The 72,089-nt window shown below is 38.1% G+C and overlaps 2 protein-coding genes across 5 annotated transcripts; one reads left to right on the top strand and one right to left on the bottom strand.

The window, feature by feature from the left end:
- Positions 1-31,899: 31,899 nt before the first annotated feature.
- PUX1 (plant UBX domain-containing protein 1) lies at positions 31,900-38,811 on the top strand. 4 transcript variants are annotated; one of them, XM_068631268.2, is made up of 7 exons: positions 31,900-32,180; positions 35,379-35,472; positions 35,600-35,671; positions 36,681-36,748; positions 37,086-37,215; positions 37,436-37,540; positions 38,274-38,811. In XM_068631268.2, exons 1-7 carry the CDS (start codon positions 32,088-32,090, stop codon positions 38,462-38,464), a joined length of 753 nt encoding a protein of 250 aa, XP_068487369.2. In that variant the 5' UTR covers positions 31,900-32,087; the 3' UTR covers positions 38,465-38,811. The 4 variants fall into 4 exon arrangements, with proteins under 4 accessions (XP_068487369.2, XP_068487371.2, XP_068487370.2 ...); XM_068631270.2 differs by having other exon boundaries at positions 35,603-35,671; XM_068631269.2 differs by having other exon boundaries at positions 31,995-32,180; positions 35,376-35,472; positions 35,603-35,671.
- A 7,435-nt stretch (positions 38,812-46,246) lies between these two features.
- Positions 46,247-47,926, bottom strand: LOC150025552 (uncharacterized). The gene is made up of 2 exons (XM_090294095.1): positions 47,278-47,926; positions 46,247-46,893 (listed from the first exon to the last, which is right to left on the bottom strand). The coding sequence occupies exons 1-2, from the start codon at positions 47,924-47,926 to the stop codon at positions 46,247-46,249; spliced, it is 1,296 nt and encodes a 431-aa protein (XP_090150221.1).
- Positions 47,927-72,089: the final 24,163 nt, after the last annotated feature.

Genomic DNA, 72,089 nt, shown 5'->3' on the forward strand with positions numbered 1-72,089 from the left:
TGGATTGGTCCTATATGCTGGACGGTTTGGTAAAGAAGAGCCCAGTATCAAATCAATTTGGTGCTCAATCCCTCTCAAAGGTGGAAGTCCATTTGGAGGATCTTGAAACACATCTTGAAACTCTTCTACCAAATTTTCCAAGCAATGAGGACTATCAACAAGTGATTCTACTTTAAGAGTTCTAGGGATGGCTAAAAAAAGAGGATGATGAGCCACTATTTCCCTTTCAATTTCACGCCTAGACACAAGGAGTGTAGGCTTAGAACTCATATCTTTTTTATCTTTTTTATCTTTTTCACTCTCCCTCTTTTTTTTCATGATAACTTGGTCCTCATGGACTTCTCTTGGAGAGAGAGATTTTAAAGTAACCTTGTGACCATGGAATTCAAAAGAAAGTTTGTTGGTAAAGCCATCATGTAAAACTTTTCTATCAAATTGCCAAGGCCTTCCCAAAAGAACATGAGTGGCTTCCATGGGCACAACATCACATAATACCTCATCTTTGTATTTTCCAATGGAGAAATGGATGAGGACTTGTTTATTTACAACTATTTCTCCTACTTCACTAAGCCATTGTAATTTGTAGGGCTTTGTATGAGAGATAGTAGGCAATCCAAGCTTATCTACTACTCTTGTACTAGCCACATTTGCACAACTACCCCCATCCACTATCAAAGAGCAAATGTTGTTTTGAATAAGACATCTTGTATGGAAAATATTTTCCCTTTGACTTTCATCAAAAGGTTGTGAAACTTGTCCAATAAGTCTTCTCACAACTAACAAATCCCCTTCAAGTGGACATTCACTCTCTTCCTCACTAGATGCACTAGAATGCAATGAATGCTTAGGAGAATCCGAATCATGCTCACTCACTACAATGCCTTCATGCATGTACATACTTCGTTTGGAAGGACAATTAGCAGCTATATGACCATAACCCATACATTTAAAACATTTAGTATTAGACGTTCTAGTGGGTGATTTAGGCCTAGAGGTAGATGGCTTAGTTTCCTTGGGTTTGAAAGAAGAATCTTTGGAAGGAAATTTAGAAAAAGACTTTTTGTTCCTCCAAGACTTGTTGTAGTAACCATCATTGGGAGCATTTTTGAAAGAATTTTTCTTAGCAAGTTGGGCTTCCACCTTCATTGCAATATGAACTAAAGAACCCAATGATGAATACTCTTGCAACTCAACAATGTCTTGAATATCCTTCCTAAGACCACTCACAAACCTAGCAATCATAGCTTCCTCACTTTCTTCTAATTCAATTTTAAGCACAAGCGTCTCTAGCTCCTTATAATATTCATCCACATTTAGCGTGCCTTATTGAAACCGTTGGAGTCTCAACATGAGGTCTTTCCTAAAATATGGGGGCACAAGTCTAGCGCGCATGTGATCCTTTAAAGAGTTCCAAGAGTCCATGGGAGGACCCTTGTGATAGATAATGTCCTTTACAACACCATGCCACCATTTCATGGCATAATCACTAAACTCTAGGGTGGCTAGCTTAAGCTTATGCTCATCTTGGATCTCATGGATCTCAAATATTTGTTCACTCTTAGCCTCCCAATCTAAATATACATTAGGATCACTAGAGCCATTAAAACAAGGAAGCTTGACCGAAGGAAGCCTAGACTTTGCATCTTGATAGAAGCCATTGCCGTAGTGATGTCTTTCCCCTTGGTTATGATGTCTTTGTCCATGAAATTGTGGTGGATTTCTCCTTCTCCTATGCTCTTCTTCACGGACAAAATCATTTGAAGAGGCTCTTGTTGAAGGTCTATGTGAATGATGCTCATCATGGATTGAAGGAGATGGTCTAGCTTGTTGCACCTCCATCTTTTGCAATTTCTCTTCCAAGCGTCTAATGGTTCTTTGTGCTTCATGTAATTCACCAAGGATTGAAGCTTTGGAAGGAGAATGCTGCTTGTATGATGCATCACTTGAAAATCCAGCCATTTGTAATTAAAAACAACAAACACACAAAAACAGTAAACAAGTCAAGAAACAAAAATTAGCAAAAACAAGTAACTTGGCACCCAAACTGCCAAAGTGAAATTGGCCAGAAAAATAGGTCACTCTCAAAGAAATAATGTCCTTGCAGCAATCTGATCTTGAGTTCTTGGAATCCTCAAATGAAAAATGTCAAAGCAAGCACACCAATCTCAAAGCCAACCACCAGAAAACCAATGAAGCAATAAAGACAAACAAGAAAAAGTATAAGCAATGAAAGGTTAGAACAAAAGGAATACTAGATGTTTGACAAACTCAAAGATTAATGAACAAAAGACAAGCAAGAAAAATAAGGAACTCAATGAGAAAGTAGGCACACAAAAGAATACATAAAGAAAAGCACTAGAGTAGATGAAGAAAACAAAAATTAGCTACTGGAAAAAAAAAATTATACAAACTGTGCTTGATGTTCACTGATTTAACTGGAATGATATAAAGCGAACTGGATTATGAAATTTAAACCACAGAAACTTCAAGATGTTAACTCAATAATGGCACTGGAATCACTTAAAAACAGTAAGCCAATTAATTGAGATAAATTTTTCAAAATTGCTGCCAGATTACCGTATATTTTTCGGCAGAATTGTACACTTTTTGTATTTTATTTATCGTTTTTTGTGTACTTTGAATTTTTGAATACTTCTTTTTTCTATGCTTTTATAACACTTTGAATATCAAAATTCCAGAATTTCAGAATTTTCCAGTGAGTAAATCAATTGCACTAAGGAAAAACAGTAAGCACTTTTCAGAAAAACAGAGGAAGCCTAATAGGAATGAAAAACAGAATTTTGAACTATCAAAGACATAATGGAAAATGATGTATAGGAACTTGTATTGGTCTAGAATACAAGTATGAACTCAATTCTAAAACAGAAAATGCACAAAAGATCAATATCAAATTCAGAAAAATTATATGACACTAAAGCAAGAAACAACAAAATCAATAAAAGTACTACAAGAAGTGATGACAATTATGGAAAAACAAGACTAAGACAAAACTTGTATGGATTCAAAAGGAAAATACTCAAACATATGATAGGCAAAAGAATTAAAACAACAAGCAAACTCAAATAAGCCTAAAACAGAAACTTAAATTGCAAGAAATTAAAGAGCTCTAGAAATTAAAGTGCTACACAACTCAAAAATTAAACAAGAACACACCTAAACTCTTAATACCACATGATGTGATTCCAATAGCAAAGAAGAGAATGATTCTTGACATTCTTAGGAATCAACTTGAGTTGGACAATAGTTAGGCACTTTTTCTTAGAATTGGATCAATGTTCTAAGTCAAGAACTCACCAAAACTAGTACCAAATCCAAACTCATATGGAAGTTCCACATATTGTCAAATTGAACCAATTAAAGTGGAAGAAAAGGCAAATGCACCGAACATATTACTTAAGAATTGAAATGAACCGAACATATGAGCTAGAAAAGCAAAGGAATAAGATGAATGGACAGAAATATAAAAGGACCGAACCAAAAACCACAAAACAGCAAGAACACCGAACAGAATTTCAAGGAATCAAGCTAAAACAAGAACAATTGAAAGAGAATGAAGGAAGGAGAAGAGAAAGCTCATGAAGATGGATGTATGGTTGGATGATCACGCCACTAGAATGATGGAGACTCCTAGATGAGTGTGCAAGCCGCCACTTGAGGTAACCATGGAACCATCAAGATAAGACTAGTGAAGAAGGCACAAAGCTCTCCAATGCTCTCTCAAAAAATGAGTATAGTTTCTTTATTCTAAATTCAAATCTGAAAATTACAAGGGCAACACCTATATTTATAGCCTAGAGGTGCTGAAAATCAAACTAAAAGAATTCAAAATTCCCTCCTAAAAGCTAATGGAACCGGCGCCTAAACCAAGACTTGAGGAAGGTGTGAACTCTTCTCTCACTTTAGAACCTCCTTATTTACTCCTACACCTATCTACTAACGCACCCCCCTCCTAAGACTCCTAACTAAAGACTAAAAGATGCTTTAACAATAGAGGTTTCTAATGTTTCCCTCTAAGCACCTTCAACCAAAGAAATTACAAAAAGAGTAAATAAACGTCCCCTAGCTCCTAAAGCTTTGAACATGCTTCTTGTAAGCCTTTGAGGTGGGCTTTGACCTCCATGGGCGTCCTTCATTTGAGCCTCTACCTCTTCTTGATCTTGGTGATTGGCCTCCATGTCCACTTGAGCTTGATCTCCATCAATGAGTGTAGAGGAGTATAGGCAAAAGATGGAACTCTATTTGATGAGAGCCTTCATTAGGGAGAATGAGTCCACCACCATAGCTAGATTCTTAAGTGGGCTAAATCTTGAGATAAGAGATAGAGTTGAACTCTTACCTTATCAAGACTTGAAAGTTGAATAACAAAATTTATGGAAAACTTCAAGTCGTAAGGAAGGTTCATACTCTAACTCCTATCCAAAAAGAGATTTTAAGAGGGAGAGTACATCCAAAGAAAAACCAAAAAGAGACTCCCAAACCCGTAGGAAAATATATGCTCACTCCACCCATTCGTACTAGGGATGTTAAATGCTTTAGATTCTTTGGAAGAGGACATGTGCAAGCTCAATGTTCAAACCAAAGAACCTTGTTTTTGAAAGGAATAGATGAGTATACTAGTTGTGAAGAAGAACCTAGTGAGAAAGAGGAAGGGGGAGAAGATGAAAGAGTGTATCCTTTAGAGGGGTAATTATTGATGATTAGAAGGACCCTCAACAACCAAACTAGTTTAACCATAGAAACACAAAGAGAGAACATCTTTCACACAAGATGCAAAGTTTTAGAAAACATATGTTCTCTCATTGTGGATAGTGGTTCATGTTGCAATTGTTGTAGCACTAGGTTGGTTGAAAAGTTAAATCTACAAGTAGTCCCTCATCCTAAACCTTACAAGCTTCAATGGATAAATGAAGATGGGGAACTAACTATAGATAAGCAAGTGAAAGTCGAGTTTTCTATAGGTAACTACCAAAACAATGTTTTATGTGATGTAGTTCCTACGGAAGCTTGCCACATCTTATTGGGTAGACCATGGCAATTTGACAAGAAAACCTTGCACAATGCTCTAACCAATGAGATTACCTTCACCCACAAGAAAAAGAAGTTTGTACTTAATCCTTTACCACATTCCCAAGTGGTAAGAGATCAAATACAAATGAAACAAAAGAGCGATGAGGATAAAAAAAAAACAAAAAGAGAAAAAGAGAAAATCCTTAGGGAACAAAAGGCGTGGGAGAAGAGTGTTCCTTCCCACAAGGTCATTCAACAAGATAAAGCAATTGAAAATACCTTTGAAAATATGCTTCTTGTTGAACAACCTAGCCTTATCTTTTGTAAATGAACACTTACATGCACTGTCACAAATCTTGAGACTATGACTCTACCTCCTCAAGTTAAAGATCATTTAAAAGAATTTGATGATATATTCTCTAAAGAGGGACCCATAGGACTTCCTCCTTTTAGAGGTATAGAACATCAAATTGATTTGGTTCCGGGGGCTAGTCTACCAAATAGACCAGCCTATAAGAACCAATCTGGAGAAAACAAAGGAGATAGAATCTCAAGTACAAGATTTGTTGGAGAAAGGTTGGGTGCAAAAGAGCCTAAGCCCTTGTGTTGTACCTGTCTTGTTGGTGCCTAAAAAGGATGACAAATGGAGAATGTGTTGTGATTGTAGAGCCATCAACAACATCACCATCAAGTATAGGCATCCAATCCCAAGACTTGATGATATGCTTGATGAACTACATGGGTCAATCATATTTTCCAAAATTGATCTTAAAAGTGGCTATCACCAAATTAGAATCAAGGAGGGTGATGAGTGGAAAACCGCTTTTAAAACCAAATTTGGACTATATGAATGGTCGGTGATGCCCTTTGGTCTCACTAACGCACCTAGTACCTTCATGAGGCTCATGAATCATGTCTTCAGAGATTGCATAGGTAAATATGTAGTAGTTTATTTTGATGATATCTTAGTTTATAGTCAAAACCTAGATGACCACCTAAGACACTTTAGGGAAGTTTTTCTAGTGCTTAGAAATAATAGTTTGTTTGCAAATAGTGATAAATATACTTTTTGTATTGATAGCATAGTTTTTCTTGGTTTTGTAGTAAACAAAAAGGGGGTTCATGTTGACCCCGAAAAAATCAAAGTCATCCAAGAATGGCCAACTCCACAAAATGTAGGAGATGTTAGGAGTTTTCATGGTTTGGCTAGCTTCTATAGACGCTTTGTGCCTAACTTCTCAAGTCTAGCTTCACCATACAATGAGTTAGTGAAGAAAGACACTACATTTTGTTGGAATGAAAAGCATGAACAAGCCTTCAAGAGGCTAGAAGCTCAACTTACTAATGCACCCATTCTATCTTTACCAAATTTTACTAAAACTTTTAAGCTAGAGTGTGATGCATCGGGGGTTGGCATAGGTGCGGTTTTGTTACAAGGAGGGCATCCAATTGCTTATTTTAGTGAAAAACTTCAAAGAGCCACCCTTAACTACCCCACCTATGGCAAAGAGCTGTATGCACTTGTGAGGGCCTTAAAGACTTAGGAATACTATCTTGTTTCTAAAGAATTTGTTATACATGTTAGAATGTATGGCTTTAAACTAGAGGGGGGTGAATGGTTTAAAGAGGGTTTTTGCAAACTTTTAAGTCAAGAATGAAATTACTTCGAGAAACAGTTGATAAGGAAATCAGTTTGCCAAAACACAAAACAAAAAAGACAGCACCAGAAAAACAATCAGTTGTTTCGCAGAAACAATCGGTTGTTTATACTAGTTTACAAATAACAAAACTGAATTTAAAGAGATTAAGGATAGAGAGAATGCACACAGAGGTTTATACTAGTTCACTCTAAACTCAAAGCTACATCCAGTCTTCCCAGAAACCACTAGGGAATCCACTAAGCAATCAACCCTAGATTACTTACAACACAACCAAAGAAGTGACCTTGATCCCCTCAAGAACACACAACACTTCTCAGCAAATACACAAGGTTCTTTCAAAAGATACAAAGGATTACACTTGTTACAGAACAAATCTGAAATCAATACAAGATGAAAATCCTATCTCACACACTTTGATCAATGCAATCTCTAAGCAATTCTCAACTTTTCAAAATCTCAAATCTCTTGAAAAACTCAAATCTGTTTTTCTGTATATATATTCAAAGTTGTTGTTTGTTATCAAATCTTAACAAACTATTCATTGCATTTAAAGATTGGTCAAAACATTAAAGACTGAAGCGTAAACAGTTAGAAAATCATTTAATGCTCAGTCAAAGCACAAAACAATTTTCTGTTATGGTACCAAAACAAACAATCGGTTGTTTCCACGAATCAATCGGTTGTTTCCACGAATCAATCGGTTGTTTTGGTTTTGACAGCAAGTCAACCATTGAAAACAGTTTTCAACCTTTCTAAAAACTCCTAAGTATAAAACAATCGGTTGTTTCGACAAAACAACATGTTGTTTTTCACTTAGTTTGAAAAACACTTTTCTTTTAAAAGGATTGAGAATGCTTATGCTTTGGATTCAATCAAGAGTGGATTATACATAAAATCTACCCTATATCCTAACTAAAAGACAACTCAGCAACAGCAAGCACAACTAGCCTTTCATCATCCTTCAAAGGGTTTGGATTCTTCAAAGCTTGAACACACTTGGTTCAACAATACATAATGACCATGAGTCTTTAAAATATTTGAAAGGCCAACACAAGCTCAATAAACATCTGCAAAATGGATGGAATTTCTTGAAAAATTTCCTTATGTCATCAAATACAAGAAGGGAAGCACAAATATAGTGGCGGATGCTCTCTCAAGGAGACATGTGCTCTTTTCAAAACTTGGTGCTCAAATTCTTGGATTTGACAACATAAGAGAACTTTATCAAGAAGACCAAGACTTTGCATTTTTCTTTGCTAAATGTGAACGTAGAGCACAAGAAGGTTACTATGTGTTCGAGGGGTATCTTTTTAAAGAAGGCAAACTTTGTATTCCCCAAGGTACACATAGAAAACTTCTTGTAAAGGAATCACATGAAGGGTGTCTCATGGGCTATTTTGGAGTTGACAAAACTCTGGATCTTTTAAAAGGAAAATTCTTTTGGCCACACATGAGAAGAGATGTCCAAAGACATTGTTTTAGGTGTATTTCATGTTTAAAAGCTAAAGCTAAAACAATGCCTCATGAACTCTATACCCCTCTACCGATTGCAAATGCTCCATGGGAAGATATTAGCATGGATTTCATCTTAGGACTTCCTAGGATTGCAAGAGGTTATGATTCCATCTTTGTGGCAGTGGATCGTTTTAGTAAAATGGCACATTTTATTCCTTGCCACAAAGTGGATGATGCTCAAAATATTTCTAAACTCTTCTTTAAAGAAGTCGTAAGACTTCAAGGATTACCAAGGAGTATAGTATCCGATAGAGATCCAAAGTTTATAAGCCATTTTTAGAAAACACTTTGGGAAAAACTTGCCACTAGACTACAATTTTCCACATCATGTCATCCTCAAACGGATGGACAAATCGAGGTAGTCAATAGATCTCTTGGTACTATGCTTAGGGCAAACATGAAGGATAACCACAAATCTTGGGATGAGTACCTTCCCCATATTGAATTTGCTTACAATAGAGTAGTTCACAAAACTATTAATGCTTGTCCTTTTGAAGTTGTATATGGTTTTAATCCTCTTACTCCTTTAGATTTGCTACCCCTTCCTAATCCACAAGATTTTGTGCATATGGAAGGAGCTATCAAATATTTTATGAATGAGAAGGTTAAAATGCAAATACAACAACAAACTGAGAAGTATGTTAAATACAACAATAAGGGGAAGAGAGAAATCATTTTTGATGAGGGAGACTTAGTTTGGCTTCATCTTAGGAAGGATAGATTTCCAACTAAGAGAAAGTCCAAACTTAGTCCCCGTGGTGATCGACCCTTTCAAATCCTCAAGAAAGTCAATAATAATGCTTACAAGTTAGATTTACCTACTAAATATGGAGTACATGATACTTTTAATGTCATTGACTTGTCTCCTTTCGTAGGTACCAATGAAGAAGATGACGCCTTGGATTTGAGGAGAAATCCTTTCCAATGGGCCAAGCACCAACCCAAAAGAGAGCCAAACAATAAGACATATTGGGCCAACTACAAGGGCTATGGCTAAGAGGCTTGAAGAGGATTGGAACATTGCTACTGATGGCAGAGAAACTTACCTCTATATGTTCCAAGAGGTCCAAATTCAAGTGTAGCATAGTCTTTAAATTCTTGTCAAAGTAGCATAGGAATTTTCTTTTGTAAAATTGTTTAATTGTAATTAGGTTGAATATTGGCTTCTAAAAACCAACCTAAGTTAGATTAAGGTTTCTAGAAACACTTAATCTAACTAAGGCTGGTCATTTAGACCTAATTGCATCACATGAAGCAAACCTTGTCACACTTGCCATGTGAGCTACAATTAGGCGCCAATTTTCAAACCATTAGGATTTGAATTTCCCACCATTTGCCTTGGCCATTTTTGGCCCTCCTTGGCTATAAAAGGAGGAGCCTACCTCATGTATTTTCAAGATTAATTCATTAGTGAAATGCTGCCAATTTTGTGTCATTCTCACTCTTTGCCTAAAACCTCTTTGGAATAGGCTCTTAATCTTCCAACCGTCACCTTCCAAGTGAGATGGCCTCACCAGTCACTCTTCATACTTAGCATGCACCTTCAAGGAGTCCAACTCTCTACGTGAGATCCTTGTTCCACCATAAATCCATGGAGCTTCCGCAAATTCACTAAAAAACCGCAAAGAAGAAGACACAAATCCATCAAGATATCTCCATGATGATTCTTTTACCCAATTCACACAATGTCGAAGGTGCATCATACAACACCAGTTACCAATAGAGAATACCAACAGAGAATTGTACCTTGGCATTTTAGGTTGCTCTGATTTTGCATTTGATAGAGATATTGCATTTTCTTAGAACTCAAAATGAGTTTTAGAATTATTTCACCAATTATGTAAACAATATTCTTATATAAAGAACACACACATATCAGTTATTGTAACAACATCAAACTGCACAAAAACTTCCTTTTGAGTTTAAGAACTTCATAACCAATTTGTATGTTTTTCACACTATATAATCAAGGAAACAAGGGGTTAAGATTGAAAGGATTGTTATTACCTTGGGTGAAGGCTATTCTTCACAACTTTCTGACCATACTTCCTCCATTTGTAACCATCATCAAGGACATCCACATCACTTCTTGTCTGGAAACAAAACTGTGGTTCTCTCAACTTCCTCCTTACTTTCACCTTGTTCTTCTTTGACCCTGAACTTCTCCACCTACCATCACATGAACACAGTAACATTTTTTGATGTAGAAAAAAAGATCAGACAATAACATTACATCACAAACTGCAAATTAAATTTATCACAGCAGCAAAGCCATAGACAATATTTTCTTCACAAATTAAGAACAGTGATAGATTGCACACAATTTTGAATAATAGATTTTGAAGATAGATTTTAGGACGCGCGAGCACAAACCTGAACAAACGATTGATTGTGTTGAATCCTTGGGCGGAGGTGGCGATGGTGGACACGAGAGTGAGCGTTAGGAAGGCGAGAATGAGCATTAGGAAGGCGAGAATGAGCATTAGGAAGGCGAGCGCTAGTTTTATGAAGAACAGAGGGTTTCGTGAAGGTTAGAGTAGGGTTTTGTGTAGAGGCAACGTTAGGGATTTTTTGTTTCGTTAGTGGAGATAGGAAAGAGGTGTTAGGGTTTTGTGTGGAGTAGATAAAAGGAAGAGGTGTTAGGGTTTCGTGTGGAGCAGAGAAAGGGAAGAGGCGTTAAAGGTGTGGAGCGAAGAAAGGGAAGGGGCGTTAGGGTTTGGTTTCCAAAATGAAAGCAAATTTTCAAAAAAAAATTATTTTCCAAGGGAAAGTAAGTTTTCAAAAAAAAATCAATTTCAAGTGAAAGCAAGTTTTCAAAAAAAATGAATAATGAGATTCAATTTCCAAGTGAAAGAAAGTTTTCAAAATAAAGGAATAATGAGAAATGTTGTATTAAGTGAAAGAAATCGGGAAACTTTTATTCTGAAGGATAATTGTGACAGAATGACATATTTTGAAAGATAATTATGGCGGTTAGTCAAATGACGTATTATACTGAAATATGTGGCGGTTATTAATAATTGTCATATTAAAACCGTCATTTTTACACCGTTTTTTTGTAGTGTGTGTTTATGTCTAAGTCCTCGCATAAAATAGTGTTGTTAAAAATCTTATATCTTATAGTGTTTGTTATCACTAAAACTTATATACTCTCTTATTATGAGATCATTTAATGGGTATTAGAGTGCCTAACAGAGTCTAAAATGCCTATCATGTTAACAATCTTCCTTTTTTTATGATGAAAAAAACTACAATTAAATATGACTCTAATATGATTGCTAAACAATTTTATATCAAATATTTTAACATTTCATCAAAGTATAATAGATATATATATCAAAATCAACATGTATGAGAGTATGTATCAGAATATAAGATGATATATCCAAGCATAATATCATAATATATATGTATGCAAACGGTAGCAGAGTGATTTAAACACTTTGTTGTTATTCATGTTTTTGAAGTCCTAAAAGATTACAACTGTGATAACAAATTAGACTAAAAAACAAACATATTATCCTAAAACCTCTTTGCTCTAACGTAATAGCTAAAAGATATATTTATTCACCATAAAGTAAAGCATCAATGCCCCAAAGTAAACCATCTATCTATTATCCTTAAAACATCCCTCCCTAAAGAAAATCTTTGATACTCTTATTTCTATCCCAAAATCTCTCCACTATAGAAAAATTCAGAAAGCTTTTTATTTCTTTCCCGTTTTTATATCACAAGAAAAATTCATTGAAAGAAACTATCATTCTTGCGGTGGTTTGGGTAGGAAGGTTAAGTATGATCTCGGTTACAATTGGTTCATTTGTTTGGAAAAATTAAGAGCAAGATTTTCGAATTAGGGTTGGACATATTTATATAGGGATGAGGAGAAATCCAGTTACAACCAAAAGGGATATTTTCGAATTGCAACTTAGATTGAAACTTTCTAAAATAAGGGAAAATAAGACCCAAAAAGAAAACTGAATCAACCAAGTTCGAATCAATCAAATCATTCACGAAAATAAAAAATTTAATTGAATCATCACAACTTAACTCAATCGACATATGCACATAAATCAAATCAACTGCCTATTGAGACTCACAAACTTTCCTAATGTTTGAAACTCTTATAGATTTGACTTTGTATGAACAACAAGCGTTGACCATCTAATGCATTCATCTCCTAGATCATCTGATGAACACTTAGTCTATATTGTCTAATGCAAAAAAAATGCTACAAGTATAAAGATTTTCAAGACATATTGTTAGAATTAATGGCTTAAACAAGAGGAGGGAGGGGTGAATTGTTTATAAAATATTTTCGCAAAGATTGAATAAGAATGAAGCTTTAAAACACTTCACAGATTAAGCAATCAAGGAATGCAATCAAACAATGATTAAGAAACTGTTTGCAAAATTTCAATAAGTTGAAAGTTTGTTTTAACCGATTGTTTATAGTAGCAACAAAAGCAGAATTAAAAAAAAACAGTTTATAAGGAGTGAGAGAGAGAGGTTTACTCAGCCAATTTTATATTGGTTCACTCAACCTTGAGCTACATCCAATTCTCAGAACAACCACTGGGTTCCACTAGTAATCACTCGCAGATTACAAATTACACAACCACAAAGAGGTGATCTTGAAACCACAAGAACCACTCACCCTCTTTGCCAAACACACACCTCTAGTTAGAACACCTATGAATTTATAGGATTTCCACACACTTACAAGTTTATGAAAGAACAAATACAAGAATCAAGACAGGAACAAAATACACCTGAGTTTACAGGAATCAGAAAGCTCATATGATCAGACCTTGAACTAGTGCATAGTTGTTCAACAATCTTGCAAACTTTTTGAAAAACTTCTTTCAAAACCATTCTCAATCTCACTGTATTTGATATCAAACTTCTGTATTTTGTTTTAAAAGAAAATCCATATTTATAGTACTCAAAACTTAGCCATTCTAGGCAACATTTATGAGCCAAAACAATTTTGATTCACAGTCAAAACAAATTAACAGGTTTTCAAAAAGCTGTTATGAAATGTCACAATCAACCGGTTGAAAAGTCGTTTTAACCGATTGAATTGGTTAGGCGGTTATTTAACCAAGTAAAAAACAATTTTAAAAACTTCAAACAAACCGAGTGACAAAAAAACAATTATTTCGAGGATTCAACCGGTTGTTTTTCTCTTTGCTTAGAAAAACACTTTTCTCTTTTAAAACAGATTGAGCAAGCTTGTGCAAGGGACTAGGAAAGATCTTTACAAAGATTCTAAACACCCTAGACTAAACCCAAACCAAAAGCAACACAACTTCATCCTTCATCATAGATTTGAAATATCAAAGCTCCCATGCTCTACTCATATAAGCTCCACTAATTGAGATAAGTCATTCTTCAATAAGAATCATTTATGTCAATTTAAAAAATCGCTTTTCTACAAGAGGTTTTATAAAAATATATGTGGGTTAATCCTCTGTAAGGATAAACTGTAAATCAAATGTTCCATTTCGGACATAATCTTTTATGAAGTGATGTTTAATTTTAATATGTTTTTCTCAAAAATGAAAAATAAAATTCTTAGACAAACTGATTGCAACACTGTTATCACGTAGAATAGTGATATTTCTCTCATGATCGTTGTAGTCCTCAAGTTAATTCTTAATCCATAGCAATGTTGAACAACAATTTGCAATTGATACATATTCAACTTCTACTGTGGACAAGACAATCATTCCTTGTTTCTTACTTGTCCATGAAATGAAGTTACTTCCAATGAAGTGACAACCTCCATTTGTGCTTTTCCTTTCTACTTTATCCAACATAGTCAATGTCATAGTAACTTTGAAAATTAAATTTTTCTTTTTCCTTATCAGCATAAATCAATATTAAGGTGTTCTTTGAGTAGAAAAGTTATGGTTAATACCATGACTTTTGCAAAATACTCAAAAGTTTTCATTTTCAAATTCTTCACCGTGATTTCTTCTAACAACAACAATAAAGAAACCTTTTTCATTTTGAACTTGTATGAAGAATTTACAGAAGACTTTGAAAGTCTCATCCTAGTGGCTTAAAAACTTAACCCATGTCCATCTAGTAAAGTCATAAAAAATGACTACATCATATCTTTTGCATCCAATAGAATCAGTTCTAGTTGGTCCATAAAGGTCTAAGTGTATCAGCTCAATAGGTCTTTGAGTGGATATATCATTTTTTTCTCTTGAATAAGCTTTTGACTTGTTTCCCCTTGAAACATGTCTCCCAAAGAATATTATCATTGAATGATAAAATGGGCAAACCTATCACGAGATTATATTTTTGTAGCTTTGAGACTAATCTCAAGCTAGTGTGGCCACACTTCATATTCCATAGCCAATGATCTTCCTTTTCTGACATGAGTCATGAAATCTTTTGATCTGATAACTCATCCATATCAATTTTATAAATATTTCCTTGTCTGTTGGAAGCAAATGTTTTGGTCCCAATTTTGTGATACATGATGCATTGGTCTTTGTAGAAAACAATATTATTCCCACCATCACATAATTGTCTTACTTTTCTCCTATCATGTGTCATGAGTCGCCATTCTCTTGCTACTATGATAGGGATCTTCTGGCTTAAGTTAAGAACATTTGCAAGAGGAATGAATGTAATGCATTTTATCTTCTTAGCTTTTATCAAAGGTTCGCATTTAGGGACACCATTAGACCATGCACATGTAGAGGAATGAATGTAATGCATTTTATTTTCTTTAAAAAATTGTTGTTTATACCCTATCTCGATTTAATCATGAGACTTCCTTGAATTTTTTATCAAGAGATTCAAAGATTTCTCACAAATATCTGATTGGGATAATATTTTTCTCAAACTAGGGTTTCTTGAAACTAAATTGCCTATTGGTTTATTATTTGATGGTTCCATTGCCCTTTCATAGGGATAGCAATGCGGAGCGGGCCATGTGGGCCGACCCGCAACCCACTACCAAAAAGTGCGGTGTGGGCTCACTAATCTAGCCTGGTGACTCGCTTTGACCCGTCCTGCATAACCCACAACCCGCACGGGCCAACAGCGGGGCAACGCGAGTTGACCCGCTAGGCCGCATAAATAAAAAAATAGTTATTTATTTTGTAGAAAAAAAATCATACCTCATTCACCCATTATTGTAGTGTGACCTTATTTTATTTTATTTTAAAAAAATTGAATTTAATGTACTAAAAAAATGAATGTTTTATTTTAATCATCTAAAGGAGTTAGTGTTAAGAGTGATAGTGGATTTAGTTTTGAGTACAATTTTATATTTAAAATTTGTTAATAAAAAAATAATATAAAGAAGATATTTCAATAGGATAGTTAAAAAAATTAGTCATATTCATTAAAATATTTTATCCAAAAATCTTTGATAAGATACTCTTATACGTTTACATACATATATAGGAAAAAATAGATGCAAAGCAAAACTTTAATTATTTTTAATCAAGTCTTCTAACAACCCTCATACTTGAATTTATATTTTTATCTTAATTGAATGAATTGAAACATGGATAAAATTTTAATTTTTTAGTAGAAGGAATAATTTTTTTTATAATTAATGAAATTTTAATTTTTTGAAAAAAAATCTTATGCGGGCTGGCTCGCAAGCCTGCATGTTACCTCTTATGCAGGGTGGGCTAGTGAAATGAGTTTGTAGTCCTTGCACGTGGTGGAGCAACCCAGCCCGCATTGCCACCCCTAGTCTTTCACCTAATTCTTTTTTCTAGCTCTTCTAGATTCATGCTTTGACTTTCTACGTTATGTTTTAGACCCTTATTAATGTAATGCATCACCTCTGGCTCTCGCGCCTGGACGGTGACCGTACACACTCCCCTCCTACTCTTCAGGTTATTCTCATACCACTTCCTTGTCGCCTTCTGGTCAGACTTGATGAAGATCACCACTCCCTCGAGGGAGGAAAACTTCATCTTCATGTGCCTCGTCGAGGCCACCGCGCCTAACCTATTCAAGGAGGGCCTTCCTTAAAGTAAGTTATAGGCTGAAACAACATTAACACTAAATATCTGTCTGATTGTGCGAGATGAGGTGCCATCTAAGAAAGTCGTCCTCAGCTCCACATGTCCCCACACCTCCACCTGATCTCCGGCAAAACCAAACAAACAACCATCATATGGTCTCAATTGGTCAGGTGATAACTGTAAGTTATTAAACGTTACCCAAAACATCACTTCAGCTGAACTCCCCTGGTCGATGAGAACTCGGTATACTCTTCTTCCCACAATGACGACGAATATCACTACAAGATCATCCTCCTGTGGGACCACATTTTCCAAGTCAGCATTTGTAAAGTAGAGTCGGGCTCGGCCGGTTGGTCAGCCCTCCGCGCCTCCACTATCATCACCTTTCTTGTGTACTTCTTACGCTTGGAGGCGGAACATCCCCCCCTGAGAATCCTTCCGAGATGGTGTTCAACTCACCATGGATTGGTACCTCATGCCCTTAGTCTACTGAGGCAGTTTCTTCCTTGGACCCCTCCTGGTTCCCTTTCAGGTACTCCTTCAAGAATCCATCTTTTATCAGATCTGCCAACTGATAGCCCAAGGCTATGTAGTGCTCCACTTCATGCCCAAACCCCTTGTGGAACTCACACCAGATCTCCTTGCGCGACCCCAAGTTCCTATTAGATTTTGGGGGGAACCTCAATTTATCCGCCATCCCTAGCATCCCAACAACTCCTTGTAGGTCATCTGGAACTTTGGTCGGAAAGGCAGGTCCTCTCTTGCCTTTGTCTTTGGCTGGTTCTTCCTAGCTGTGTAGGGTACTCGCCTTGCGTCAGATCTCTTCTTGGCCACCACTTCATGGACCCTCAGAGGTTGAGCTCGGCTACCTTCTTTGGGCTTGGCTTGCCCTGGGTACGTGTTGTTGCGCTTCACATATACTGCCTTTTCTACACTGATGTGAGTGACAACTTGTCGTCGTATTTTCCCAAATGTTCTTGTTGGATTTCTAATTAGCGAGTCACTGAACGACCCTGGCATGATCCCCTACCCAAAGGCGTGGACCATCAAGGCGTCATCTTGGGTATGAAGCTTTACTATAAACGACCCAAACCTATTCAGAAAATCCTTCAGAGGTTCTCCCTGTCTTTGCTTTACCCCAAAAAGATCGAAAGGGACTGGCGGTCAGGCTTGGTTAACAATGAATTGTTCCCTGAACAACTCGGAAAACAAGTCGAAGGAGGTGATGTGGCCATCGGGAAGGCCAACAAACCACTGCAACATTGTGCCTGTGAACGTACCCATGAACATCTTGCAATGTACGACATATGTTCCTCCCGAGATGATCATCTGGGCGTTGAATGTTGTCAGATGGCTCTCGGGGTCTTCTACACCTGTGAATGTAATTTTGGGCGTTATGTAATTAGTTGGTATGACAACATCCATGATCGCCGACGAAAATGGTTTTGGGCGAGCTCTTAGTTGAGCGGTTGGGCCTCGCTCCCCTACGGAGCGTCCGTCGAGCTACTACAAATTCCTACGCAACTTCTCATTGGCTTTGCGCAACTCTTCATTACTCGCTCGTGAAACGCCTATTTCCGCCATCAATTGATCTTGTTTGAGCAGTTGCTCAGCTCAAACTTATACCAGAAGTCTCTCCTGTTCAGCCCTGGATGTTGCCATTGCTTCCTAGAGGGCACTCACGGTCTCCATAAGTTGTTGTATAGTGAGGGTGTCATTCCCTTCAGATCCCAGTGGAGCTTGCTTTGTATTCCTCATCACGTCTCGAAACTCAAGCACAATTGTTGATGGGATCAGGTTTTATTGAGCCCCACGGTGGAAGCCAAATGTTCTTGTCGGTTGACTTGCTTGCCGATTGACTTTGATGACAAGCTCTAGCTTCGTTGTTTCTTCACAAGTCCGTCCTATCTCTTGTTGCTCTGGAGCGTAGCTCCATTGAAATAGAGGGTGCCCTACCTGTTGATTGCACTCCGACGATCAAGTCAATACAACGCTTATAAGAATTTAAGAAGTAGTAAGTTTCAATCTTAGAAACAGCGTACCTTAACCTGGGGTCTCAAGCCCCTTTTATAGCTTACCTCTTGTAACAACTTTCCATCACGAGAATCTAATCTCAATTGAAAGCATACTCAACAGGAAAATATTTTGTTCATGGGCACACTTTCTTGGTGCTGCAACAAAACGAAATCTTTCCTCCAGGGAGTGCATGAAATAATAACATAATAACCATCAAGGTACCGACTCATGTACCAACATCAGGGGTCTAGTCTGTTTACGTAGGCACCCCCTTTGTGGTGCTACACTATTTTTAATTATACTTGCAACCTAACCACTACGTGCCCTAAAACACATGGGCTTAGGTTTAAAAAGAGAACACTTACTCGACCTAGACTTCATACGCACTAAACGCACCCCTAGGTCCATAACTACCCTTCATTAGCCACCTGAACTTTATGTACGAAGGATTATCTTAGTTATACAGAAACTAACTTACTCATACAACTGGGGCCCAATTACATGGACTGCTATACTGGCCCAAAAGCCGAGCTGACCTGCTTGTGCCATGCACCGAGATCTGACCACTGAACGCTAAGTTCTGAGCGCTCTGGTCCAGTACAAATATGATTATTAATACTAATAATATTCTTGTTATTAATTTGAATATTGTTAATATTATTATTACCATTATAAATAACTAGCGGGAACACAGGCACTCACATGCCTGCGTATCCACATTTTTTATTTTTATTATTTATATATTCGTGTAATTTTAATAAATATTAAATTTTATGAGAAGACATGTAAATTATCTAAATGCACCACTGATAATAGTTTTATTAAGACTTTACATTAATTTTTTATATTTTCATTTTATTATTTTTGAATATTAAATTTTGATTTGACTTGAGTGTAATGTTGAACTTTGTAAGGTTATCAAGATTAAGATTAAGGCTTAAAAAAATTGGAGCTGCAAGATCTTTCCATTTCAAGTTTAGAGTAACTTTCATGTTCATCAAACGCCTTATGCAAGGGTTGTATATTGGAAGTTGTAGAATCTATCACCATATCAATTGAATCCGTGTCTTCCATGGCAAAGAAGTTGAAAAAAATAAAATAATATACTAAATACAAATTACCAAACTTCCAACTTATGTAATATCTATTAGATCAAAGCAACAGTAAGCATAAAAGCTTTGCCCGCAAACTAGGCTTAGGATTCACAAAATTTAACATCTTATTTAAAAAGTATTATTCACCAAATTATCCATTATTAAATTTTTTACAATATCTTTGGCGGCTTGATTGATCACTAAGATTTCTAAGAACACTACTAAATACATAAATCTGACATGAAAACAAAATAACTTGCCAAAAATAATTTAGGATCCCAAAATTTCATATAAAAGAAAAAAAAACTCAAAAATCTTCCATGGCTTTGTTAGATGTGTACTTTTGGAGTGCAATGTCAAGGAAATTGCTCAAATTAAACCAGAATTGAGAGAGAATTGAATGGTAAATAAAAAAATATAAAAAAATATAAAAAAAATAAAATAAGAAAGCAATAGAAACAAAAATGTTCAAATCCTATAACAGTGAATGAAATGAAACTTTGAAAATTCTTTTATAAAACTCTGAATCTGTATTGATTATCCTGTTCATTTACATCTCAAACCTCAAGAGCCATTGAAACATTTCATCGATTTTATTCCCAAACGGTTGGCTTCCGCATCATAATCTTCACCTAAGCGACGTGGCTTCGGCGACTACTGCCAGCGAAGAACCTTCCAAAACTTCAAAACGACACTGAGAGCCATTGAAACATTTCACCGATTTTATCCCCAAATAGTTGGCTTCCGCATCGTAATCTCCACCTAAGCGATGTGGCTTCGGCGTTTATTGCCAATGAAGAACCTTCCAGAACTTCAAAACGACATAGTATTTGAAACAACCTTCAATTAAATAGTATTACTTTTAAATAATAAAAGTTAAAAAGTAACCAAATATGAACAAAAAACAGGCATAACTTGCTCATATCCTTTTTCTTTCTCTCACACTTGCAACCATTTGTTTCGGTAGTTCCTCTCTCTTTGGGTTCTCCTTTATCTTTCACTTTAGGTGTCCTCTGACTCTGGGGGACACTGTTGAACTCTTTGGTGAGTATTTCTGGTTTCAATTTGATTGTTTCCATGTCGAACTCGTAGTGCCTCCTTGCGTCCTAGATCTCTCACTGGTTTCCTCTCCTCTTACTTGCCTTATAAAATGAGACGCATCTCTGCTTCGAGCGCTTTGGGAAGTGTGAGGAGGAGGAAGCAATGGTGGTTGGTGTTGTTGTTGTACAGTGGTGATTGAAGAGGAACTAAGATGGGTGAAAGTAAGAGAAGTGTTGAACCAAGTGGTGTTCAAGCTTTGAAGAATCCAAATCCTTTGAAGGATGTTGAAGCCTCTGCTGTGCTTGATGTTGCTGTGCTGGTTTAGCTTAGTTTTGGGGTAGTTTGAATGTTGTAATCCACCCTTTGATTAAATCTAAAGCATAAGCATCTCAATCTTTGTGAAAGTAAAATGTTTTCAAACTAAGTTAAAACAACCGATTGTTTGTACTTAGGTGTTTTGAGAAAAAGATTGAAAACTGTTTTTCAAATGATTGAACTGTTAAGAACCAAAACAACCGATTGATTCGAGGAAACAACCGATTGTTTGTTTTGGGACCATAACAGAAAAACTAGAGCTTTAAATGATTTAACTGCTTACGCTCCAGTCATTAAATGCTTTGACCAATCTTTTAATGCAATTTAAGAGTTTGTTAAGATTTGATAACAAACTACATCTTTGAATAAATTCAGAATAATAGATTTCAGAATCAATCTTTGACAAGTTTTCACTAAGAGTTTTTGAGTTTTTCAAAGAGCTGAGATTGCTAAGAGTTTGTGATTGATCAAAGTTGTGGAATAGGATTCTTCTTGTGTTGATTTCAGATTATCTTCTGTAACAAGTGTAATCCTTGTACTCTCTGTAAAAGAAGTTTTGTTTCTGTGTTTGCTAAGAATGGTTGTGTGTTCTTGAGGGGATCAAGATCAACAATCTTGGTGTAGGTGTGTTGAACAAGGAGAGTGTGTTTCTTGAGGTGTTCAAGGTCATTCTCTTGGTTGTTGTGTAAGTGATCAAGGTGTGGTTGCTTAGTGGATTTCCTCAGGGTTCTGAGAAGACTGGATGTATCTCTGGGTTTGGAGTGAACTAGTATAAACGACTGTGTACAATCTCTCTATCTCTAACTCTTTAAATTCAGTTTTATTTGTTGTTTGCTGGTATAAACAACCGATTGTTTCTGTGAAACAACCGATTGTTTTTCTGGTACTACAGCTTTTGCTTGCTGTTTTGGCGAACAGAATTTCTGAATCAATTGTTTCCTGAGATAAATTCATTCTTGTTTTAAAAGTTTACGAAAATTCTCTTTAAACAATCACCCCCCCCCCCCCCCCCCCTCTAATTTAAAGCCATCCATTCTAACAATTGGCATCAAGAGCTTGGTTCTTGAAAGTTATTCAAGTTGATCCTAAAAATCTTTTTCTAATGGCTGATAGACTACCTTTTGGGGAAGGTGCTTCAATTAACTGACCACCTTTGTTTTGTGGTTTGAACTACCAATTTTGGAAAGTAAGAATGAAAATATTTATGGAATCTCTTGACAAAGGAATTTGGGATGCAATTGAAAATGGTCCTTTTGTCCCAAAGTTTGAAAAGGATGGATCTGGCATTGAGAAACCATGGTCTCAATGGACTGATGCAGAAAGCAAAAAGGCCAAATTCGATTGCATTGCCAAAAATATTATAACCTCTGCTTTAAATTTTGATGAGTTTTTCAGGGTCTCACAATGCAAATCATCAAAAGAAATGTGGGATACGTTAGAAGTCACTCATGAAGGAACAAATGAGGTGAAAAGGGCTAGAAAGCATGCTCTCATCAAAGAGTATGAGATGTTTAGAATGCTTAAAGGAGAAACAATTGCTGAGGTGCAGAAAAGATTTACGCACATCATCAATCACCTTATGAGCCTTGACAAGACCTTTGATAAAGAAGAGCTGAACATCAAGATCTTGAAATGTCTTGATAGAGCATGGCAACCAAAGGTAACTGCTATTTCCGAATCTAAAGATCTAACATCATTAAGTGTTGCTTCTTTGTTTGGAAAGCTTAAGGAACATGAGCTAGAGATGAATAGACTCAATGTTCAAGAGAGTGAAGATAAGCACACAACGAGCATAGCCTTAAAAGCATCCAAGCACAAAGAAAAGCAAGATTCCAGTGATGATAGTGATGAGGAAAACCTTAGCTTACTATCAAGAAAGTTCAGCAAATTTCTAAAGAGAAACCGCAACAAAGATAGGTATGGAAACAAAAAATCCAATAATTTTAATTCAAATAACTATACTTGTTTTGGTTGTGGTGAGCAAGGTCATATAAAGGCAGATTGTCCAAACAAAAGCAAGGAGAAAAAGTCCAGCTTTAAGGAAAAGAAAGGCAAGACAAAAAGGGCCTACATAGCTTGGGATGAAAATGAGATATCATCATCAAGTTCTTCATCAAGTGAAGATGAGAAAGCAAACATCTGCTTGGTTGCTGAGAATGATGATGAATCTTGCAGTTCAAGTGAGGTAAGTTCATGTGCTTCCTTAAATGAACAAAATTACAGTGAATTGCTTGAAGCTTTTCAAGAAACACATGATGAAGCTAATAGATTTGTTCTTTCAAACAACCGATTGAAAGATCTTAACAGTTGGCTTGAAAAGATAGTTAAATCACTTGAAGAAGATCTGGAAAAAGCTAAAAGTGATTTTGAAAAATTGAAAAACCATTTCAAAAATGCTTCTTGCAAGTGTGATACTCTCATTTGCGAAAATTGTGAAAATCTTGAGAAAAAGGTTCACTATCTTGTTGAAACTGTGGACAAGCTTTCAAAGGGGAAATCTAACTTTGAGAATGTCTTGGCATCTCAAAACTGTGTTTTTGGAAAGGCTGGTTTAGGCTTTAATCCACAGAACAAGCAAGATAAGTTTTCAAAAAGTTTTTCAAGAAAATCAGAAAAACAACCGATTGTTAAGACGAAACAACCGGTTGTTACATGCTTTTACTGCATGAAGAAAGGCCACTCTGTTAGGTTCTGCAAAATAAGGAAATATTCTGTTCCAAGAGGTTTTATGAAATGGATTCCTAAGGGATGTGAAGTTTCTAACTGCAAAGAAAAGTCAAACGGACCCAAATTTGTAAGGGGACCAAATCTTGCTGTTTGAAATCTTTTATGCAAGAAAACTAAAGAAAAAGGAGGGACTAAGTCATCTGATCAAGTGTTTGAAGAGAAAGACAGTCATTGAAGCTGAATCAATGTTATGCAAAAGACCTCAACAGAGAAGAGAGGCTTCTTGATCATAAAGCACATGGCTCATTGAAGAATTAACATAAGGATAAGACTTTCCTTTATTTGTTCTTAATTTCTGTTTTAAAGTTCTTTCTCATGGTTAAAACATCTTTTTATTATGCTTAATATCATCTTATTTGAACTCTTATGGTTAAAATTCAAAAACAGTTTTAACTGCTGCAGAAAAACAACTGATTGCTTCTTCGAAACAACTGATTGTTTTGGGTCTGACAGCACTATGAAGAAATTGTTTTAATTGCTATTTTGAATTTCTATCCGTTGCAGATCAATTCAAAAGAGAGAATCTTGGTCAAAGAATCTGTGTTGAAAGCTGATTACGTTCAGAAAGGAGTTACAACTGTCATAAAGGAAAATATTCAAAAATCTTGGGAATTCAAGATCTTTAATGACTAGTCAAAGATCACATGTGAAGACCATGTGATTTTCAGCTTTTTCTGACAATTTCTGTGCAGAGCAGAGTCAAGTCTTCTCTATCTGAAAAATCAGGTACCCACTAAATTAAATTGAATGCTAATTGATTCTTTTTGTGCTATAAAAACTGGTGCAGCTGATCTCTTCCACAAGAACAACCAATTGCAACATCTCTTGCAAAAATCTGTGAAGTGAGTTCTTCTCTGTTTTCTTCTCTTCCATCATGGAATCAACTCCTCCCACCTCAAAAAGAGTCGAAACCAGGGCTGTAAGGTCTGGAGGAAGGCTAGAAGGCTGGTTTTCTGGAGACAATGATCTTATTGAGAAGTATAGGTATGAAACAAGTATCAAGAAGATAAACAACCCCAAGGTTATATGCTTTGATTGGCTGAAAAGTCAAAAGCTTGATAATGTGAGAAGGCTGCTCAAGGATCAATCTCTCATAAAGTTCCTGGAGATGAAGGGAAACATATATCCAGATTTAGTGAGGGTGTTATACACAAACTTAAATTTTGAGGGAAACAATCTTGTTTCTCATGTGAAGGGTGTAGAAATGAAGATAACTCAAGAAGTATGGACTGTTGTTGCTGGTCTCAAGTTCTCTGGTCTTAGAATCAACAAGGGAAACCTTGGAGTGGTAGAGGATTTTAACAAAATCCAATTCTACAAGAGTTGCTTGAAGAATCAACATGCTCAAGTAAGTACATGCTCGGTTGGAGGTTTGAAGCTTGATGAGAGATTGATTGCTTTCATTGTAACTTGGATTCTAACTCCAAGGGGGAGTAATCATTTTGTTCTCACTGAAGAAGATCTGGTTTATATCTTCTGCATCACCAAGAAAATCAAAATCAATTGGATCCACATCATCAAAGAGCACATGCAAAAAGCCATAAGGTTAGGTGATTATCATTATCCATATGCTGTTTTGGTATCTAAATTTCTACTCTATTTTGAAGTACACCTTGAAGATGAAATATCTGAGTTGGTCAAGTCAACTCAAGAGTTGAACAATGGATCACTCAGCAAAATGGGTTTTACAAAAGTAGGTGGAAAATGGATAAGCAAGGATGGTGATCATGGTGCCTCATCTAGTGGTGCTGCTAATTTTGAACAAGATGAACATGCTGATATGGATGTTCAACATGAAGATCCACCTGAAGATTATCAAGATGTTGGACCTAGTGCTGGTGTTGGAAATCAAGAAGAAAGGATGCAAACCATGTCTCCTTTTGAAAAAGACTCATGGTGAATAGGCTTGATAACTTTGCTGAAAATCAAAGGAGCCTTCATGATCTCTGTGTTAGTAATTTCCAAAGGATTGACACCAGGTTTGACAACATGGATGCGAGTTTCATGACATTAGATGAACAAATTGAAGTTGTCCATAACCAAATCTTTGATCTTCAGTTTGCTGATAAAGAAGAATGAAGGAAAAACAACCGATTGGTTATCGGAACAATCGATTGTTTTTTCTGGTTATGTCTGGTTTGTTAAATTTTTTTTTTCTTCTGCTGTTGTTGCTTTAATTCTGATGTAATCAAAACTATTACATTTTGTTTTATCTCTTTTCTTTGTCTATTTGTGAAGACAAATAGGGGGAGATATATGTTGTGTTTAAGTTTCTGTTTTTTTTAGTTGCTAAAACAGTATTTGGGATGTAATATTTTTTTTCTGATATTTAGCTCTGAAGTTTATTAATGTCTATCTATGCTAACCAAATATCAGAAGTTCTACGCTTTGTTCAAAACTGTATCTTGCAAGAACTGCTTCAGATTCAATCAGGTACAACACAAGCATCAGGGATTTGTCTTCATCAAATAGGGGGAGATTGTTGAACCAAGTGGTGTTCAAGCTTTGAAGAATCCAAATCCTTTGAAAGATGTTGAAGCCTCTGTTGTGCTTGATGTTACTGTGTTGGTTTAACTTAGTTTTGGGGTAGTTTGAATGTTGTAATCCACCTTTTGATTAAATCTAAAGCATAAGCATCTCAATCTTTGTGAAAGTAAAATGTTTTCAAACTAAGTTAAAACAACCGATTACTTGTACTTAGGTGTTTTGAGAAAAAATTTGAAAACTGTTTTTCAAATGGTTGAACTGTTAAGAACCAAAACAACCGATTGATTAGAGGAAACAACCGATTGATTGTTTTGGGACCATAACAGAAAAACTGTTTTATCTTTGACTAAGCTTTAAATGATTTAACTGCTTAGGCTCCAGTCATTAAATGCTTTGACAAATCTTTTAATGCAATTTAAGAGTTTGTTAAGATTTGATAACAAACTACATCTTTGAATAAATTCAGAATAACAGATTTCAGAATCAATATTTGACAAGTTTTCACTAAGAGTTTTTGAGTTTTTCAAAGAGCTGAGATTGCTAAGAGTTTGTGATTGATCAAAGTTGTGGAATAGGATTCTGCTTGTATTGATTTCAGATTATCTTTTGTAACAAGTGTAATCCTTGTACTCTTTGTAAAACAAGTTTTGTTTCTATGTTTGCTAAGAATGGTTGTGTGTTCTTGAGGGGATCAAGATCAACAATCTTTGTGTAGGTGTGCTGAACAAGGAGAGTGTGTTTCTTGAGGTGTTCAAGGTCATTCTCTTGGTTGTTGTGTAAGTGATCAAGGTGTGGTTGCTTAGTGGATTTCCTCAGGGTTCTGAGAAGACTAGATGTAGCTCTGGGTTTGGAGTGAACTAGTATAAATGACTGTGTACAATCTCTCTATCTTTAACTCTTTAAATTCAGTTTTATTTGTTGTTTGCTGGTATAAACAACCAATTGTTTTTCTGGTACTGCAGCTTTTGCTTGGTGTTTTGGCGAACTGAATTTCTGAATCAATTGTTTCCTGAGATAAATTCATTCTTGTTTTAAAAGTTTACAAAATTTCTCTTTAAACAATTCACCCCCCCTCTAGTTTAAAGCCATCCATTCTAACAAAGAACATGGAGCGTGAAGGATGTGGGTTCAAGATGTGTCAAAATTTATGAGCATTTTTTTCTTTGGATTCGAAATATAAAAGAGAAAAGGAAGTGGATGTAATCGGTGAAAACTACTCCTTCGTAAGGAAGTGGATGTAACTGGTGAAAACTACTCATTCGTAAGGAAGTGGATGTAACTGCTGAAAACTATTCCTTCTAAGGAAGTAGATGTAACTGATGAAAACTACTCCTTCGTAAGGAAGTGGATGTAACCGGTGAAAACTACTCCTCTGTAACCGGTCAGTAATAATGGAAAATGACAATACAATCAAGAATTTTCAAAATTGTTCACGTTTGGCCACTACTCACGTTTCCTAATCTTTATTTCTCTCTCATAAAACAGACACTCCTCTCATTATGCAATTAATTTTCAAAATAAATTATCTCTCTCAATTCAAATTGGTTTCTCCATTTATATCAAATATTTTTTAAATTTATTTCTCTCTCATAAAACAGACACTCCCTCTCATTATGCAATTAATTTTCAAAATAAATTATCTCTTTCCATTCAAAACGGTTGTTGCATTTATTTCAAATATTTTTTAAATTTATTTATCTCTCATAAAAGATACACTCCTTTTCATTATGTAATTAATTTTCAAAATAAATTATCTCTTTCAATTCAAAACGGTTGCTCCATTTATTTCAAATATTTTTAAAAAAATAAGAAATGACGCAATGCCCAAAATACTAAAATAAAATCAAATATTAATCTAAGGATAAAATAGGAACAAATTTGATAGCAGTTAAAGGAGAATCCCTTTATATATAGGTATAGATATTTTTAATATTATTGTTATTGTTATTAATATTATTAATAATATTACTACTATTATTAATATTGTTATTATTATTAATATAATATTTATTATGATTATTATTATTATTATTATTATTATTATTATTACTGTACCGCCCTGGTAGTCGGAAGTGATGACGTGGCATCAAGCTATTGTATAGGCGTGTTGGCGAGACGCCAGGTTGGCAGAATGGAAGGAAGTCGGGGGGCTCGTGAAGTCGCCAGTTATTAAGTTGGCGTGCTCCGATCTCCAGCACACCAGAACCGGCGGTCGCCGGGTTAAAGATGAAGTCGCCAGATGTAAACTCAGGCGACCAAGTGATTAGAGATCGCCGGAGCAAGCACATCGCCGAAGATGAAGGTGGTGCAGATTATGAAGGCGGCCGGCGAGACCACAGGGAAGGTGTGTACGAAGGCACCCTAGCTCGCCAATCCAGTAGAGATCGCACTCCAGGACAGCTATGCACTGAGTAGTATCATGCATAAGTAACTTAGCCAAAGGAGAGTCAAAAGCAGCGCCCAAGTCAAGGAGGCTCCAGATGATGGCACGTGTACGACTGGATGCGAGCCACGTGTCCAGGTGTGTAACTGCCAGGAGAGAGAAAGTGCCCAGGTATATAAGGGTTTCCCAACGAACTTCTGAGGTACGCACGTTCAGATTGTCTTCTTTACACTTGCGAGTTCTTGAGTATATGGTGAGAGAGAGAACTGGTTCACGGTTCCTGGAGAGTTCTTGAGTGTTACTCTTGAAGTATTTGGTGGTTCAGTCACTGACTTGAGCGTTGGAGTGCGATCGGCCGCAGCGGCGCCGCTCTGTTCTTTTGCAGGTTCTTGAGGTGGATCGTGACGAAGGACGGAGGTTGACGCGGTGCACACGTCGATCCAAGTTTGACGAGGCAAGTTCCAACGTTTTGGTCAACAGGCAGGATCATCAGGCGCCCACCGTGGGGCCGTGTAAAACCTGTTCCCATCCACAGTGTGAGTTCTTGGAGGTTTTTGCAGTTTTCTGTGTGGTTGCGTGCTGGTGCAACCACTGTTCGCTGTTCATCTAAGTTTTGTTCGGTGATTTCGCGTTTTCCACCGTTCGTTTAGAGTTTTGTTCAGTGAGGTGAAGTTTTATGCTCATTGCGCGAGTTTTGTTCGGTGAGATTTGAGTTCTTTGGCTTGTTTGGTTTTTCGTGGAAGAAGCGGTGGTTTCTGGTGGAGTTGCAGGTTTCTGTGGAGGTTCGCTGTGTTCTTGAGGTTTCTTTCGCAGTTTCGCGAAGTTTTGACCGATTGATCGCTGAATCGATCGTCGTTGAAGGAAGTGTTGTTCGTTGCACTCTGTGATTCGTCAAGTTTCATGAGAAAAATGAGAAGCAACCGTTCAAGTCCAGTTGCGCCCGTTGCTGCTGAAGGCGCCGACGCCATGACCATGGCGTAGATGGTGGAGATTATGAGTTCGTTGCAGGCAACTGTAGAAGCCTCGCGTATAGAGCAGGCGAGAATGCATGAGGACCTGGTCGCCTCTCGGGCCAGGAATGATGAGCTTAGCAAAGTGACTGAAGAGCTGCGTCAAGCTCTTCAGGAGCAGCGAGGGCGTCCTATTGCTGAAGAGGTCGCGCCGTCAACGCCGCCTCGTGTTTTTCCTATGCCCTTCGCTTAGGCGATTACTGACACGCCTATTCCTACGAGTGTGGTACCTGTTAAGGCTGTTTTCACTGGCGTGGAGGATCCTGAGGCTCATCTCACCACGTTCCATACGCAGATGATGCTGTCAGGAGGATCAGACGCCGTGTACTGGAAGATGTTCGTGAGCACACTCCAGGGAACGGCGCTGGAATGGTTTGTGAGCCTGCCTACAGGTCACATAACCAACTTCCAACAGTTTTCTAAGATTTTCGTCGAGCAGTACATCGTGAATAAGGCACCGCCCAGGGTGTCTTACGATTTGTTTGATATAAGGCAATATCAGGGAGAGTCCCTCAGGGACTATTTGAATCGCTTTGGGGCGCAGATGGTCAGATCGCCGGCCAAAGATGAGGAAATGCTGGTCTACGCATTTAAGAAGGGCGTGCTGCCGGGACCATTCTGCGAAGCATTGATCAAGGATCACCCCGCCACGTTTGCTGAGGTTAGGCGACTTGCGGTGGCCCACATCGCCGACGAGAGTGAAGTCGCCGAGAAGAGAGGAAGCGTGGCTCCCGCTAGGCCACGCGCCCAGACCAAGATCCAGCCACAGAGGGTGTTGGAGACAGCGGCGGCCAGAAGGGATCAGAGGACTCGCCATCCTTATGATCCAAGGAAGAACAAGGGCAGGGGCCAAGGACGCCCGCAACCAGCACGCCGGGAATACAATCGCCCGCCTAAGCACAAGTTTGTCATGGGATTGGCGGACCTGATCGCCATTCCCAACATATCAGCTAGGTTGAAAGCGCCCGAGAAGGTGGGCGACAAGGTGCTGGGACCAAAGCCAGACAAGCCTAGTGTGAGTTTCACCAGGGCTTTGGCCACACCGTGGATTCGTGCTTGGCTTTAGGATACCAGCTCGACGATCTGGTCAAGAGCGGGTTCCTAAACGACTATTTGCTGGATAGAAGGACGGGGGGCGCGTCGAGCTCCCAGCCAGCAGGTGCTGAGGCTCAGCAGCACGAGATGCCTACGCACGGGGAAATCCACACCATTGCAGGGGGTTTCTCAGGGGGTGGATGCACCGCATCACAGAGGAAGAGGTACGCGAGGTCTGTGATGACGGTGGATTTTTTGCGGTAGGTAATTGCTATTCTTGTAGTGAAGTGTTTCAAAGGGGAGAAGAGGGTGGAAATCTAGTGAGAGATGCCAACTCAATTAGAAAGGAGTCTAGGTTAGGTCAAAAAAAGGAGATTAACCTAGAGAAAATCCATGAACAAGTAAGAGGCCATTTGGGCAACAATTCATTACTTATTCAAAGTTGGGAATTACAATAAGTACTTATATTATATCTAGAAAATTTGGTCAAAGAGAGGAGAAATATGAGGAAAAAACAAGTTTGAATTGCTTCAAACTTGGGTGCCACGTGTGCCATGCTTCACACATGAGTGAGGCATGAAATGTGTGCATCCAAACCCTAATGGTTCACCCTTCTCCACTCATGATCAGCTTAGGATTCCTCTTGTACCTTTGAAACTGAAACCCTAATTAGGTTAGGAAACCTTAATTCTAACCTTACTATATTGTAGGCTCAAATACAAACACAAAAGTCTATTCTACTTGGCCAACTACAAGGCCAAGAAAACCTATTCTATCTTATACAAAAATATACAAACTAAAATTTGATCCATGATTATAAGAACTTAGACCTATTGAGGTCACCTAACTCTCTGTTTTTGTATATCTTCCTGATCATAACTCTAGTTGTTGATCCGCAAAGGTCTTCTATAAATAATTAATTGAAATTTGTGTAACTTTAAATAAAAAAAATTTCTTTATAAATTCTTTAAAATCTCAATTAAATATTATTAAATTTGTTTCCCTTTAGAAAATGATTTTGATAGTCTTTATTAAATATGATATTATTTATGAATCTTGATTGAATATTGCATAACTTGTTTTTTTTTAAATATTTTAAAACCTCAATTGAATATTACACAACCTATTTTTATGAGAAAAAAAAATCTTTTAAAGTCTTTTAAATCTCAATTGAATATGTTCAAAAATATTTTCAATGTAAATTTTTATAAAGTATTCTCATAAAATCTTATCTTATTTTAATTAGATTTCACCATGCAAGATTATTCTTATAAATTTGGCTTCAAATAGTAAAATTTTATAAAAATCACATTTTATATATTTTTATTTACCTTTTAATTTGTCAAAGGTTAAAAAGTTGATTTAAATATATAATTTAATACTTTTACTATTAAAACTCAGTGTGTTATACAAAACCTAAATCCGAAATATTAAATTTAAAGAATCTAACCAAGATGTACATTCAAATGTTTTTATAATCTTCTCAAAGAAAACTTTAGCACGGGAGATGATGATGAGGTGCAACCCTTACTTGCGTATAAAGAATACCAAACTTGTGAAACCGTGAAAAAGAAAATAAAAAGAATTTAGTGCTTCTTATTTAAATTAAATTTGTAAAACTACCCTATTACCATATATCTAAGAAGAAAATAATCAAGTGATGATCCAAAGAGATTATTATAAAAAGGTGAGAGAGAGGAGAGAGAAGAGTGAAACAGGTCATAGAAGACAATTTTCACAATATTAAGAGTTTTGGTTTCATATCACTTATAATGGTCGTGGGTTCCTTCATACTAACTTCTAATACCAAGAGAAGGGCCACCTACAAATTTTCCACCGACATGGACACTGAAGCTGCTACCAAGGTTTCTCTCTTCTGTTACTGCACTAATTCTTCTTCTTTTTTTCTTGTTTGAATTCTTTGTTATTCTGCGATTTCTGGGTATTTTGTTTTGTCACCATCTCTTTGATAATCTATTCTTCTTCTTTTCTGATCTGGGTTTGATTTATTCTTGCCTTTTTTTTATTATTTCAAGAGTCCTTTGGTGGGTTTATTTCAAACTTTCTTTTTTATTATTTGATCGTCTAAATCTTTGGAAAGCAAAATATTTTTGTTCTCAGCGCTGTCTATATGTTTTCCCAGCGTTTTTGAATTGACATTGATAGGTATTAACATGTACCTAATAGAAAAAATCAATTTTTAATACTTTCTATTGCGTGTATTGAAGATTTTTTGGTGGGTTTGGCAAGGTCTTTTTATTGAATTGTTTACATCCTTGGAAAGCAAAATATTTTTGTTCTCAGCGCTGTCTATGTTATTCCAGTGTTTTTGAATTGATAGTGATATTTACTAACAAGGTACCAATGAACGAAAATTTTTAAGGATGAAAAACAGAAGAACTGATCAATTAATTGTGCTACTTAAAATGGGACGGAAAATGTAAAATATACCCTTGTGGTGATCTCCTTTAGTTCTCTGTCTTTCTCATCAATTTGATTTTAATCACTTTTTGGAAAAAGTGGTGGATGCAATTAAGTTTAGAGCTTGCTCATGGAATAGAGCCAAGAGCAACAAAACATCATCATTGTCCTTTTATGATTAGCTGGTTCAACCTTTGCATTGTATTAAGATGGCTAAACTTAATCTTGTGTTTCTCTTGTTTTCTGCTGTGTTGTTTCTGTTTTTGCTTTTGAGCGTGTTGGTGTTGGGATCGGAAGTGTGCTTGCTTTATAAGCTTAATGTTAGGATGGGACTTACTTAGTGTACTAATGCTAAATGTAGCTGTTCAAATCTTCTGACTACCATCTACCTTTTTCTTTTTTGTAATAATACACTTATTTGGCCTAAAAATATCACTTTTTGGAATTTAATTTTCAGTACAGTAGATTAATCCACAACCTTTTCTAGATTCCTTTGCTGTTCAGCCAGCCTTGACATAGAATTATTTTGCATACAATTGCAAGAAAAGGTTGTGGATTACACTATGCATTCTTTCATATTTTATATTCACTAACTACAGCAACCATCTCCCACTTTGGTAGGGTTGGCTACGTGTTTTCTTCTATAACTTTTAGCGAGTCTTTCTTTCATTTGTTAAACTCTCCACAAAGAAATTCTATGGTCGACATTCTCATCAATCATTCCATCACTTAGGAATTTGGTTTGCCAGATCCATTCCCTTTTAAATTCTTCCTAAAAAGTAAGAATTTGAAATCATTGTGCTTTCTCTTGTTTCACATCTCTGTCTCTTCTCTTCATACTTTCTCACTGGCTTGGTCTTGGTTGGGATGTCGTAGGAAGTTGGCAGGGCTACTTTTGAGTGATATAAACTTGAGTTCTTTTTTTTATTAATGGTGTGAGTGGAACTGTTTATTTGCCTGCTGTAAGTTAGGATCTTTTAGCTGATATTGATATAGGTTATTTGTTGGGATTATTTTTCTGTTGATTTAGACTAGAGTCATTTCTCAATCAACATTAGTCTGAGTTTCCTTAGCCAATGTTAAATGGACTATTTTTCAAGTATTTTCTTGATGTTTATCAGAGTTATGCTTTGGTCGATATTGTTAGAGTTATGTTTTGGTTGACGTTACCATTACTATTTTCTTACAACATCGGTCAGGTATTTTTTTAATGTCAATTGGGAAAAATTTCAACACACCTTGACTAAGATTTTTTCCCCCCATATCATTTGGCCAAATTTTTTAGCCAATGTAGTTAAAAAAGTTGGCCAAAAACACCTTGACCAATGACGTCAACAAATAACCCTAACCGATGTCAGCAAAACATAATTGTTGGCATCAAACGAAAATAATCTCAACTAATGTCAATTGAGAAAAACCCTTGATGACATTAGCTAAACAATTCTTGGAAAACTTTGATCGAAAAATAGCCTCAACAAAAGTCGATGGAAAAATATCACCAAATGATATTTTTAAATTATAAAATATTGTTTAATATTAAAATAACTTTGGTGTTAATAGAAATGCCATATCCAACAAGAAAATAAAAATTCAATAAATTTGAATATTCCTATCCAAACAAAGCATTTGAAAAAGTAATCAGTCCTATTGAGACCGTATTATTGTTACCACCATTATCCTTATCTTCGTTGTCAAAATCATGACCTAGATTGTAGAATTGCGTAATTTTGTGAGTTTTCAGCCCTCTGTTCTGGATTTGAGGTAACTTGGTTTAGCTGATCTTCCTCATCAGATCATAAAATTTGAGATTTTCTGATTCTAGCATGGCTGTTTTGACCCAGGCTTCGGGATTGATTTGGGATTTCATTTGTTAAAATGAAAAAATTGAATCTCATGCACCACCATTCAAATTTGACTCTTGACTTTTTTATCTTGTTTGAACTCAATTTTCCTGTCTGTTCCCTTTTTGAGGCTGTGTTGGAGTCTTTTTCAGGAGTTTCTGTGTCTGTTTAGGGTAGAAACAATAAGCGTAAAAATACCAAGGTAGAGGCAGGGGACAATTACCAGCCAAACCTTCCATGTTTAGTGCAACCGACAATAAAATAGTAGGAGACATGGAATATATGAAGTGCATGTAGCTCTATGGGGGTATAGGGAGAGGCAGATAACAAACAAAGGAAAAATAAGGTTTCTTTCTAAATTGCTGTGTGTCAATCACAGTGGAGGGTTAAGAGAGGCTATTCCCTCCCTTCTGGCCCAATTTTTTGAATGCAGTTTTAGTGTATTTTCAGAATCTGTTCGTGCATGACCAAACTGGTTACATGTGTGAACCCAGCCATGAACTGAGTTGTGTTATGTGGAATTCAAGTTGCAACATCAGCACTCAAAACGATTGCCCTTCTGATCCAAAATAAAAGTACTCTTGGTTCTTTGGACTTGTTAAATTAATAACGGGGAAGTCCTTCTCCATGTCCTAAGAAATCATTATTATCTTTGATCTTCCATGAGGCTTTGCGAATATTTCTATCTCATGTATGGCTTAACTTATATATTTTTGTACTGCTACCAAAATTTTCCTGGTTCAGGTTTACTGCTTTCTGCACTTCAATGATATTTCCTTCACCATTATTTTGTTGAAGCAGATCAAGCTTGATGCATTGAAAGAAAGAGTTGGGCGAGAGATCCGTGTTTTTGAAACATTTGTTTCTTCATCATCAAATGCAGCATTATCCAATGGTAATTGCACCCTATCTTATAGACACTCCCAAGGCACTAGAAAAGCATTCCTTGAAAATTTCATTCATTGATATTGGTTTTTTCTCAAATATCCTGATTAAACTTTTGTTTATTATTTGGTTTCTAGAAGAGTTGACTGATGACTTCTATGAGTTTACTGCTGAAGATTATCATAGAATTTTGGCAGCTAAAAAGGAAGGTAATGATGATACTACTAATTATTCGACGAGCAAAGTAAAATTTTATTTACCACTTATGATACACTATTTTTATGCCCTGTTTCATCTCAGGAATATACCAATTTTCTGAGTTGAACATTTACCTTAATAAGATTACAGGTCTTGTATGCTTATGCATCTGCATTGATGTACACTTTCTCGTTTACTCTTTGTATGGATCTATTTAATTAATGACACTGAACATAAAAGGATGGGATAATCTGGGATGGGAAGAATAGGCATGGGACAAAGCAACCATTCTGCTAACAGAACAACATTCCATTATCTTTGTGTTTCCCCTCATTCCACCCCAGTTTGTGGGGAAGTGATATTTTTATGTTCAAGGGGAAATGACGAAAAATGATTCCTCTTCTCTTCCATTTCCCTCCTATCTATTTTAAACTCTCAAACAGGGGAATTTAGTTCCCTTCTTTTCATTTCCATTTTGATCATTACCTGACAAATTTACTGTTTACTTCTAAAAGTTGATAATCTAATCAGGTTGAAAAAGGAAAAATTAAAATATGAGGACAAGTGCTTTTGGTTTGGTTTCCTCGGGTCTTGTTTGTATTTTCTTTCTTTTTAATATACTTTGACATGCTGCAAATGATTAGTAGACTTTGAGGTACCAACTTAATTTGGATGTCATTTCCCATAGTGATGTCTACATGTTAATCTTTAAAGTAAATATACGGACAAAAATTATTATCTAGTCAATGGTCAACAAGCCATTTGTTTGCAGGTTTAGGAAGTTAGAAGTGCCATATCTTATTATATGCTGTTTAAACCATCATCTAAATTTTCTTATCTTCTACCTTTTGGCTTTTTAAATGCTATTGTATGTATTTTGTTTTTGTTTGCAATTCATGGGTGATAATACTTGTTAAAAGGGTGATGTTAAACAGTTAAGTTCTTATACGTATGGAATTGGTTAGACAAAATAATATTCCCTTCATTACACTAAAATTTAAATGCATGGAATTTTCTCAGATAAATTCTTGAAAACTCGAAAAATCCGAGAAGCCGAAGAGGCAGCGCGTAGGTCAGAAATGACGAAGGTAATGTCTGACACCCTCTCTTCATTATTATTTCATCATTTTTGTTATTACTATGATTATTGTTATAGTTGGAGTTCAGATTGAAAATAGTGAATACTATGTGTTATGTTTCCATGATAACAGTATCAAAACGTACAAGGATGAGAGAATCACTCCAATGAGTTTTAGGGATTAGAAATTTTGAATTTATCTATTTAAAAAAATAATTAGGAAATTTGATCTGTTCCATGTGGGATATATTTTCACTGTTCATAAATGCTTTATGAAGGCTGGAATGAATAAGTCAGATTGGTAAAAAAGAAATTCATCTTTTAAGTTTGTTTGGGCTTTTCTGCAGGCTATAATTAGAGTTCGATTCCCAGATAATCACACATTGGAGACTACCTTCCACCCATCAGAAACAGTCCAGAGTTTAATTGATGTCCTGACTAAAGTTATTGCACTGCCAGAGCAGCCATTCTATATATGTAGGCATATTAGTATTTATATATGATTAAATTTTGAATGATATATGATGCATAGAATTTGTACCAACCTTTATAGCATAATTCAAATCCCCTTTACTCATTTACCATTAGTTTAGCATGGCTTAGTATGAAACATCTCTTGATTATAAATTATTAACCAGTAAAAGGTTGCTTTGGATATGATTTGAAAAATAAATCATATTAACTTTGAATGATGCAGATACTACTCCGCCTAAAAAGATCATGAAAGACATGTCTCAGAATTTTTATGATGCTGGCTTTTGTCCTGGAGCCATTGTCTACTTCTCGTACCATGTCCCAAAAGGTAAGTTCATCCTGTCATGAGAATACTTTTTTCAGAATTACCTTGCTTTAAAGTCCTTTGAGTGCCCTGTTATTCTGAGTAAGCCCCTAAATCCTTGGATGATTAGTGTCAGAAACTTTTGTTTCCTAATGAATTCTTTGAATATCTCAAATGTCTGCATATTTTTCTAATGGAGACTGAATTAGCAACAGAAGAGGACATGTTGTGACACTAATCTATGGAGGACCAATTTAGGGGTGAAGTATTTTATCACCTGATTATTATATCAGTACTAATCTATGGAGGACCAAATTTTCATGTCATAATTACTCAAATTGACCTGCTTGGTATTTATAAAAATCCCATGGTTTCTTCACATGTGGGACCATTTTTTAAGTTGACATTTTTAGAGTATTTGTAGGTTGGTTTTAAAGTTCATTCAATGTTCAAATCCTTCAATTTTTAGTTGTACTCTAGTGTATTTTATTTTGTATCTGATCTGTTTGAGATTTTGTATTTAGTCTCTTTCGGTACTGTAATGCAATTGTATTGTTGCCTAACATGTGAAATATATGTATCCCTCCAAAAAAAATTTCATAACATGTCTCTTCATCAAGTAAATGCAGTGAAGCGTATAGCATTGAGCAATATATAACTGATAGTAGCTTAAATTATTTTTTCACATCATATGCCATTAAGGTCTACCTTGTATGAGAGATTAAATAATGACCAGGTTATTTGATGGGTTGTTTAGGTAGCACTGGTCCTTACCTTGAAGAAGATATATTATCTTTGAAGGAACTGCATGCTGCTAATGGTCAAGGCCAACAATCTGAGCCTTTAGTACAGTCAGAACCGGAACCTGCAGTGGCAACACATCCTCCTGTTGAACAACGCAAACCTGCTGAGAAAAAGCTTGTTAAACCAAAGTGGTTAAAAATGTGATTTCAATTTCTCTTCGCTCCAGTAATTGTTCAGCAAAGGAGCTTCACTTTTCTTGTGGGTCAACGTTATATCTTAATTCAATGTATCATGCAAACTTCACAAGAATTCATCATACTTCACTTCCTTTTCTTCCTTTTCTTCCTTCTGCCTTTCGTGAATTTGTAGATAGTGTTTGAAAACTTTGGATAAGTTTCTTTTAGTGAATGCAAGCGTCTTAGATGTATGTGTTGTTTCAGATTTCTGTCTTTTTTATCAGCTTCAAATTTCAATGTTACATTATACTTGTAGAAATTTTCTTTGATCCTGATTGGAGAATGCAAGCATCTTGAAACGTTGTTTGCTTATATATATTACTGTAGGTTTTTTTTTATATATAGATTATACTTACAAGTTATTTACAAGAATGAGGCAATTTTGCAAAACTAATTTCTATCTTGGGCTCTTTCTTATGCTACACCGCTAATGGATTTCATTTTTCTTAGTTTATTTTTCTTTTTTGTCACACAAGTTATGGGTAACTTGAGAAATGAAGTTTTAGAAGAAAACAATAAGGGTAGAATTTTATTTCAAATAAATGTTTTAATTAGATAGTTTTTCAAAATAGAAATATCAAAACAATACCAATAGCATGTTTTATACTTGATTATATTATTGTTTTCAGAAAAGGAGGAATCAAGTCGAGAGACAAGTGTCACGAGTAGGAACTACAAAAGGAGAGTAAAAAAGCCTCAGTGGCATGTTAAACCCTAAACCCTATTTTTCTTCTTAAACCCTAAATTCTATGTTTCCTCTTGCTCCTCCCATTTTTTTGAATGTTCATTTTTGTCTTTTTGCTATAACTTATTCAACCTCCAAAATCTCCATTGATGCTTTTCATTAGTTGGTGCCTTCCTTTTTGAACTCTTGTTTTGAACATTTGACATAGTGGAGTTATCGAAGGTGAAGGTTTTTGTAGAGGTTGACCTAGCTCTTTTGAGTAAGTTCTTGGTTTTCTTTTTCAAACCATTCTGTCGATAATAAAAGTGATATTGTTTTTTGAGTTTTTATTTTATTTTGCAATTCGAGAAAGATTTTTTAATTGAACAATTTAAAATAATAATTTCACATTCAATGTAGTTATGAATTCTAGAATCTAAAAGATTAATTGTAACATTCTAAATTATATAATTTATACTCATAATAAATTGAGTTTTAGATTGCATAATAGGAGAGAAATACTCCACTAAAATTGAACTACTAATTTAACTTTTGAATTATATACATTAGTGTAAAATAGAGATATAATATAATATGGAGAAACTAGGTTGATTAAAATGAAATTAGTGTTGAATGAAACGTAGTGACAATACTATAATCCTTCCACTTCGTCTAAAGAATCCACTCCACAAACTTCTAAAGACAATCCTTCTCCTTCTAGAACTAAATCCCCAATCAAAACTTCAAATAAAAAATGTTTTAAATGTTTAGGTTTTGGTCATATAGCAGCAAATTGACCTAACAAAAGAACCATGATGGTAAAAGGGAGAATAGTAGTAAGTGACAATAATGATCAATCTTCTAGGTCTAACTCCCTTATCCTTTCAAGTGAAAATGAATGTGAGATACTTTGTGAAGGTGGCTTATTGGTGGTAAGGTGAATGTTGGGTACTATTAAAAAACCTTTTGATGAAACCCAAAGAGAATACATTTTTCATACCCCTTGCCTTATCAAATACAAGTTATGTTCCATAATCATAGATGAGGGTAGTTGTGCTAATGTATCAAGTACAAGAGTAGTGGAGAAGCTTGAATTACTCACTATCTCTCATACAAAGTTCTATAAAACACAATGGCTTAGTGAAGAGGGTGAAATTATGGTTAACAAGTTCTCATAACTTTTACTATAGGAAAATATAAAAATGAGGTTTTATGTGATATTGTGCCAATGGAAGCAACACATTTTATTAGGAAGGCATTAGCAATATGATAGAAAAAAATTATATGATGGTCATACCAATAAGATTTCTTTCAACTTCCAAGGACATAAGTTTATTTTAAAACCCCTCTCTCCCAAAGAAACTAATTAGGACCAATTAAAAATGAAAACCAAAATAGAAAATGTTCCGGCCGGTTGACCGGGATCGTCTTTGCGCGTGGCTTGTCCTTGCGAGCTAGGGCACCTTCGTTTGCTCCGTCAAACACACCTAAAAAGAGAAGTGAATAAAGGGGCGCCCTCGCGGCCGTTTGCACTCCGACGATCAAGTCAGCTAGCGAGAAACATCAAAATGACACACCCTTGGGAGGTGGTCGAAGAAACTGTACTGAATGATTGAAACTACGTAACTAGAACTGTGTTGCCCTAATTGCCTTGTGCTCACTGTGAGTGTGCCGCGAATACAACTAGGGTTTTCTCTGTGTATTAGGTTAAAACTCGGTCCCTGTTCAAATGCCCCAAGGTCCCTTTTTATACACCTATAATCTTTAAAGCGCGTTAAAGCGCATTGAAGGCGTATAAAAACATTCCTTGGAACATTCGAATCTTAACTGAATTAACGCGTACCTTGGCAAACTTTCCCTGAAACTTTTAATGAGCACGTGGGTATTGCCACGTACCCTTTTGACTTCATCGTTTATTCTGTGTAGAGGGTCCTACAGCGCCGCCACCCAACTTAGGGTTATTCCATCGTGTGAGCCCTCTTTCCTGCGAAGTGCTTCTGTCACATGGGTTGACTTTCTGGGTGCAAACTCATGCGCCCCAATTACTAATTACTTGCCCTGGGGGTGTATCTACCTTTCTCTCGTACCATGCACGTGGTTCTCCCCTGGTTGTGGCCCTCTCATGGGTCGTATCTATACCAGGGTTTCCCGTCAGTGGCGTGGGTACTTCACGAGTCAGGTTTACCCCCTATTGGTACTAGAACTTATGGCCTTGAAGCCACCTTTCTCTTCTCCTTGCTACTTGTTCCGGACTGTCGAGGCCTGAGGCCTCCTCGCGACGTCTTAACTTGGCGACGCCCCTCTCTTGGGCGATGCCTCTCTTGGGCGATGCCTCTCTTGGGCGATGCCACTCTTGGGCGACGCCTCTCTTGGTCGACGCCTCACTTAGGCGATGCCTCAGCGAGGCGATGACTCGAGCGGTCAACCTGTTGACTTTCTTCCATGGATCCCTGGAGGGGTTCCACCATGTGTTGACTTTGACCTTTGGTCAACGCCCGGGGACGGGATGGTACACAAGCCCCCCAGTCTTGAGCTGACACTTGTTTTAGCGAAAAGACTAAGGCCTCGCCCCATTATCTACGTGGCATTCTTGCTGACGTGACATTCCTTTGTTCAGTTTGACTTGACACTCCCTGAAAGTCTGACGCGACGTTTTTTGCGCTAAAGATGTGACGTCTTAAGTTGTGCGTTAATCTTTTGACACGTGGCTCGATCCTATGGCTGGGGATGAGTGTCGTTAGCGCTCCCAAGTTAACGTTATAACTCTTCGAAATCGCGCGCGCTCAAGGCACTGTTCCATCCCCTCTCATATTCTATGCACTGTTCATCTTCTTAGAGTTTCCCCTGCGATTTCTGCTCTTTTCACGCATTCTCAACCTTTTTACCAATCCAAACGCTCAAAGGTATGATTTTTCTTTATCGCTTATTCTCGCCCATTACTGTATTGATCTCATATCTGCCTGGGCCCGCTTATGCCTCTGTATTTCTTGTATTTCCTTTCCCATTTCTTTGTTCCTTTCTCCCTGAACTTCTCGCGTGGGTAGGGGTTTTCTTAGGGTTTCTCTCCCTTTTTCTCCTTGTTTGCTGAACCCTTTTTTCTTCTCCGTTCTTCAGTTTTCGCCAATGGCACGTACCAAAACGACGGCCAACCCCCCTCCCCTCAACGTTAACTATAGGGACCTATACCCATGGGCTCCGGTCGAACTGCTCGATGAGTGCTCGAGCCTAGTGTCCACCAAAGCTTGGAGGGACCACATAGGGGAGCCAATTACTTACGACCATCGTGCCTTCGGAAAAAGGCATAATTATGACATTGCAGTGCTCCCCTGCACTCTAGGGGAGCCCGTATGTGGGGACGCTCGGGCCAACAAAGGGGTCCCCTTCTTCTACTTCTACCAAGTCGTCTTCAAGCGTATCGGGATGCGCTCGCCTTTCTCCCGGTTTGAGAGGGAGTTGTTGACGGAGATTAACATCGCCCCAGCCCAACTGCACCCCAATGGCTGGGCCTTCGTCAAGGCCTTTGGCGTTTTGTGCAGCTTCTTTGGGTGCACCCCTTCCGTTGACATCTTCCTGCACTTCTTTGAAGTGAAGAAGCAGGGGAAAAGCCTCTGGGTGAGCCTTAGCAATATCCCTAGAAGGGTTCTCCTATCTCTCTTCCAACAATCCTTCAAGGGGTGGAAGGGCAAATTTTTCAAAGTCAACTGCTTTGACTACGACCCCTCTGCCTTGACGGTTTTCCCCTCTATTGGGTGAATGAGGTCAAAACCATGAAGTCCAAGTCGCTGGATGAACTGCCCTCGAATGATCGAGAGGCTTGCCAGATCCTGACCAGTGTGGGGGGCTTCGAGACCGCCACTCTGATAAGTCTAGAGTTCAATGCCGACGCTCTAGCCAATTATATAAGTATGAACGTTCTTCTCTGTAGCTTTCTGGCCTTTATTTCTGTTGAATTCCCACTTGATGCCTGATTGGTCTGCCCCTTTGTGTTATAACTTTAGCCTGTGCCTAACTTCTGCTATACTTGTCTTTCTTGGTGTAGATTCTAGAATGGATAGGCAACGACGGTTGCGACTGGTCCAAGTGCTGAAGTCCAAAGATGGGGCTTTGGCGTCTCCATCCTCAACCTCTTCCGCACCTCCATCTTCTCCTCAACCTCAACCTGCAACACCACCAACAAATCCAACAAACCCAGCTTCTCCCGGTCCACTTCCAAGTTCTCCACCTCCCATTATAGTCGTGCCTCTCGCGCTGGTCGATGCGGGTGCTCCCTCAGCCCCTCTTGACAAAGGTAAGAGGGTAGTGGAGATTGTTTATGATGATGAGGACTCTGCTGAGGGGCAAGTCTTCAAGCGACAAAGAACCCAGCCTGCCCCTCAGCAAGTTACCTCCGCTACTTCTTCCTCTCATGGGGCTGAGTCCTTAAGGGAGGATCCACCGAGCGCCACTTCCCCTCCTCAATCAGCGCACCTGGAGAGAGGGTTTGAGGCTGAACCCGCAGGCGCCCTTCCACCTACCCTAGAACTTCCTCTCCCCATGCAAGAGTCATTAAGGGGATTTCTGAGCATGGGGTCTGCTAGTAGCCAAGCTGAAGAGCCCCAGAGGGAGAACATGTACTATTACATGGGCCTCTTCATGTCTTGTGCCTACACTTGGCACAAACATTCCAGGGCCAGAACCGCCCAAGCTTCTGCCTTCCAAGCTCAGCTTCTGCCTTCCAAGCTCAGCTTTTGCCTTCCAAGCTCTGGAGAAGGAAGTCGCTTCTCTGACAGAGGGGCAGGAGAAGCTAAAAGAGGAGAAAGAGAGGCTAGCCGCCCACTGGGGGTGTCAAAAGGGCGCTTACAAAAAGTCCCTGAGGATGGCACAAAAGGCCAGGGAGGAGGCAAAAAAACGGCTGCACGTGGTGGCTCAAGCTCAGGCAGAGCTTCTTAATGAAGTGGTCCCTCTTCGCACAAAAATTGCTGATCTTGAAGCGGTTGCAGAAACTTCCAAAGCCTACCAGAAGAAGCTTGAGGATCAGTGTGTGAATCGGGAGCAGTCACTGGGAAAGACTGAGGTCGCCCTTGCGAACAAAACTGATGAATGCTCCCGGTTAACCACTGAGAACAAGTCCCTTCAAGCCAAAGTGCAAGAGTTGACTTCTGCCTTGGCCTCCAAGGACCAAGAAATGGTAGCTCAAGCTTCCAATTTTAAAATTATTGAACAGAAGCTGGTAGGGGAGTCTGCTTCCAGTTTTGCTGAGGGGTTCGCAGAGGCCCTTGTTCAGGCTGCTTGTGCGAACCCAGTCATCGACGTTTCTGGGTGCAGCCCCTTGAACGAGGTGGTCGACGGCAAGCTGGTGCCTTTGGAGGCCTCTGAAGAATAGCCCTTACCCTGTACTTTGCTCATAGTTACCTTTGCTTAAATTTGCAACTATTGTGAACTTTCATCTGTAATTATAACTCTTGATCTTTGCTTAAATGCTTATTTTAAACTTTATCTTCACATGCTTCCAACTTCTCTTGCGCTTTTATTTGCTTTCCTTCCTACATCAAAGGCCCAACTGATGCTTGCCTTCAACGTATTTCTCGGTTGCTTCTCTTTCATTCTTTAGGTAGTGCGTGTTTCTTCCTCTTATTTTTTTTCTTCTTAAGGTGTGAGGCGCACCTTTTAACGACTCATGCTTCCGTGCTTCTTCTTCTTAATCTTCGAGTTTCTTTTTCCCTCTGATCTTTGTGAAATCTCCGGCCTGCTCCCTACCTATCTTTCCGGGGCCTAAGGTCCTCGTATGGCCGAAGGCGCCCGGATTTTAACTTACACTGATATATGGTACCGGGACTAGCTATTCATACTTGAGGAGGGGGTGTCCCAAGGGAGTCCCTTAACCCCTGCTCAAGGACTAAGCGCCCGGATTTTAGCTTACACTGATATCTGGTACCGGGGATAGCTGTTCATACTTGAGGAGGGGGCGTCCCAAGGGAATCCCTTAACCCCTGCTCAAGGACTAAGCGCCCAGATTTTAACTTACACTAATATCTGGTACCGGGGCTAGCTGTTCATACTTGAGGAGAGGGTGTCCCAAGGGAATCCCTTAACCCCTGCTCAAGGACTAAGCGTCAGGATTTCATCTTATATTGATATCTTGTACCGGGGCTAGCTGTTCATACTTGAGGAGGGGGCGTCCCAGAGGAATCCCTTAACCCCTGCTCAAGGACTAAGCGCTCGGATTTTAACTTACACTAATATCTGGTACCGGGGCTAGCTGTTCATACTTGAGGAGGGGGTGTCCTAAGGGAATCCCTTAACCCCTGCTCAAGGACTAAGCGTCCGGATTTCATCTTATACTGATATCTGGTACCGGGGCTAGCTGTTCATACTTGAGGAGGGGGTGTCCCAGAGGAATCCCTTAACCCCTGCTCGAGGACTAAGCGCCCGAATTTTAACTTGCACTAATATCTGATACCGAGGCTAGCTGTTCATACTTGAGGAGGGGGCGTCCCAGAGGAATCGCTTAACCCCTGCTCGAGGACTAAGCGCCCGGATTTTAACTTACACTAATATCTGGTACCGGGGCTAGCTGTTCATACTTGAGGAGGGGGCGTCCCAAGGGAATCCCTTAACCCCTGCTCAAGGACTAAGCGCCCAGATTTTAACATACACTGATATCTGGTACCGGGGCTAGCTGTTCATACTTGAGGAGGGGGTGTCCCAAGGGAATCCCTTAACCCCTGCTCGAGGACTAAGTGCCCAGATTTTAACTTACACTGATATCTTGTTATTTCGCTCCAGGCTTGATTTCCGCTTGATTACCTGGTGGCGATGCCTACTTCTGGCGACGCCTTGTCCTGGCGATGCCTAATCTTGGCATTGCTATCTTAGCGACGCCTTCTCTGGGCGACGTCCTTTCTTGCCGAAGCCTCGTCTCGGCGACGCCTTACTTTGGTGACGCCCTGCCCGGGCGACGTCGATATTGTCTTTTTCTTTGATCTTAGGTTTTACAAGGCAAGGAAAAACTGAGGCAAATATATCTTTAAACTTTCCTTTTCTTTATTTGGGTGACCTCATTAAAAAACCCCCGAGAGGGGAAAAGAGTGCCCCCTTTACAAAATCTTAACTGAAATAAAACTTCAAATTTGTCGCGTTCCAACTACGTGGGATGGGGCCTCCTTCTAGAGTCTCTAGCTTGTATGACCCATTCCCTTTGTCCTTGGTTATTCTGAACGATCCAGTCCACTTGGGAGACAGTTTATTTTCTATCTCGTAAGGGTGAGCCTTCCTCATGACCAAATCCCAAACCTGGAATTGTCGTATCTTCACCTTGGAGTTGTATTGACGCTCCACTCTTCTCTTCACGGCCTCAGCCTTAATTTTCGCTTCTTCTCTAGCTTCATCTATCAGGTCCAGGTTCACCCTCCTTTCTTCGTTGGATTCTTCCGCCACGAAACCTGGGAAACGGGGCGAGCTTTCGTGTATCTCTACTGGGATCATGGTGTCCGATCCGTATACTAGGCTGAAAGGTGTCTCCATGGTGGAGGATTGAGGCGTGGTGTGGTAAGCCCATACAATCCTCGACACTTCTTCTGCCCATGCTCCCTTAGCCTTCTCTAATCTGCGCTTCAATCCTTTCAACAAAACTCTGTTTGCTGATTCGACCTGCCCGTTTGTCTGGGGGTGTTCGACTAACGCGAATACCTGCTTGATTCCTACTTCTGTACATAACTTTCCCAACTGCTGGCTCGCGAACTGGGTGCCATTGTCTGAAATGAGACGCCTTGGCACCCCAAAACGACATACAATGTTTTTCCAAACAAAGTGTTGTACTTTGTGGGCAGTGATCTGTGCCACCGGCTCTGCCTCTATCCACTTGGTGAAATATTCGATGGCAACGATCAGATATTTCATCTGCTTTATTGCCAATGGAAACGGACCTAGGATATCAATTCCCCAGGTGTGGAAAGGCCACGGGCTGTATAAGGATCTTAACTCCTCTGGTGGCGCCTTGTGCCAATCGGCATGCCTCTGGCATTGCTTGCAATACTAGGCGTATCGTACACAATCTTCTCTTACTGTTGGCCAGAAGAAACCTGCACGTATCACCTTGGAAGCCAAGGATCTTCCTCCCACGTGGCTCCCACAAATACCTTCGTGAAGTTCGGCCATTATCCTGGTGCACTCGTCGCCGCTTACGCACGTCAAGATAGGGTGCGTAAACCCATGCCTGAACAATATCCCATCAAAGGTGTACCTGGCGGCGTTCCTCTTAGTCTTCTTGCCCTCCTCTGGCTCTGCTGGGAGGATCCCATCCGCCAGGTATCGTCTGTAAGGGGTCATCCAAGTGTCACCTTCCTCCAAAGCGCATACCTGTACACTCCTTTCTTCATCTGGCGAGGCTACGTAAGTACTAATGCAAGGTGCCCTCATCGTCTCTTGACTCAACGAGCGATGACTCCTTGGTTTTCCTCTCGTTGTACTAATGTGAAGGACGTCTACCCTGTTCTCTGCAACGAACTTTCGCGGCGTCTTGAGAGTCTCCTGTATTACGGTCCTCTGCTTTCCCCCCTTGCCTGAGCTGGCCAGCTTGGCAAGCAGGTTAGCTGTGGCATTTTGCTCCCTGGGGACGTGCACCAGCTCAAACGTAGCGAAGGCTCTTTTCAATACCTCGACGTACTTCAGATACGCAGCCATCTGTGGGTCCTTCGTTTGGTATCCCCCTGTTACTTGTCCCGTGACTAATTGTGAGTCACTGTTTGCCAAGAGGCTCTGGGCACCCATTTCTTTAGCCAAAAGCATCCCGGCAATCAACGCCTCGTACTCCGCCTGGTTGTTGCTTGCCTTGAAGGCGAAGCGCAAAGCCTGTTCGATTAACACCCCATTAGGTCCTTCCAGGATTATTCCTGCACCGCTCCCTTGCTGGTTGGAAGATCCATCCACTGAGAGCATCCACTGTGCCCCTGTTTCCACCTCTTGAGGACCTCCTCCTGGTGAAAGTTCTGCTACAAAATCAGCATAGACTTGGCCTTTGATGGACCCCCAGGGCTCGTACTGAATGTCAAATTTTGACAATTCCACCGCCCAGCGTACCATCCTTCCGGCCACGTCTGGCTTCTGGAGTACCTTCTGGATGGGAAGGTCATTACCACCACCGTGAAACTGTGGAAATAGTGGCGAAGCCTTCGTGCTGAGAATACTACTGCCAGTGCTGCCTTCTCTAGTGACTAGTATCTTGACTCTGGGCCTTCCAATGCCTTGCTTACGAAGTATATTGGTCTCTGTACTTGGTCTTGTTCCTGGACCAGTACAGAGCTAATAGCCCATTCTGTTACTGCAAAATATAGGCGGAGGGGGACGCCTACTTGTGGCTTGCAAAGCACGGGTGGCGTCGCCAAGTACTCCTTCAGTTTGAGGAACGCTGCTTCGCACTCGTCCGTCCACGTAAAACGACTATTCCTCTTAAGGCATTGGAAATAGTGGTCCCCCTTTTCCCCACCAGCTGATACGAATCTTGACAATGCTGCCATTCGTCCCGTCAGTTGTTGAACCTCCTTCACCGAAGTTGGGCTCCTCATGGCGATGATGGCTGCACACTTGTCAGGATTCGCTTTTATTCCTCTTTCCGTGAGCATGAAACCCAGGAACTTTCCTGCCTCTACACCAAAGACGCACTTCTCTGGGTTCAACTTTAGGTGATACTTCGATATGGTAGCGAACAACTCTTCCAGATCAGCTGCGTGTCGGCCCCTCTCGCCCGAGGTCACCACCATGTCGTCGACGTAGGCCTGCACATTCCTTCCTTGCATCGATGCAAGGATTTTGTCCATCAATCTCTGATAGGTGGCGCCTGCATTTTTCAAACCAAATGGCATTACCTTATAAAAGTAGCTACATGTATCTGTCTTAAACGCCGTTTTGCTTTCGTCCCTGGGATGCATTTTGATCTGATTGTAACCTGAGAATGCATCCAAAAAACTCAGCATCTTGCGGCCCGAGGCACTGTCTATTAAGGTGTCAATGTTGGGGAGTGGTATGAATCCTTTGGGCATGCCTTGTTCAGATCTGTGAAGTCTACGCACATCCTCCATTTCCCATTTGCGTTCTTGACTAGGACTACGTTGGCCAGCCACTCCGGGTATTGTATCTCCCTGATGTGCCCAGCGTTTAGCAGCTTCTGAGTCTCTTCCTTTATGACGAGGCATCGCTCCTCATTGAACTTCCTTCTTCTCTGCCGCATGGGGCGGGCCTTTGTGTCCATGGTAAGGCGATGGGATAAGAAATCTGGGTCGATACCTGACATGTCTTCCGCGGTCCATGCAAATGCGTCTAAGTGCCGCGAGATCACTGTCGTTACCTCCCTTCGTTCTTCCTGGCTCAAGTGGTGTCCTAATTTGAACGCCTTGCCTCCTATCTGACTTTCCACCGCGTTGTCCTCTGGCTGGGGCTGATCACGTTGCACGCTTGCCAAGCGAGACTTGTTCATGGGATCCTCTTCCATGGGCGTCGCCTCCTCTGACTCCTTCCATAGGCAAGGCACCGCAGCGTCTTCCCTTTGTGCATACGTCATCCACAGGTATCGCCTCTGTAGGTAAAACGTCGTCGGGCGTGGACTCTGCGGGCATCGCCTCTTCTATGGGTTCTAGCTCTGTTGCCGGGCCTGAAACGAGAGGTCGTTCAATTACCATTACCACGCCTCTCTTTGTTTTCAAACTATTCTCATAGCACTTTCAGGCTTCTTCCTGGTCTGACTTGATGACTATCACTTTGCCGCTAAGGTCTGGCAACTTCATCTTCATGTGGCGAGTGGAAGGTACTGCCCTCAATCTGTTTAGGGCGGGTCTGCCCAACAAAATGTTATAGGCTGAGTTGGCGTTAACCACCACGTACCGGATACTTTCGGTTCGTGACGCCGTTCTATCAGTGAACGTCGTTCTCAGCTCCAAGTACCCACATACCTCCACTGGGTTATCTGCAAACCCGTACAAGCATCCGGTGTAGGGTCTCAAGAGGTCTGGGGACAACTGTAGCTTGTTGAAGGTTTCCCAGAACATGACATTTGCGGAACTGCCCTGGTCAACGAGAACCCTATGTACCTTTCTTCCTGCTGTAACTACTGAGATGACCACGGGGTCATTGTCGTGCGGGACGACATCCCGTAGGTCAGCCCTTGTGAATACAAGGTCTGATTCCCAAAGGTCGTCTGGAAATTCTTCTGCCATTGAATTTACTGACCTCACATACTTTTTTCGTTGAGAGGCAGTGGGCCCTCCACCAGAAAATCCACCAGAAATGGTGTGAACCTCTCCATGGACTGGCATCTCCTGTGCCTGGCCCTCCTCTTGTATTGTCGTGGCTGCCGTTGTAGGGGATCCTACGAGGTAATCCTTTAGGAAGCCACTCTTCACAAGTTCATCCAATTGATAGCCCAGCGCCAAACAGTTGTTAATATGATGTCCAAATGCTTCGTGGAATTCGCACCACGACTCCTTGTGGGGCCCCAGAATTTTGTCAGACTTCGTTGGTGGCCTCAACCTGTCTGCTATGTTGGGCACAACGATGAGGTCTTTGAGCTCCACCACAAAGTTGTGCCTCAGCGGTCTACTCCCCTCTCTCCTTCCTTCAGCTCGGGCCCTTGGCGGGGCCCTCCTCGCCTCGTAGGTGCACTTTCTGTCTGGGTTCCTTCTCTTTGTGGCAGCTTTATGGATCCTAGCGGGTTGTGTGCGTATCTGCGCCCTTAGTCGTGCAGGTGGAGCAGGTATGCACTTCTCGTATGCCTCGCCCTCTAAGGCAATGTGCTCCAACGCTCGTCGCCTCACTTCAGCAAAAGGTTTGGGAAGCTTGCAGTTAAGCGACTTACCAAAAGACCCGGGTCGCACCCCCTTCCTGAATGCGTATACAATCATGGGTTCATCGGTAGTACCCACCTTCACCACTTGTGCTCCAAAGCGGCTTATGTATTCCTTCAGGGTCTCTCCTTGGAATTGTTTCACGTCGAAAAGGTCGTACGAAATTGGGGCTGGGGCTCTGTTGGCTAAATACTGTTCTCTGAACAGCCGCGAGAGCTGGGCGAAAGACGTGATGTGGCCCTCTGGAAGGCTGATGAACCAATCCATAGCCATTCCCGTCAACGTGCTCATGAAAAGCTTGCACCTTGTGGCGTCAGAACCGCCTACCAACAACATCTGCGTGTGGAACGCCGTGAGGTGTGCCTCAGGATCCTCCACCCCTGTGAAGGTCACCTTGGGCCCTGTAAACGTACTGGGTATCGCCGTCTCCAGGATTGCCTGCGAGAATGGTGTTGTGAATTCCCTAGGTGGGGATGCGGCCTCAGGTTCATCTCCGCCGCGCCACCCACGGCGCAACTCCTCGTTGGTACGGTGGAGTTCATCGTTTCTTGCTTGAGAGGCTGCAAGATCCGCTCGCATGCGATCTTGTTCTACCTTCGAGGCCGCTATTGCGTCCTGCAGCCCTTGCATCATGCCCATAAGTTGTTGCATGGTCATTTCTTCACTCCTAGCGCGTGTTGGTCTCGTGGTCATGGTTTTATGGAAATTTTCTTAACTTGTCTAAATCTTAAGAACTGGAACTGAGAATCTTGTGTGGTGGGACTGATGTTTTAGATCGGCCCCACAGTGGGCGCCAAATGTTCCGGCCGGTTGACCGGGATCGTCTTTGCGCGTGGCTTGTCCTTGCGAGCTAGGGCACCTTCGTTTGCTCCGTCAAAGACACCTAAAAAGAGAAGTGAACAAAGGGGCGCCCTCGCGGCCATTTGCACTCCGACGATCAAGTCAGCTAGCGAGAAACATCAAAATGACACACCCTTGAGAGGTGGTCGAAGAAACTGTACTGAATGATTGAAACTACGTAACTAGAACTATGTTGCCCTAATTGCCTTGTGCTCACTGTGAGTGTGCCGCGAAGACAACTAGGGTTTTCTCTGTGTATCTCTGTGTATTAGGTTAAAACTCGGTCCTTGTTCAAATGCCCCAAGGTCCCTTTTTATACACCTCTAATCTTTAAAGCGCGTTAAAGCGCATTGAAGGCGTATAAAAACATGCCTTGGAACATTCGAATCTTAACTATTAACGCGTACCTTGGCAAACTTTCCTTGAAACTTTTAATGAGCACGTGGGTATTGCCACATACCCTTTTGACTTCATCGTTTATTCTGTGCAGAGGGTCCTACAGCGCCGCCACCCAACTTAGGGTTATTCCATCGTGTGAGCCTTCTTTCCTGCGAAGTGCTTCTGTCACGTGGGTTGACTTTCTGGGTGCAAACTCATGCGCCCCAAATACTAATTACTTGCCCTGGGGGTGTATCTACCTTTCTCTCGTACCATGCACGTGGTTCTCCCCTGGTTGTGGCCCTCTCATGGGTCGTATCTATACCAGGGTTTCCCGGCAGTGGCGTGGGTACTTCACGAGTCAGGTTTACCCCCTATTGGTACTAGAACTTATGGCCTTGAAGCCACCTTTCTCTTCTCCTTGCTACTTGTTCCGGACTGTCGAGGCTTGAGGCCTCCTCGCGACGTCTTAACTTGGCGACGCCCCTCTCTTGGGCGATGCCTCTCTTGGGCGATGCCACTCTTGGGCGACACCTCTCTTGGTCGACGCCTCACTTAGGCGATGCCTCAGCGAGGCGATGACTTGAACGGTCAACTTGTTGACTTTCTTCCATGGGTCCCTGGAGGGGTTCCACCATATGTTGACTTTGACCTTTGGTCAACGCCCGGGGACGGGACGGTACAGAAAATGAAAAAGGTGAGGAAAGTGGAATCAAAATGGGTCTCATCATCTCATCTCCCGCAGTTAAAACAATAATGTTGACTCGTGCAAAACTAACTGCCTCCTATGTATACTTCTTCCTTTTTTTTTTATTACCAAATCATTCTAAATACTTGATATCTTTGATAAAGAAGTTTAGGGATGATCTTCAAAAACCTCCTAAAGGTTCTCACCTTCTAAGAGGATTTTCACAAACAAATCATTTATTCTCTAAACATTCTTTACAAACATGACCTATATCTACAAACATCCCAAACCTAGAAATATTTCTATCTTCTATATGAACAAACTAACTATGTTATTTACAGGAGGTCTAAATTGAGGTCGAATTCTTTCCAACTTAGGGGCCATGATACAACCCAATTAGCCAAGTAAATGACCATGAACACAAGAGACAGTCACAAATTGACCAGTCATCTCAACATACAAGACATAACCCCATCAAACTATAGAAGGACCTCAGCAAAAGAAGAACTCGACATAGGCTAGAACATCAAATGTTTTTTCTTCTAGTCTTTTTTAAATACAAGTTTATGTAAATAAATTGGGCTCACTTTGGGGGTCCAAATAGAAGAATAAGCTAGAATATGATGTGCTTAGTAATTTGAGTAGGGTATGCTTAGTAATTTGGGCTTGTGCCAAGCCCACCTTTCATGACATGTGCACCTAGGTTTAGTTTTTTTTACATACCTTCTAGAAGGTTTCTCACAAATGACACCCCCACCCCTCTATCTTGCTCTCCAATTTACTCTCTTCTATATAAAGGGTACCTTGTCTCATGTGTTTACACATTGAATTTGGATAGTAAAGAAACTTTGCAGGAGTATTTTTTTTTTATACTTGAAAGTTCTCATAGTGGGTCTTATCTTGAGTGTGTGAGCACTTCAAGTGGTAGCTTGTTCACTACTCATGGAGTGCCTCCTTTCTCCAAGTGACATGACAACCCTTCTTCTTCCACAAGTTTTCTTCATCCCTTCCTCTTTTTATCTTTCTTTTTGTGCCATCCTTTCAATTCCCTTTTATGATATCATGCTTTCTTGCACTCCAAGGCTCTTCTTTTTCCAGATTTGCGAAATTTTTCCATAGTTTCTGCAATTTTATTCTTAGTTCATCTTACGCTGACAAGTCCGAAAACACTTACAAAAGTACTTTCATATGTCGTTTGTATCCAGTCAAGGAGGAACGTCCAAAAAGAAAAATTAGAAAAGGATATAAGGAACAAAAGCCATGAGGCTCTGTTTTTGGAAAAACAACTTTTCCAGTTTTGTTTGCTCTCGATCCGGGACTTATTACGCCTTATTCCTTGGGTGTTTTGATTTGAAATTTTTTTCCAGACATTCCCCTTATTATGTGTATTGAGTTGTGGCTGGGATTTGAGCCTCACATTCGTTCCATAAGATTTGCAATAAATTTTTCATTCATCATTGCCACGACTGAAAGGAAGGTTCGTATATGTGTGAAACTGTTTGATCATTTTCTAACTGAATACTCGTCCGCTTGAGCTGAAACTTGTCGCGTTTTGTCCTAAATTCTGTTGGGATTATTTCATAATATTTCAACAAGAAATTCTTTTTGGAAAATGGTCCAGAAACTTCTTGCACTCCTAGGAGCTCCTCTTTCCAGATTTGCGAAATTTTTCCCTAGTTTCTGCAATTGTATTCGTTGTTCATATTACGCTGAAAAGTTTCAAATACACTTACACAAGTACTTTCATATATCGTTTGTATCTAGTCAAGGAGACACGTCCGAAAAGAAAAAGCGGAAAAAGATATAAGGAAAAAAAAGCCAGGACGTTCTGTTTTCGGAAAAACAAGTTTCCCGGTTTTGTTTGCTCTCAGTCCGAGACTTATTACACCTTATTCTTAGGTGTTTTGATTTGAAATTTTTACCAGAAATTCCTTATTGTATTTATTGAGTTGTGGCTAAGATTTGAGCCTCAAATTTTTTCCACAAGATTTTCAATGAATTTTTATTCATCATTGCCACGACTGAAAGAAAGGATCATTTCTGCATGAAACTATTTGATCACTATCTAACTGAATACTCGTGCGTTTGAGCTTAAATTTGTCGCGTTTCGTCTCAAATTCTGTTCGGTAACTTCCATTAGATTTCAACAAGAAATTCGTTTTGGAAAATGTTCCAGAAACTTTTTGCACTCCAAGGCGCTCCTCTTTCCAAATTTGTGAAATGTTGCCCTAGTTTCTGCAATTCTATTCTGAGTTCATATTACGCTAAAAAGTTCTGAAAACACTTACAAAAGTACTTTCATATGTCGTTTGTATCCATTCAAGGAGGCACGTCCAAAAAGAAAACACCGAAAAGAATATAAAGAAGAATAACCATGACGTTCTATTTTTCGAAATAGAAGTTTTCCAATTTTGGGGCTTATTACGCCTTAGTCCTTGGGTGTTTTAAGATGAAATTTTACCAGACATTCCTTATGGTGTGTTTTGAGTTGTGGCTGAGATTTGAGCCTCAAATTCGTTCCACAAGATTTTCAATGAATTTTTTTATTCATCATTGCTACGATTGAAAGCAAGGTTCGTTTCTATGTGAAACTTTTTCATCATTTTATAACTAAATACTCGTTCGTTAGAGTTGACATTTGTCACGTTTCGTCCTAAATTTTTTTTGGATTCTACCATAACATTTCAACAATAACTTGTTTTTGGAAAATGTTCCAGAAACTTCTTGCACTCCAAGGCGCCCCTCTTTCCAGATTTGCGAAATTTTGGCCTAGTTTCTGCAATTTTATTCTGAGTTCATATTGTGTTGAAAAGTTCTGAAAACACTTACACAAGTCCTTTCTAATGTCGTTAGTATCCAGTCAATTAGGCACATCCAAACAGAAAACATAGAAAAAGATATAAAGAAGAAAAGCCAAGATGTTATGTTTTCGGAAAAACAAGTTTTCCAATTTAGTTTGCTCTCGGTTCGGGACTTATTACGCCTTAGTGTGTTTATTGAGTTGTGTTTGAGATTTGAGCCTCAAATTCGTTCCACAAAATTTACAATGAATTTTGTTTCGTCATTGCCACGACTGAAAGGAATGTTCGTTTTTGCAGGAAACTATTTGATCATTTTCTAACTAAATACTCGTCCGTTTGAGCTTAAAGCTGTCGCGTTTTGTCCCAAATTCTGTTCGGAGTTTTCCATAAGATTTCAACAAGAAATTATTTTTTTAAATGTTCCAGAAACTTCTTACACTCCAAGGTGCTCCTCTTTCTAGATGTGCGAAATTTTTCCCTAGTTTCTGTAATTTTATTCTGAATAAAGACTTACACAAGTACTTTGATATATCGTTTATGCCCAATCAAGGAGGCATGTCAAAAAAGAAAACACAAAAAAATATATAAGGAAGTAAAGTCAGAACATTCTGTTTTCGGAAAAATATGTTTTCCAGTTTTGTTTGCTCTCGGTTGGGGACTTATTACACCTTATTCCTTGGGTGTTTTGATTTGAAATTTTTTCCAGGCATTCCTTATTGTGTGTATTGAGTTGTGGTTGAGATTTGTGCCTCAAATTCGTTCCACAAGATTTGCAATGAATTTTTTATTCATCATTGCCACGATTGAAAGGAAGGTTAGTTTCTGTGTGAAACTGTTTGATCATTTTCGAACTGAATACTCGTCCATTTGAGCTGAAATTTGTTGCGTTTCTTCCCAAATTATTTTAGGATTCTTTGATAAGATTTCAACAAAAAATTCTTTTTGGAAAATGTTGCAGAAACTTCTTGCACTCCAAGGCGCTCATCTATTTAGATGTCCGAAATTTTGCCCTATTTGCTGCAATTTTATTCTAAGTTCATATTGCACAGAAAAGTTCCAAAATCATCTTACACAAGTACTTTCATATGTCGTGTGTATCCAATCAAGGAGGTACATGGAAAAAAGAAAACACAAAAAATGATAAAAGGAAGAAAATCCAGGACGTTCTTTTTCCGGAAAAACAAGTTTCCTAGTTTTGTTTGCTCTCGGTCGGGAACTTATTACGCCTTATTCCTTGGGTGTTTTGAGATGAAATTTTTTACCAGACATTCATTATTGTGTGTATTGAGTTATGGTTAAGATTTGAGCCTCAAATTAATTGCACAAGATTTTCAATGAATCTTTTATTCATCATTGCTACGACTGATAGGAAGGTTCGTTTCTGTGTGAAACTATTTGATCATTTTCTAATTGAATACTCGGTCGTTTGAGCTGAAATTTGTCGCGTTTCATCTCAAATTCTGTTTGGATTCTTCCATATGATTTCAACAAGAAATTATTTTTGGAAAATGTTCTAGAAACGTTTTGCACTCCAAGGCACTCCAGTTTCCAGATTTGCCAAATTTTGCACTAGTTTATGCAATTTTATTCTGAGTTTATATTACGCTGAAAAGTTCTGAAAACACTTATACAAGTACTTTCATATGTTTTTTGTATCCATTCAAGGAGGCACGTCTAAAAAGAAAACACAGAAAAAGATATAAGGAACAAAAGCCATGACGTTCTGTTTTCGGAAAAGCAAGTTTTCCAGTTTTGTTTGCTCTCGGTTCGGGACTTATTATGCCTTATTCCTTAAGTGTTTTGATTTTAAATTTTTTCCAGACATTACCCTTATTGTGTGTATTGAGTTGTGGCTGAGATTTGAGCCTTAAATTCTTTCCACAAGATTTGCAATAAATTTTTTATTCATCATTGCCGCGATTGAAAGGAAGGCTCGTTTCTGTGTGAAATTGTTTGATCATTTTCTAATTAAATACTTAGTCGTTTGAGTTGAAATTTGTCGAGTTTCGTCGCAAATGTTGTTGGGATTCTTGCATAACATTTCAACAAGAAATTCTTTTTGGAAAATATTCCAGAAACTTCTTGCACTCCAAGGTGCTCCTCTTTCCAGATTTGGGAAATTTTGCCCTAGTTTTTGCAATTTTATTTTGAGTTCATATGGCACTGAAAAGTTCTGAAAACACTTACACAAATACTTTCTAATGTCGTTTTGATCTAATCAAGGAGGCACGTCCAAAAGGAAAACACATAAAAAGATATAAGGAAGGAAAGCCAGGACATTCTGTTTTTGGAAAAAACAAGTTTTCTAGTTTTTTTTGCTCTTGGTCCGGGACTTATTACGCCTTATTCCTTGGGTGTTTTTGATGGAAGAGGCCCCGGCACCAACTCTATTGAAAGGCCAGCAACATGTCAAATGGAGTCAACCGCTAGAATTATGGTCAAGATGAACCAAGAGGATTCATTTACATGCCATAAACTCTAGTATAGAGTTGCATTTTATTTCTTGTAAAAAATTAGCATAGGAACTTTATTTCTAATATAAAACACCAACCTAGGTAAACTTAGAGTTTCTAAAAACCTCTAAATTTACCTAGGCCGGTCTAGAAAGCCCACGAAGGGAGTGAGCATACAAACTAGACACTCCTCCCCATGTGCTCATTTACGTTCCACTTTTGGGAGGGAATTCATTTGAATTTCCCTCCACTTTCTTTTGAATTTCCAGCCCTCTAAACACTATAAATAAGAGTGCTTGGCTCATGTATTTGTAAGATTAATATACATAGTGAATTGTTGCCAAATTGTGCCAATTTCACTTCTTGCCCAAAAACCTCTTAGGTTAGGCTATTGATCTTCAAATCTCCCAATTACCAAAGAGAGTTGGCCTCACCACTCTGAATCCCTACCTTTCATGCACCTTCAAAGTCACCATCACTCCTAGGAGGACCTTGAACGCTTACACTCCATAGAGCTTCCGCCAATCACCATCAATTTTTACAAATCATGAAGGCACTTCTCCATCAGTTTAGGTTTGAAATTTTAACCAGACATTTCCCTTATTGTGTGTATTGAGTTGTGGCTGAGATTTGAGCCTCAAATTCGTTCCACAAGATTTGCAATGAATTTTTTATTCATCATTGCCACGACTGATAGGAAGGTCCGTTTCTGTGTGAAATTGTTTGATCATTTTCTAATAGAATACTCATCCATTTGAGCTGAAACTTGTCGCGTTTCGTCCCAACAGTAAATTATTTTTGGAAAATGTTCCAGAAACCTTTTGCACTCCAAGGCACTAGTCTTTCCAGATTTTCAAAAATTTTCCCTAGTTTATGCAATTTTATTCTGAGTTCATATTGTGCTGAAAAGTTTTGAAAACACTTAGAAAAGTACTTTCTAATGTTGTTTGATTCAGTCAAGGAGGCACGTCCAAAAAGAAAACACAGAAAAAGATATAAGGAAGAAAATCCAGGACGTTCTGTTTTCAGAAAAAAAAAAAAAAAAAAAAAAAAAAAAAAAAAAAAAGTTTTCTAGTTTTGTTTGCTCTCGGTCTAGGACTTATTACGCCTTATTTGATGTGAGTTGATTAGGAGATGATTCATGAATAGACACTTTCAAGAATTAGGATCAAGATTCTCAACCATTTCAAGAACACAAACAAGAACAAGAAACCAAGTTGAAACTATGATACAAACACACTAAACCAAATAGAAACCCATTAACATGAAGATGAACCGATTGGATTGATGTGTTGATGCAATGAACTGATTAGAATAACAAACCAATAATTTATACCGATTAAAACAAGAGATAACTACAAACTACCGAATGAAAACATCAACTAAACAAGTTCTACCGATTGGAAACAAGAACAAACAACAAGACATGTTTTAGAGTTTTGATATGGCTTGGAAATGGAAGAAGAAGATGAAAAGGTTGAACAAACTTATGTGGTTGTAGACAAGGGAATTGTCACGCCACTTGGAAGATGAATGGTTCCAAGATGAGTGAAAAATGCCGCCACTTGAGAGCTCCCAATGACTCACAAGATAAGACTAGGAAAAGGAGAACAAGTCTCACAAAAACCCACTCAATTTGAGGAGAGTAACCTTTCTTTCAAATTCAATATCAATTATCATTACAAAGGCCAAACTCCTCTTTATATACTTGTAGAGGACCGGTTATTCAAAAGGTAAAAGGCAATGAAAAGGCATGAAAATGCCGCCCAACCAAGTTACATACCCATGAACAAAGTGACTTTTATACTACTTCTTCATAAGTCCTATACTCCTATTCATATTTTTCTTTTGGGTTTGGGATTTATTGGCTTTGGGACTCATCTTTTGAGAAGACTAATAAGAAGAACTTTAAATTCTTTGGACCTTGTCCATTTCTTCTACTGATGAAGTCTTTATTTGCTTGTTGAGATAACCCTTCAAGTTTAGCATCCTTGGTCATCTTTATGTATTTTTGGGTCACATCATTATTCCTTGGATATTTTGATTTGAAATTTTTATCAGACATTCCTTATTGTGTGTATTGAGTTGTGGCTGAGATTTGAGCCTCAAACTAGTTCCACAAGATTTGCAATGAGTTTTTTATTCATCATTGCCACGACTGAAAGGAAGGTTCGTTTCTGTGTGAAACCGTTTGATCATTTTCTAACTGAATACTCATCCGTTTGAGCTGAAATTTGTCGCGTTTCGTCCCAAATTTTGTTGGGATTCTTTCATAAGATTTCAACAATAAATTCTCTTTGGAAAATGTTCTAGAAACTTCTTGCATTTCAAGGCGCTTAGCTTTCCAGATTTGCGAAATTTTGCCCTAGTTTCTGCAATTTTATTATGAGTTCATATTCCGCTGAAATGTTCCGAAAACACTTACACAAGTACTTTCTAATGTAGTTTGTATACAGTCAGAGAGGCACATCCAAAAAGAAAACACTGAAAAAGCTATAAGGAAGAAAACCCAAGACGTTCTGTTTTCAGAAAAACAACTTTTCCAGTTTTGTTTGGTCTCGGTCTGGGACTTATTACGCCTTATTCCTTGAGTGTTTTGATTTGAAACTTTTATCAGACATTCCCCTTATTGTGTGTATTGAGTTGTGGCTGAGATTTGAGCCTCCAATTTGTTCCAAAAGATTTGCAATGAATTTTTTATTCATCATTGCCACGACTAAAAGGAAGGTTTGTTTCTGTGTGAAACTGTTTGATCATTTTGTAACTGAATACTCGTCTGTTTGAGCTGAAATTTGTCGCGATTCGTCCAAAATTCTATTTGGATTCTTCCATAAGATTTCATCGATAAATTCTTTTTGGAAAATGTTCTAGAAACTTCTCGCATCCCAAGGCACTCCTCTTTCTAGATTTGCGAATTTTTGCCATAGTTTCTGCAATTTTATTCTGAGTTCATATTGCGCTGAAAAGGTCTGAAAACACTTACACAAGTACTTTCATATGTCGTTTGTATCCAGTTAAGGAGGCACGTTGATCTGAGTTGATTTTAGGATTGTTCATTTGATTCGTGACACTTTATTTAGATTTAGATTTTAGAACAAATATAGGTGAGAAGCCTAAGGAAAATTCCCACTAGACATTAACTTAACAAGTGTTAAGTAGATGTGAAAGTTCATTTCCACAAGGCCAAAGGAAAAACACAATTAATGGTGAGAATGAATGACAAATATAGGTGCGAAATTTAGGCAAATACAAGGTGAGCAATACATGGACCGAATTGAATTAAAGGAAGCAAAAACAAGAACAAGACATATTTTGGAATTGAAAATAGGAATGGAAATGGAATGGAAAAGGATGAGTTAAAGGAAACTTAGGAGAAAAGGAATTATGAAAGGAGCACGCCATTTGGATGGTGAATTGAATCCAAGTGTAGATGCCGCCACTTGAGAGCTCACAACATTCACAAGATAAGACCAATTTAGGAGGAGAATCTCTCACTCACAATTCTAACACAATTTGTGTATAGTAACTTTACTCTTCATTCAACATATTAATACATGAGGTAGGCCTCCCAATTTATAGATTTAGGAGCCTTAGAGAGGCCACCAAAAAGCTACATTGAGGCAACCACTAGAGTCATAGTCAAAGAGGGGTCAAGAGGACACTTTTTACATGTCATAAACTCTAGTGTGAGATAGCTTTTTACTTTGTAGTCAAAGTATCATAGGATTTCTCTTTTGTAAAATTGTTTAAAATGTAATTAGGATGAATTTTGGTTCCTAAAAACCAACCTAAGTTAGATTAAGGTTGCTAGAACCTTCTATCCAACTTAGGCCGGTCATATTGGCGCTAGAAACATCACTTTAGCTCACGCTTGCCATGTGACTCTTTAGGCGTCACATTTGCATTTCAATTGGCTAGCATTCCATTGTCATTGACTCTTCACTTCCGGTCCTCCAAGCCTATATAAGGAGGAGCCTCCCTCATGTATTTGCAAAATTAATTTGAGTAATGAAATGCTGCCAAACTGTGCCATTGTTACTCCTTTGCCTAAACTCTCTTACAATTTAGGTGCTTAATCTTCTAAAACTGCAACCTCAAAGAGAGTTGGCCGAACCTCTCTCACTCTCATACTTCTCATGCACCTCCAAGGCTACCATAACTCCTATGAGAGCCTTGTCCATCAACAATCCATGGATGCTTCCGCCATTTTCTTTTCAAAAGCGCAAAGATGAAGAGCTCAAGTTATCACTCTGAAAAGAAGAAAAGAGGGTAATGGGAAAAAGTGGGCAACCATAGGGTTTGACTAAGTCAATCCCGTATTCAAGGCTTATCCTTCTAGAAACTAGGTCAAAATGCCTTCAAATGGGCTAGGAACAAGCTAGAATGCTACCCACACCCCCTACTATGCTAAAGGCACTTTATTCTAGCTTATTTATACTATTTAGACCCCTACAAATGAGCCCAAATTATTTACAACATTTTCTAAATATTTAAGAAGACTAGTAGGGAAAACTTCAAATGCTCTGGACCATGTCCATCCCTCCTATTGATGAGTTCTTCCTTTGATTGTTGAGATGACCCTTCATAGTTGGCATCCTTGGTCATCTTCATGTGGATTTGGTTTTGGGGTTTTTTTGGGTTTGTATCACACATCCAAAAAGAAAACACAGAAAAAGATGTAAGGAAGAAAAGTCAAGAAGTTCTGTGTTTGAAAAACAAGTTTTCCAGTTTTGTTCGATTCGGTCCGAATCTTATTACGCCTTATTCCATGGGTGTTTTGTTTTGAAATTTTAACCAGACATTCCCCTTATTGTGTGTATTGACTTGTGGTTGAGATTTGAGCCTCAATTCGTTCCACAAGATTTGTAATGAATTTTTTATTCATCATTCTCACGACTTAAAGGAAGGTTCGCTTCTGTGTGAAACTGTTTGATCATTTTTTAATTGAATACTCGTTCGTTTGAGCTGAAATATGTCAAGTTTAATCCCAAATTCTGTTGGGATTCTTCCATAAGATTTCAAGAAAAAATTATTTTTGGAAAATGTTCCAGACACTTCTTGCACCCCATGGCGCTCCTTTTTCCAAATTTACGAAATTTTGCCCTAGTTTTGCAATTTTAGTCTGAGTTCATATTACGCTAAAAAGTTCTGAAAACACTTACACAAATACTTTGATATGTCGTTTGTATCCAGTGAAGGAGGCACGTCCAAAAGGAAAACACAAAAAAAATGATATAAGGAATAAAACCCAGGACGTTCTGTTTTCGGAAAAACAAGTTTTCCAATTTTGTTTGCTCTCGGTCTGGGACTTATTACGCCTTATTCCTCAAGTCTTTTGTTTTGAAATTTTAACCAGACATTCCCCTTATTGTGTGTATTGATTTGTGGTTGATTTTTCAAACTCAAATTCATTCCAAAAGATTTGCAATGAATTTTTTATTCATCATTCCTACAACTGAAATGAAGATTTGTTTCTGTGTGAAATTGTTTGATCATTTTCTAACTGAATACTCGTTAGTTTGAGCTGAAATTTGTCGCATTTCGTTCCAAATTCGGTCTGGATTCTTCCATAAGATTTCAACATGAAATTCTTTTTGGAAAATGTTCCAGAAACTTCTTGCACTCCAAGGCGGTCCTCTTTCCAAAATTGTGAATTTTTTCCCTAGTTACTGCAATTTTATTTTGAGTTCATATTGCGCTGAAAAGTTTCGAAAACACTTACACATGTACTTACATATGTTGTTTGTATCCAGTCACAGAGGCACGTCGAAAAAGAAAACACAAAAAAAGATATAAGGAAGAAAAGCCAGGACGTTCTGTTTTAGGAAAATCATGTTTGCAAATTTTGTTTCCTCTCGGTCCAGGACTTATTATGCCTTATTTCTTGGGTGTTTTGATTTGAAATTTTTACCAGACATTCCTTATTGTGTGTATGGAGTTGTGGCTGATATTTATGTTGGGTTCAATAGTGTCAAAGATCAAGAGGGGGGGAGGGGGTGAATTGACCTTTTAAAACTTTCGGGCAGATTCATATTTTATCACAATACATAGAAAATAAATCGATTTATTTAGCAATGAACAGATTTATCTTTACACTGTTTATGTATTAAAAACGTTTATATCAGTTAAGTAATTCTTGATGTTAAGCAGATTAATTCTCAAGCTACACACACATTGATTTTAGAGAGGAAACCATGAAAAGAGAAATCAGTGACCTTCAATTTCTATAGCAAGAGATAAAAGTCCAATTACTAGCTTGACAATTAATTGGGTAACCTTCCACAATCAAACTGTTCCAGTTCTATTCAACAGTTCATATACCTTTTTAACAAAACCAAACAAATTTTCAAGAAAATAAGAACAGAACAAACAAGTCCAGAAAGAACATATTTATTTGTAATTGAACAGATTCAATTTATGATAGATTAACAAATAAAGCAATAGCCGAGTGTAGGGATGAAGAGAAATTGAACACACAACAATTATTCTGGTTCACTCAAATGAGCTACATACAATCTCACCTAATCCAAGGTGAAATCCACTAAACAAACGTATCAAACGCACTTACACAACCACTGCTCTTGAACCCTACAAGAAACTTGGCATACTAGATGAAAACACTATTCAAGCAGACACACTCTTCAAGAAATACTATCAAGAAAAGTTCACAACCACAATTTACAAGAAATTGAAATATGAAACGAATACACCTGATAGAGAATGCAGAAATCTGCCTTAGACCAGTAGAACAAATTGCTCACATAGTGACAACACCTCTAACCAAGCCTTAGAACCAACCAAGAAGAAGCACACTTTGTAATTTGGAAATCTTTCAAGAACACATGTTAATCCTATGAAAATCCTTAGTTCTCTGTTGTAAAACTTGTTTTCTCAATTGTATGATCAATCTTTAAATGCAGGAACAAAGTCTCCTTTTATATAAAAACATCTTATAACAGATTTTCAAAAAACAGTTAAAGCTGTTATAAAAAGAACAGATTGAAAATAAAATGAACTGATTTATTTTCAAAAGCAGTTAGAGAATTTGTTATGTGAAGGAGACTTAGTCAAACACCCTGGTGCAAGGATAAAACGTAAAAATCCTTTTAAGGTAAACATGGCACCAGACTAAAAATAATCTATTCATTTATAGATGAACAGATTCATTTTCAAAACGATAACAGAAACTTCTTAACAAATGATACACAGTCGTTTTGATGGAATGAAGAATTAGTTAAAATACTTGATGCACAAAACATTATTTTCAAAAACACTTAATCAAGGCATTAAGCCTACTCTAAACAACCTCTAAACTATACCTAAGACATTTTTAAAGCAAATGTAAATACAAATGAAATTTACACAAATGGCTTCATCAAACACATGTCTTGAAAGGGAAACAACCATCTTCAAGAATTTGATCCTCAAAATCGTTCCACAAGATTTGCAATAATTTTTTTATTCATCATTGTCACGACTGAAAGGAAGATTCGTTTTTGTGTGAAACTGTTTGATCATTTTCTAACTGAATACTTGTCCGTTTAAGCTGAAATTTGTCGCAATTCGTCCCAAATTCTATTGGGATTCATCCATGAGATTTCATCCATAAATTCTTTTTAGAAAATGTTCGATAAACTTCTTGCACCCCAAGATTTCATCAATAAATTCTTTTTAGAAAATGTTCGATAAACTTCTTGCACCCCAAGGTGATCCTCTTTCCAAATTTGCAAAGTTTTGACCTATTTTTTGCAATTTTATTATGAGTTCATATTGCGCTAAAAGATCTAAAAACACTTACACAAGTACTTTCTAATGTCGTTAGTATCTAGTCAAGGAGGCACGTCCAAAAAGAAAACACAGAAAAAGATATAAGGAAGAAAAGCCAGGATGTTTTGTTTTTGGAAAGAACAAGTTTTCCAGTTTTGTTTGCTCTCGGTCTGGGACTTATTAGGCCTTATTCCTTGTGTGTTTTGATTTGAAATTTTTACCATACATTCCCCTTATTGAGTGTATTGAGTTGTGACTGAGATTTGAGCCTGAAATTCGTTTCACAAGACTTGCAATGTATTTTTATTCATCATTGCCTCGACGGAAAGAAAGATTTGTTTTTTTGTGGAACTGTTTCATCATTTTCTAACTGAATACTCGTCCCTTTGAGCAGAAATTTTTTGCGTTTTGTCCCAAATTTTGTTGGGATTCTTCCATAAGATTTCAACAAGAAATTATTTTTGGAAAATGTTCCATAAACTTCTTGCACTGCAAGGCGCAACTCTTTCCTGATTTGCGAAATTTTTCCATAGTTTCTGCAATTTTGTTCTGAGTTCACATTGCGGTAAAAAGTTCCGAAAATACTTACACACGTACTTTCATATGTCATTTGTATTCAGTCAAGGAGGCACGTCTAAAAAGAAAACACAGAAAAAGATATAAGGAAGAAAAGTCAAGAAGTTATGTTTTCGGAAAAACAGGATTTCCAGTTTAGTTTGCTCTCGGTTCGGGAATTATTATGCCTTATTCCTTGAGTGTTTTGATTTGAAATTTTTTACCAGACATTGCATAATTGTGTGTATTGAGTTGTGGCTGATATTTGAGACTCAAATTCGTTCCAAAAGATTTGCAATGGATTTTTTATTCATCATTGCCTCGACTAAAAGGAAGGTTCATTTCTGTGTGAAACTGTTTGATGATGTTCTAATTGAATACTCATCCGTTTGATCTGAAATTTGTCATGTTTAGTCCTATATTCTTTTGGGATTCTTCCATAAGATTTAAAAAAGAAATTCTTCATGGAAACTGTTCCAGAAAGTTCTTCCCCTCCAGAGCCGTCCTCTTTCCAGATTTGTGAAATTTTTCCCTAGTTTCTGAAATTTTATTATAAGTTCATATTGAGCTGAAAAGTTTTGAAAACACTTACACATATGTCGTTTGTATCCAGCCAAAGTGGCATGTCCAAAAAGAAAACACAGAAAAAGATATAAGGAAGAAAAGCCAAGACGTTTTGGTTTTGGAAAATCAAGTTTTCGAGTTTTCTTTGCTTTGGGTTCAGACTTATTACGCAGTATTCCTTGGGTGTTTCGATTTGAAATTTTAACCAGACATTCCTTATTGTGTGTATTGATTTGTGGTTGAGTTTTGAGCCCCAAAGACGTTCCACAAGATTTGCAATGAATTTTATATTCATCATTGCAACGACTAAAAGGAAGGTTCGTTTATGTGTGAAACAGTTTGATCGTTTTCTAGTTGAATACTTGTCCCTTTGAGCAGAAATTTGTCACCTTTCGTCCCAAATTCTGTTGGGATTCTTCCATAGGATTTCGACAAGAAATTCTTTTTCAAAAAATTTCCATAAACTTCTTGAACTGCAAAGTGCTCCTCTTTCCAGATTTGTGAAATGTTTCCCTATTTTCTGCAATTTTATTTTGAGTTCATATTGAGCTGAAAAGTTTTGAAAACACTTACACAAGTACTTACATATGTCGTTTGTATCCATTCACGGAGGCACATCTGAAAGGAAAACACAAAGAAAATATATAAGGAAGAAAAGTCAGGATGTTCTATTTTTGGAAAAATAAGTTTTCCAGTTTTGTTTGCTCTCGGTCTGGGACTTATTACACCTTATTCCTTGGGTGCTTTGGTTTGCATTTTAACCAGACATTCCCCTTCCTGTGTGTATTGAGTTATGGCGTAGATTTGAGCCTCAAATTCGTTCGACAAAATTTCCAATGAATTTTTTATTCATCATTGCCACAAATTAAAGGAAGGTTCGTTTTTGTGTGAAACTGTTTGATCATTTTCTAACTGAATACTCGTCCGTTTGAGCTGAAATTTGTTGCGTTTCGTCACAAATTCTATTAGGATTCTTGCATAAGATTGCAAAATAAATTCTTATTGGAAAATGTTCCAAAAACTTATTGCACAATAAGGCGACCCTTTTTTCAAATGTGCGATATTTTCCTTAGTTTCTACAATTTTATTCTAGGTCCATATTGGGCTGAAAAGTTCTTAAAACACTTACACGAGTATTTTCATATGTCATTTGTATCCATTCATGGAGGCACGTCCAAAAAGAAAACACAAAAAAATATATATGGAAGAAAAGCCAAGATGTTTTGTTTGCTGAAAAACAAGTTTTCTAGTTTTGTTTGCTCTCAGTCGGGGACTTATTACGCCTTATTCCTTGGTTGTTTTGAGATGAAATTTTTACCAGACATTCCCCTTATTGTGTGTATTGAGTTGTGGTTGACATTTCAGCCTCAATGTAGTTCCACAAGATTTGCAATTTATTTTTGATTTTCCATTCCCAGAACTGAAGGGAAGGTTCATTTCTGTGTGAAACTTGTTGAATCAAGTATGATCAAAGCTTTGAAGAATCCAAATCCTAGCGTTTGATGGAAGGCTGTGTTGAAGATGGTTGCTGCCCCTTCAAGATTGTGTTTGATGAAGACCTATATGTTGTGTTTGATGAAGACTTTTATGTACATTTCATGTGTATTGTTGCTTTGCTTTAAGTATGTCTTAGTTAGTGCTTAGAGGTAGTCTAAGAATGTAGCTTTTTGCTGAGTAACTCACCTCATAACCACTGGCCATGTGATAAGAACAAGCATAAGTTTTCTAAAACTGTTTTTCACATGTTTTACACAAAAACACGTTTTACTGCATAAAAATAAATCTGTTCTTTTCTAAATAAACAGATTCATTTTCTTCACTAATGCCTTGGCTAAAGTCTTGTAAAAATTTGATTTTGTGCATCAGGTATTTTGACTAAGTCTTCTTCTTTTCAAAACGACTGAGTTTCAAATAGTTAAACTTTCTCTGTTTTCATTTTTGAAAAATAAATCTGTTCATCTGTAAATGAATAGATTCTTTTTGCCTCTGGTGCCATGTCAAGCTTAAACGTTTTTCAGTTTTATCTCAGCACCAGAATGGTTGACTAAGTCTCCTCACTTAACAGATTCTCTAACTGCTTTTGAAAATAAATCTGTTCATTTTATTTTCAATCTGTTCATTTTATAACAGCTTTAACTGTTTTTCAAAATTCTGTTATAAGCTGGCTTTCTATAAAATGCAAACTTGTTTTCTAAGTTTAACAACGAATCAAACAGTTCATACATTTGCAAAAACAAGTTTTGACAGCAGAGAGTTAAGTGTTTTCAAGGATTAGCATTTGTTCTTCAAAGATTTCAAAAATCACAAAGTGCTTGTTCTTGGTTTGGTTCCAAAAGCTTGGTGTGAGGTGCAGCTACTGTTCTAGCAATCTTGCCTACTGGTTTAAGGCTGATCTTTGTTACCTCAATCAGGTGTAGTCGTTTCACTTCTTATTACTTGTAATAGTTTGGCTGAATCCTCTTCTTGATAGGTGTTCTTGGAGAGTGGATGTGTGTGTGTGAGTGCTGAAATAGGTTTTTTCAGCAAGAGTACCTAAGTTCTTGTAGGTTTCAAGAACAGTGGGAAGTGTACTTGATTGTACTGTGTGTTAGTGAATTCCACCTGTTGTTGGTGAAGACTGGATGTAGCTCAGGTTGAGTGAACCAGTATAATTGCTTTTGTTCATTCTCTCTCTCTCTGCAATTTCGTTTCTGCATAATTGATAAAACAGCAAAGAAATAAATCTGTTCAATTGAAAATAAATCTGTTCTTTCTGGGCACTGTGCATACTGTTCTTGATTTCTGAAAAAGGTGTTTGAATCTGATAAGAACATACGTAATCTGCTAAAACCATTGGAACAGATTGACTGTGATAGGCTGTTCAAGAAACTGTCAATGCTATTAATTGAACCTTAAACAAATTGCTTAAAGTTGAAGCTTGCTGTGTTGTGATTCATTGTTCTTAATTTCTGGAAAATTTCTTGACATCAAGAAGAACACTCATAGTCTGTTAAAAGTCACAGGAACAGCTTGTTTGCAAAGGTCACTCAATTAATTAGCATACTATCAATTGAACCTTAATCACTTGCTTGAAATTGAAGCTTGCTGTTTTGTGTTTCACTGTTTTTCAAATCTGATATCTGTGTGTGTGCATCTGGAAATTCTCACTGCATAATCTTGTGATTAACCTTGCTGAATTAAAAGCTTTTCAAACAAAAACAGTGCTGAAATAAATCTGTTCATTTTAACATAAATCGATTTATTTTCTGTAAAACTGGGTTAAACACTGTTTCTGCGAGAAAGTTTTAAAAGGTCAATTCACCCCCCCTCTTGAACTTTGGCACTATTAAACCCAACAGGCTGGAGTTGCTTGAAGTTGTTGATGTGTTTTAGAGTAGGATCTGGGGTAGTTTATCTTTGTAATCCACTCTTTGTTGAATCTAAAGCTTAAGTGTTTTCAAATCTTTTAAGTTTAAAGTGTTTTTCAAACTAAGTGAAAAACAACCTGTTGTTTTGTCGAAACAACCGATTGTTTTATGCTTAGATGTTTTTGAAAAAGTTTGAAAAGTGTTTTGGTTGGTTGACTTGCTTTCAAACCAAAACAACTGATTGATTCGCTCTTTCAATCAATTGTTTTTTTTTAAATACTAACAGAAACAATTTTGTTAGTTAAGTGAGCTTTAAATGGTTTTATAATTGAATACGCTCCTGCTTTAAATGCTTTGACCAAGATTTGAAAGCTATAAATAGTTTGTTAATGTTTAATAACAAACAACAAGAAAGAAAAATAGATTTGAGTTTTTCAAAGAGCTTTTCAAAGATTTGAGTTTTCAACTTTGAGCTTTGGTTTACCAAGAGAGAGTGGAATAGGATTACATCTGTATTGATTTCAGTTCATTTCTATAACAAGTGTAACTCGTTCTGAAAACTTTGTACATTCTGGTGTTGTAAAGCCAAGAAGGGTTGTGTGCTCTTGAGGTTGTCAATATCAACATTCTTGGTGTGTGTAGGCAAAGGAAGTGTGTTTCTTGAGGGGATCAAGGTCACTTCTTTGGTGGTGTGTGTATGTAATCTTAGTGGATTCCCTAGTGGTTTCTTGGAAACTGCATGTAGCTCTTGGTTTAAGAGTGAACCAGTATAAACTGTTTGTGCATCTCTTTCTTCCTTAAACTCTTTGAATTCAGTTGTTGTTATTTTTACTGGTATAAACAACCGATTGTTTCTACGAAACAACCGATTGTTTTCTGGTGCTTTACTGTTTTGAGCTTTGTTTCTTGGCTAACTGAATTCCTAATCTGGTTTCTTGCAAATAATTTCATTCTAGCTTAAAAAGTTTGCGAAAACCTCCTTTAAACAATTCACCCCGCCTCTAGTTTAAAGTCATACATTCTAACAAAACTGTTTGATCATTTTCTAACTGAATACTAGTTCGTTTGACCTGAAATTTGTCTCGTTTCGTCCCAAATTCTGTTGGGATTCTTCCATAAGGTTTCAACTAGAAATTCTTTTTGGAAAATGTTCCATAAAATTCTTGCACTGCAAGGCGCTCCTCTTTCCAGATTTGCGAAACTTTTCCCTAGTTTCTAAAATTTTATTCTAAGTTCATATTGCGCTGAAAAGTTCCAAAAACACTTAGACAACTACTTTCATATGTCGTACGTATCCAGTCAAGGAGGCATGTCCAAAAAAACACAAAAAAAGATATAAGGAAGAAAAGTCATGACGATCTTATTTCATCCCAAATTCTATTGGGATTCATCCATGAGATTTCATCAATAAATTCTTTTTAGAAAATGTTCGATAAACTTCTTGCACCCCAAGGTGATCCTCTTTCCAGATTTGCAAAGTTTTGCCCTATTTTTTGCAATTTTATTATGAGTTCATATTGCGCTGAAAAGATCTAAAAACACTTACACAAGTAATTTCTAATGTCGTTAGTATCCAGTAAAGGTGCCACGTCCAAAAAAAAAACACAGGAAAAGATATAAGGAAGAAAAGCCAGGACGTTTTGATTTTGGAAAGAACAAGTTTTCCAGTTTTGTTTGCTCTCGGTCTGGGACTTATTAGGCCTTATTCCTTGTGTGTTTTGAT

This window comes from Phaseolus vulgaris, chromosome 8 (assembly GCF_051622355.1).
Source record: "Phaseolus vulgaris cultivar YP4 chromosome 8, ASM5162235v1, whole genome shotgun sequence".
NCBI classification, from domain to species: Eukaryota; Viridiplantae; Streptophyta; class Magnoliopsida; order Fabales; family Fabaceae; genus Phaseolus; species Phaseolus vulgaris.

Bases quoted from the DNA above. Each gene is read 5' to 3' on its own strand.
- PUX1 (XM_068631267.2), top strand. From the start codon at position 32,088: ATGGTCGTGGGTTCCTTCATACTAACTTCTAATACCAAGAGAAGGGCC. The intron at 35,473-35,599 runs GTAATTGCACCC...TTTGGTTTCTAG, and splicing joins AAATGCAGCATTATCCAATG to AAGAGTTGACTGATGACTTC. The intron at 35,672-36,680 runs GTAATGATGATA...GAATTTTCTCAG, and splicing joins TTTGGCAGCTAAAAAGGAAG to ATAAATTCTTGAAAACTCGA.
- LOC150025552 (XM_090294095.1), bottom strand. From the start codon at position 47,926: ATGCTTTTGGCTAAAGAAATGGGTGCCCAGAGCCTCTTGGCAAACAGT. The intron at 46,894-47,277 runs GTATTTGTGGGA...GTCTCATTTCAG, and splicing joins AATGGCCGAACTTCACGAAG to ACAATGGCACCCAGTTCGCG.